This window comes from Impatiens glandulifera, chromosome 3 (assembly GCF_907164915.1).
Source record: "Impatiens glandulifera chromosome 3, dImpGla2.1, whole genome shotgun sequence".
Taxonomy (NCBI): domain Eukaryota; kingdom Viridiplantae; phylum Streptophyta; class Magnoliopsida; order Ericales; family Balsaminaceae; genus Impatiens; species Impatiens glandulifera.
In genome coordinates this window covers 43,013,087-43,085,175 of record NC_061864.1, presented here as the reverse complement: position 1 = coordinate 43,085,175, position 72,089 = coordinate 43,013,087, and the positions used below count along the sequence as shown (strand labels likewise).

Here is a 72,089-nt window from a genome sequence, read left to right as displayed (position 1 = left end):
TATTTAAAGAATTGTAACAACAATAATTTAAATGCGCGTACATGTTGTAGATGATGACTAGGGAGGAAAAGACCCAAAGATATCAGTATTCAAAGGTATTAAAGTTTAAACATAAATCACAAACAAGCCTTTATCAAAATATTTTTGTACAAATATCCCAAAACATATTTTGAAATCATTTCCAATTTTTTTGGAATTTTTAGAAAATTATTTGGTGTTACAAAATTACCAAAACAAATTTTAAAATTACCGATGTCCTAGATCCTGGATTCGTTTTATCAGTCGAGGCTAAAAAGCCCTCGGTCTGGTCAAGAACCCCTCGGTCTAGGTTCATTATCCTCGGTCGGGATGCGGAAGTCCCTCGATCGGGGTGCTAAGGCCTCATGGTACTTGGCTAGAATTCTTGGTCGGGTGTTAGAATTCTCAATCATGGATGGAAGTCATTGGTCTTGGGTTCGGGAGTTCTCGGTTGGGTGCGAGACTCATCAATCATAGGTCGACTTCTTGGTTAGATATAAAAATCCTCGGTCGGACCTCTCGGTCGCCTATCGGTCCTGGTCGGACCTGGCAGCCTGTCACGGGTGTAGTCCCAAAAAAATAATTTTAAATAAAACTCAATAAAAACTTGAAAATTCAAGAGTCAATCACAAAGTTCAAGTAGGAATCACTATTTATCCGTGATAAAAGAGTACTAAACTATGTTCGGACCTAATATCTCGTTGTTATGAGAGTACGTAGAAGCCTATCATGGGTGTGGTCCCAATAAAATCATAACTTCTAAATTCAATACTTTGAAACTCAAAAGTACTAAACTACCTTCAGACCTAATCTCTCTTTGTTATGATAGTACGTAGGCAGCATGTCATAAATTTAGTCATAATAAAAATAAAACGTAAAAACTTGGTAAAAATAAAATAAAACAAACAAATTTCATATTCCCCATCATAACAAAATCATGACTCCCCAGCACGAGAGTCCAAACCACACAAATTCAACAATAAAGAATTCAAATTTGGAGTCACGATTTATCCGTGATATAATCTCGGAACTACGTTTTGGCTTAATTTTTATTTTACGAGAATAAATAGGCAACTTATCATGAGCTCGGTCCAAATAAATATAAAAAAACCTATGTTAATACTAGGGGAATTTTTAAAAGATGAGAAAAATCATGACATTCATAATGTCATTGGTCACTCTAGCAGAGACTTAAGAGATCTCCCTAATAAGTCTTGAATCAATGGTCACTCTGGCAGAAACTTAAGACACCACAATTCTCAACAGAACACAAGTCAATAGCAACCTCAGCAGAAACTTGAAGTCACGATCTATCCGTGATATAATCACAAAACTACGTTCAGACCTGATTTCTTCTTTTATGAGAATACGTAGCCATCTTATCACGAACTCGGTCCTAATAAATCTAAAATAATAAAACTCCTATGTTACACTAGGGTATTTTTAAAAGATGAGAAAATAATCACATTAGTAGCCTTAAGTCAATGTCCACTCTAGTAGAAATTTAAGAGATATCCCTAGTAAGCTTAAGTCAATGGTCACTCTAGCAAAAAAATTAAGACATCACAATCCTCAACATAACACAAGTCAATGGCCACCTCAACAAAAACATGGAGTCACGATCTATTTGTGATACAATACAGGAACTACTTTCGAACCTAATTTCTCTTTTTATGAGAATATGTAGGTAGTTTGTCACGAGCCCGATCCTAATAAATCCAAAAATACAAAACCATGATGTCAATACTAGGGAAATTTTTATTAAAATAAAACTAACTAAAAAATTGAAATTCGATTAGAAATCAACGCCCCAACATTAACTCAAGGTTTAAAAAACAATATCATCCCCAACTCAAGTCAAATTACAATCCTAACAAAACATGAATTGGACGAAATGTATCTTCATAGAGTTCAGGACAACGGGAACTTGTGATTATAATCTATCCAAAACAATCATACACATATGTTAATACTAGAAGCATTTTTTAAAATAAATAAGATAGACCTTTGAAACTTTTAGTGCAAAAGCAAAGCGATGAATGATCACTCAAGAAACAAGTAGGGATGCGAGAAAAGACATTTCTCCCCCAACGAGTGTCTCATGGAAATCCGATATAATTGGAAAAATTCGAGTAAGATGTTTCGCAAACAGACATGCCTTAAGCCCAAACATAAGCTTAAACTAAGATGCTTAAGAGGCAGGAGCGCAATTTCGATTTGCTCTTATTATACAATGGAATGTAATAAATAGAGATCTACCACCAGCAGTATTCTCGAGATCGTAAAAGAAAAATGCACAAACTCAAAACCATGTCACTAACGAAGGCGACATCTCGTCTCAAAGAGAGGTCAATTGCAAGAGTCTAAGATATCAAAAGAAAACAAGTTAGGTTGTAGACACTCATTTTTCGCTGCCCAATTTTATAGTCTATACTTTTAATAAATCCGAGCCTATACCAATTTCAAATTCATCCACGGGCTCATTGCACAGATTATTTTTAAAAGAGAAATTATTTTAAAACAATTAAGTTTTCCACCAAACATTGTTTATGGATTTTAATAAGTTAAAATAGTAATTTGTCTAAGTTATAACACTTAGAGATTTTATTATTCTTATAATATTCAATGGTATTTAAGTAATTAATTACCTTGGATATTTAAAAAAAGCCAAAATATAAAATATACATATTAACGTTTTCTTTTATAAAATATTTTTGGAACATTTCGTTAATTATGATTTTTTATTTATTTATTCTTTTTTTTAATTTAATTAGATTATATTAGATTAGTTTTATTTTGCATTAAATAAAATGTTTTGGGGTATAAAACTAAGTCTATTGCTTTTCAATTTAGTATTTTCCTTTTAATAAACGTTTTATTTTAATTTTTAATTATATTCATTCATGTAGAGTATGAATAATTAAAATTATTTATTTCCTTTTATCATTTTTTTTTTGTTTAACACATTTTTTATGTAAAAGGGGAGAAAACGTGTGGCTTCAAGATTTTCAAGAAAGTCCAGGAACTAATCTAAGAAGGTGGTGGAAGGACTAGAAGGTTCCTAATAATTAGTAAGAAATGTGGAATCCTGTGACTTGCTCATTATTTGAATTTTAAAAGTCAAATGGACATGGAATGTGGTGGAATGATCTAGAAGATTCCTAACCATCGGCAAAAATATGGAATCCATGACTTGCTCACCATTGAAATTTCAAATCCAATTTCAAGGGCTAAAAGGTGGTGGAAGGACCTAGAAGGCCCCTCCCCAAACATAAGAAAGAAGTGAAGTCAATCCCATAAGATTTGGTCTTTTTATTAAATAAAAAAATTATTTTGACATAGTCATGAGGAACCTTTCGTCATGACGTTAAGGTGGGATACATGGGGCATTGGGTATTAGGGATTCGCATGATTTTCCTATAAATAGACAACTTGTAGCACCTTAGAGTTGACACAATTTATTTATCTCCAAAGCCCCTAGGCTTCCAAAACCGAAGCTCTCAAGAACAAACATAGGCTGTCCATTTCAAAATCTAAGCAAGAGTACCAACTATTGTGATTGTGTCTCAAGTCCATTGTTTAGAGTTTTTGACCGTTTATTAAGATCAAAAGAGAAGCCTCTGTAAGATCCCTCTTGATCCCTTCTTATTTTAATTTTAATTTGTCTATAATAAGAAAGATTTTTGTATGATTTCAGACCGTCTCTATTTGGTTTTATTTTATGCACCTTTACTTTGTACATAATGTAATATAAATAAATAATAAACAAAAAAATATAAACTAAATGCTAACCAAGGGTCTTTGACCCAAAGAATTTTTAAAAACCAAAAATTGGCTCAAGAATTAGCCATTTGAAAGGCCCCTGGGTCAAGAACATTCAATCTTGATTTGAAGCTAGATCCTCTCGAGCTAAAAGCGTCTAATAAACGATTTGAACGCTTTGGTCAATAAATTCATATGCTCCCCTACTGATGCATATGGATGAGGGAATGCACCAGACTACTCAAAATTCTTCACCTAACCAAGAGAACTTAGCCCTGGGCTCGTTTTCCTTGAAGAAGAATAAGCCTTCTATTGTAGCGGCTCATAGGACCGGAGAAACGAATCCTGCACGCGCATTGAGGAAGCATATGACTAAGAAAAATAGACCCTAGAGCGCGCATGGATGTCATCCGACCGATGAGCCCTTCTACGCGCGGAGATCGACATCTTCTTAACACATTCAATGCTTCTAAATGCTACTACTTACATAGGACGGGGAAAACTAGTCTGGCTCTAGGCTCGGCTAATTTTACTAATGCTTAGGACCAATAAATTATACCCATGGTAATAGTGTTGAACCTTCACTCGATTGATAAATTCATGTTCTCTCCTACTGACGCATATGGCCGAGGGTATGCACCCAACTACTCTAGATTCTTCACCTGTCCAAGATGACTTAGCTCTAGGCTCATTTTCTCAGAAGAACAAGCCTTCAATTTTAGCAGCGCATAGGACCAGAGAAACGAACCCTATAGGTGTGCTATGGAAGCATTCGACCGAGAAAATTAGAACCTAGAGCGCGCGCAGATGCTAGCCGACCAAGGAACCCTTTTGCACGCGGAGATCGACGTCTTCCCAACACATCCAATACTTCTGAATGCTACTACATACATAGGACCGAGAAAACTACCCTGGCTCCAAGATCGGCTAGTTTTCCTGACGCTTATGACCAATAAATTAGACCTAGGGTACTCTATTGAACCTTCACTCGACCGATAAATTCATATACTCCCCTATTGGCGAGGGAATGCACCCGACTACTCCAGATTTTTCCTCTGACCAAGAGGACTTAGCCTTGGTCTTGTTTTCCCGTCACTTCCAACCAATGGAGGGATCGACCCGAGGGCTTCTAATGTAGGTTTATATTTGATCGAGCGATGGAAACCCTATGGGACACTCCTTAGGTTTTTGTTATGTTTTACAATATATATTTAGCCTTGTAATCCTCAGAAAAACCTTTTGTATGGTTTTCGCGGAAAACTCGAGTTTCAAGAATTTCATCCTTAGTTTGTGTATCAAGAATTTTCTTTTTAAAATAAAACATTATTTTAAACGATTTTCGACTGATCCCTGACAGGCATTTTGAAATTAATTAAAAATAATTAATTTAGGGTTCAATTTTAAATAATTTAGAGATTTGCGGTAATCAAATTACAATTTTATTTTTAAAATCCGTTTATTTAAATTAATTAAACGTAATTAATTTAAAAGATTATTTAATTTGAAATAGAGTCGCCAATTAATTTTTTTAAATCAATAAAAAATGACATACGTGTACAAACAAATTTGGCCAAAGTTTATTTTAGTTCATAGTTTGATAATTATACTCGGGAAAGGGCTTTCTCTTTTTATCCTCCATACCCGTTTTAAAAATGGTCTCTACTTATAGATTTGGCTTTTGAAATCAGTTGTATAACGTTTTGTTTTTACCTATTATTCTTCTGGTCCTAAGCATGCATAAGATTTATGCGTGATTTAAAATATTGTAACAAAATATTTAAAAGTTAGTACATGTTGCTAATGACGTTGACTTAGGGAGGAAATACCTGAAGAAGAAAAATCAGTTTTACAAGGCATTAATGTTTAAACATAAATTCCAAAAAGGCCTTTATCAAAATATTTTGTGGAAAACATCCCAAAAATACTTTAATAGTATTTTCCAATTTTTAGAAAATGTTTTAAGGTTCCAAAATTACAAAAATAATTTTTGATTTTTGAAAACGATAACCAAATGGGCCTTAGGATCGGTGTTCTAGGCCTTGGGTTCATTTTGATCGATTGGGATTCGGGACCCTTAGTCAAACTTATCGGTCCAAGCTAAGAAGCCTTAGTTGAGGTGCTAAGGACTCTCGGTTCATAACTGAGATTGTCAGTCAAGGTGTATAAACCACCGGTCTTGGGTTAACCTTGGGCTAAGTTCACCGGTCCTAGGTTTGGGAATTCTTGGTCGGGGTCGAGATTCCTTGGTCCTAAGTTTAACCTCTCGGTCCTAGGTGGAAGTCATCAGTCTTAGGTTCAGAAGTTCTTGGTCCGAGGTCTGATCACTCGGTCGAATGTAAACATCCTCGGTTGGACCTCTTGGTCTTAGGTTAATTTTACCGGTCAGGGACAGAAGATCATCGGTCAGATTTTTGTGCCCTCAGTCAGACCTACCGGTCCTCAAAAACATCAAAATTACAAGTTTTACAATTATGATGGAAGGTTGGATTCTTCCATTCAAGGGGCTAGGTAGCTTCACAAAGCTCCCAAGAATATTTAGAACATTACTCCAATGTATCAATCGACCTGGGTGATTATCAATTAGGTTAAAAAACAATTTGTAGCCAAAAATTGGGTTTTTGATTTTAAGGTTATTTTGAGGTGAATAGAGCTAGCCAATAGCTTCCTTATACCTTATATATTTGATTGGTACCAAAACAAGAACACTAGTTGTTTGTTTGGACCAAATCAAGAAATCAAAATTTTCAATTAATTTGAAAAGATTGATTTTGATCAAACATGATCGGGATGGATCAAACATGATTCAAACAGTTGTCCAACATCATTGTAATCGTGTTGGGAAACTTTATGGGCTGTGATTCATGAGAATTAGCCCAAGAACAGCAAACCCATTTTTTTAAAATTCAAATTTTATTTTTTCTTTTCAAGACTGATTGATCGGTTCTATCTTTCACAGAAATTTCATAAATGATCATAATTTCAATTTTTAATCATCAAATTCTAGAACCAAACAACATACAAGTTTATGAAATTTGAAATATAAAAATTTTAATTTTTAATTGGAAGTCTGAATTAAAGGATGACTGGAATCTTACCAAGGATTGAAGAACACTCCTTAAACCTTACGGATGTTTTGGGGATGCATGGATCCAAGCTTTAGAGCCTTACATGAAATCTTCGGAAAATACGAAGCTTTGAGCTTTAATGGCAGTTTTTTTATTTCTTCTAATTCAGGGCTTGAGATGTTATTATATCTTGCCTTCAGAAATGTTGACGGAGGCTATTTATATCCTTCCTAATTCTATAAAGGCCTCAAGTGGATCGAATCAACCAAAAGTCATTAATGACATTTTGGTTGTTATTGATCTAATTTGCCGAAATAGGGATGAATCATACCTATTAAAGTGGTAGAAATGATCACCGAAGTAGGGTGATCATTTCAGATTTTGAATTAGCCGTAAAGGTGGACTGTGGATAAAGTTCCATCTTTGAAAAATTAAATATAGGACTTCATTTATATCCCTCCGACGATCGCGATGAAGACGAAGGTGGCAGTCAAAACGATGTTGTTTCGTGCGTGTTTAGCGATCACGGGGCATTCCGTCAGCAGTTTGTCAAAACATGGGTGTTCCGTTGCATTATGATGGACGGAGCTAACGTCCGCGTTAGTTGATCCGGTGCGATGCAGGCGCACTTTTCTTCGGCTACAGTGGGTTAGGCGGGCGTGTCTGGAGCGTTGAATGAAAATTCGGCTATAGACATTCCATAAATTTTCGGTTACACACGATTACAAATTTTATTTTTTTATTTATAACCTTAAGGGATTGTTTGAAATTGATTTTTTTTCGCCCTTCTAGTTTTAATTTTGATCTTTTTTAAATATACAAAATACTAAAATAAATATGAAAAATATTTTGTCAATTAGGTTTAAATAAATAAATTTGGCCCATTTTATCCTAAATTATTTATTTAAATCCCTTAAATTTTTCTAAATTTATTTTAAGATAAAATTAGTACACATTTATCCCAAATAATTTTACTTTTTTGTTTTGGCCATTTCTTTAATTAATTAAGCTTCAATTATCACAATAATTAATCTAATTAATTGTTTTTATTATGTTTTGTCCATGAAGTTAATTATTTTGAATTTATTTATTCGAAAATAAATAAAAATAATTATTTTAATTTTATAAATTGGTGTGTAGATTTTTAATGAATACACACATGTAACCAAACGTCGAACTCATTTATCTTGATTTCATTATTTATTTATTTTAATTAGGTGACAATTTTCTAGTCGTGAGGATAATTTAAATTAAAAAAAATAAAGTAGGCCTATGACACATTTCCCATTAAATATCCAAATCTCTTCCTGATTCGATAGAATGGTAAGTCATGGAGTTGTCTAGAAAACCTCATTTTTATAAAACTTTAATTTTTCAATAACCTTCAAATTAATTCCAATCACATATTTTTTTAAATCATCATTTTCAAAATAGAGATCCCTAGAAAAAAAAAATCTAGTTATCGATGACGTTAAGACGATTACAAAAGTCTATTAAGCAAGACTATATTGGTTGAGATGTTAAAAAACAACATTGTTGTTCATTTAGACTCTCGTCTATTTTCCAAGCAAGAAACAAGTATTTGAATCTATTCGATACATCCCGGTCATAAAGAAAACATGCCAAAGAAGAAAAAATACTCACAGAGTTTGAAATTTTGAAATCACCATTTGTTTTTCATTTAGACTCTTGTCTAAATTACTAATAAAAACAAGAATGTATTGATTCTATTAAATATACATTGCGTATATAAAAGATCCCAAGGTCCTTAGAATCTAAAGCACATTAACCTCTAAGTTTGAGAAGTGAGACTAAATATCTTGGTACATGGTTGAAAGATTAAGCACAATCTAAACTTCCAAATCCCTCGAAGAATTCAGAGTGAAATGTCTCGACGAATGACAAGTACCTAAAGCAATGACAGTAATCTCGAAGAATACTAATTGCACACGGTCTCCACGACACATTCTAAGGAAGAAAGAATGAAATTGATTTCTGAAGATGTATCAATGTGACAAAACGTTGGAAACGGGTTTGATTTCTGACTCAAATAAGAATGAAAAACATAATAATGAAATAAAACTTCAATCAAACGCGGTTGGTTTAATTCAAAATTCCTTAAACTTCAGTTGAACGTAATTGGTTTAATTCAAAATTCTTTGTAAAACTTCAATCGAATGTTGTTGGTTTAATTCAAAATTTATTAAACTTCAATCGAACGCGGTTTGTTTATTTCAAAATTCCTTAAATTTCAATCAAACACAATTGGTTTAATTCAAAAGTCTTTGTAAAACATCAATCAAATGTGATTGGTTCAATTCGAATCAAACTTAAACTTCAATCGAATGTGATTGGTTTAATTCAAAATTCTTTGTAAAACTCCATCGAACGATGTTCGTTTAATTCAAATTCCTTAAAATTCAATCGAAAGCGATTGGTTTAATTCAAAATTCTTCGTAAAGCTTCAATCGAACGTGGTTGGTTTAATTCAAATTCATTAAACTTCAATCGAACGTGATTGGTTTAATTCAAAATTCTTTGTAAAACTTCAATCGAACGCGATTGGTTTAATTCAAAATTCCTTAAACTTTAATCGAACGTGATATGTTTAATTCAAACCTCTCTATAAAATTTTAATCGAATGTGATTGGTTTAATTCAAAATATCACCTTGATTTACTGTCGTATGCAATTGGTTTAACTTAAACTCAAAGTTGTTTTTTTACATAATTGCCAAGACAAAGTGAAATCTCAATGATTGGTTTATAGACCAAGTTTAAGGAATGAATAGTCGTCACGCAAGTCTCTCTAAAAGACTCATTAGGTTTGATTTCTTGAAATTCGAAATAAATTATAAAATTGGGAATTCTCAAAATGCAGTGCATATGTTCAAGCTTGGACATGCATTTTTCTAAAACCGAGTGATTTTTACAAATTTTGTCCAAGAGGGGCATTCTATAGACAACTCCCAATTTTTATAATTTATAAACAATTATTTTTGAAATAATTAAATTTTCGAGAATAGTTAATTTCGGATTTTAGTAAGTTAATGTTACATTTTTCTAAGTGAGAGCACTTGAGACTTTTATCATACTTAATATACGTAATGTGTTTATTCATTTAAAATCACCTTAGATAATAAAAAAAAATTGAACGGATATTTCACTTTTATTTTGTTGTTTTGTTTAAATAAGTTTAATTTAATTAATTAAATAAAGTTAGAATGGTAAAGAGTTTTAATTAATTAAATCACCTTAAACATAAGACAAAAACAAAATACAAAAAAAGAGAAAAGAGAAAAAAAAACGTTTTTTCTATATTAACGAAATTTTTTAAAAATTAATTTTGTTAAAATTTTATTGTTTTGTTTAATTAGATTTTCTTTGATTTAATTTTATTAAATTAAATTATAATATTAAAGGGTATAATACTTATTCTTTCTCTTTTATTAAATAATTTGTTTAATTTCTAATTAGAAATTTAGTAAGTTTTCTTGTTTTAGAAAGTTAGTTAACATTTATTTTAAAAAATTAGTTAAATTAGGTAGGAGTTAGTTAGTTATCTTTATTATATTATATTATTTTATTTTGTAGGAAATAAATGGGTAAAACAGAAATGTGAATATCATGGAGCTTCATGAATCAAGATCCATCAAGAACAAGCTAAAGGCTGTGAAGATTCTCTAAGAATGGGCCAAGATCCACAAAGAAGAGCGAAGACCTTAGAAGAAGGTCAAGATCCATCAAGAGGAAGGCCTTAATTTGAAATCATAAAATTTCAAGCACATGTCAAGTTCAAGATCAAGGTCAAATTAATTTCAAATCAAGTCAAGGCATGAACCCAACAAAGAAGGCCCAACTAGAGACCCGACCCATGAACCTCCCAAGATCCAACCATAAGGGAAAGCATGGACCTCTCTAGAGGCTTCTATCCGTGACCCTTGAAGAATAGAAGGGAATAATCCCATTTCGAATTTAAATAAAAAATATTACTTGAGGTGTAAGCTAAATTTTAAGACATGACATTTATCTTCATAAAAAATATGTAAGTTACTTAGCTCCCTCAAGACTAATTAATAGTTGTTAGTCATGGTCTTATGGGCTTTAGGGTTTCCCTAGTTATGCCTATACAAACACTACCTAGGTCATTGTGCCAAACATCCGAAAATCAACAAAACTTCTACACCTAGTCTGCCAAAAATCCAAAATTCACCACCTTGTGCCCTTAGGCTAACCACTTTTGCTAGGTTGTGTCTCAATTTTGCTTAGGAATTTTTGTAGCCTCTCACTTTGATCAAGAAATCAGCCTCAGTTGTATGATCTATTGATCTCCTTTCCATTTTTACTTATTGTTTTGTCTTTGGCTTTCATTTGTACTTATTGTTTTGTCTTTGTCTTTTCAATTCCTTTCATATGTTGGCTTGATTTAATTTCTACCTTGTTTAAATTTAACTCTTTAAACATGCAACATATGTATGAATTATGTAAATTAAATGAACCTAAACAATAAAACAAATAAAAATTACAGAAAATTAAAACAAAAAACAAAAATAAAGTCATGAGTAAAAAAAATGAAAGAATATGTTAAACTAAGGTTTATTTAATGATCTTGGATTAGGCCTTTAGGATTTGTTTTGAACAAAGGAATTATAAAGCTCATTGAGATTAATTAATATAATTTGACCCTTTGAACTTTGAAAAACCTGAGTTTAATGATAATCCAAGGAAGACTTGATCTAAAACTAACAAACAAAGTTAAAAGATAAAAAGGTTTCTGCCTTAATTTGATTTCGATTATTAATTTGTTTGATCATGTGTTTTTATTGTATATTCCTATAGTATTATGTGTTATAAGTAATCTAGTTCAAACAAATCTAACATATAACACAATTGGATTGAGTTAGCTTGAAAATTAGGACAAAGCCTCAAACTGGCTACAAAAACTAAAATTTTCATTTTAATCTTCAATTCTCTTCATTTCGATCCAAATAATGTTCTGATTTTTTATATTACGTTAATACTATGAGTTAATAAAATTTCAGTCCAAAAATATTTGGAAAATGAGCCTTTTAGGACCACCAAAATGTTAGATTTAGGGTTGCAGTCACTCAAAACTAGAGAAACGAAGTTAGGCCTGTTCTTCAACAAGTGGCACTTGTTCTTCAGCCTGACACCTGTAGCGACGCTTGTTCCGCTCCAGCAGCCTGCTTAATGTCCGATCGTGGAATAAAGCCATGTTTATGGCCATGTGTCACGACCCATTGGAATGGGGTGACTATGTCAAGTCCACAAGTTATATTCTCTTGAAAGTTCTAAAATTTTCTAGGTTTGTGTAGCAATTTCCCTTTTGTGTAACTCTCTAGAATTCTCTAGGAATTCCTTGTTCCAAGAAGGTTATGGAACTCTCTAGATTTCTTTAGGAGTTTCTTTTTGAAATTAAGGTCATGAAACTCTCTAGATTTCTCTAGGAGTTCCTTTTTATAAGTAGGGTCATGGAACTCTCTAGAATTCTCTAGGAGTTCCTAAATTATGTATAGATAAAAGAACTCTCTAGAATTCTCTAGAAGTTCTCAAGAGTAGAAGTTAGTAGAATTATCTAGAAGTATCTAGGAATTATTGGGTCTAGGATAGGTAATAGAAGAGTCTAGAAAGTCCTAGGTTGAGGAGGATCTCGAATTATCTCTCCACTTGTATATAAACAAGTCTTGGCCATAAACCAAGAACCATGTACAACACTCAACACTTGTAATACCTCACTCTTGTAAAGAAATAAACAAGATATTCTCAAAGCTTTTTCTCTCTCAAGTATCACATCTTCTTGCATCTTTTAGAAGGCTTACTAGGTAGGATTCTAGCAATCTAGACTAGTGTCGCGTGGAACGAGGAAATATTCGGTGACCGAGTTTCTGCCCATGACAAGTGGTATAAGAGTGAAATTAGTATCTTATTCACGTTTGTATTTCCACATTTGAAAGAAGATTGTGCCAAGAAGAGATTGATTTAGATTCCAAAGTCACAAAGGTTTCGACCGGTGAACAAAAGGACAAGTGGTCAAAGAGGGACAAGTCTGTCAAGAGGAATGTCGGTATGGAAGCGCGGATGACCCAGCTTGAGGAAGGCATGTGCAAACACTAGGAGGCCTCGAAGTGTTTAGCGCGGTGGCCGATAGGGTGACGATGTTGGATGAGGCTGGTGAAAAGTTGGAGAACGAGGTTATGGGGGGCTCTTGCTATTGATAACAACTTCGGATAAACGGATTGATAGAAAACCTGTTAGGGATTAATATCACTTTCTATTCTTTGCAAACTTTCACAAACTCTTGAAACGGTTTCAAGTGTGGAACTGTTTGATTGGGTTTCAAGCTTTGAACTAGTGAATAATGAAAGACAGAAGGTAAAGAACACATCAAGTTGTTTATGGATGTTTATGGATGAACCAGTGAACTCTCCTATATCACCCCTTCTTCCAACAACCAGAAGGATTTCACTAAACTTCTTTGAATCAAATACATATCACTGAATAACTAACACATTGTTCAACTTATAATATGATCAATAATATCTCTCAGCTAAATAGTGTTTGATTCTCTCTTGAACTTGAAAATGATATACAACCAGTAATTGCAAGAGTAGATGAGTAAGAAGAATTCAATTCAATAACTGGTAGACTAAGAGTAAGCAAGAGAGCGAGAGATTCGGCTGTTGTCCTTGAGCATCTATTTATAGTAGAGGGACACCAATGGTCGAATCTTCATTATGGACACGTGGCACGCGCCATAGGATGGTCGCCTAAAGGACAGAGTACAGCAGACTCTGTGCTCATGGAACGTGGTCGTATTGAAAGGTAGTTCGTCGGATATCCTTCTGGAACTGTCCTATACTGAACAAGTAGTGGGAGGAATATTTGCGTATGTGGCGTTCATTCATTGGATGCAAATAGTTGGCGTACTGATCTACATAAGAAAGTGGAGCAGGAGTAGCGTACAACTAGTTGATCGTGGGTAGACATATGCTAACTTCAAACGACTGCTGAAGCAAGGCATTAGACGTGCTCCATTAAACTGTCAAGTCTAAAGGAGTTAGACGCCAACGTCTAACAGCGAGTTCCATTAGATTACCACGTCTAATGGAGTTAGACTGCCACGTATAACTTCGCATCCCATTAGACTATCACGTCTAATGGAGTTAGACTGCAACGTCTAACTTCATATCACTTTAGACTAATCTGAAGGAGTTAGACGTCAACCTCTAACTACGTGTTTGTTAGACTAGCACGTCTAACTACGTGTCTGTTAGACTAGCACGTCTAACTACGTGTCTGTTAGACTGACACGTCTAACTACGTATCTATTAGACTGGAATGTCTAACTACATATCTGTTAGACTAGCACGTCTAACTATGTATCTATTAGACTAGCATGTCTAACTACGTATCTGTTAGACTAACACGTCTAACTACGTATCTATTAGACTACCACATCTAACTATGTATATGTTAGACTACCACGTCTAACTACGTATCTGTTAGACTAGTACGTCTAACTACGTATTTGTTAGACTAGCACATCTAACTATGTATCTGTTAGACTATCACGTCTAACTACGTATCTGTTAGACTAGCACGTCTAACTACGTATCTATTAGACTACCACATCAAACTATGTATCTGTTAGACTACCACGTCTAACTACGTATTTGTTAGACTAGTACGTCTAACTCTGTATTTGTTAGACTGGCACGTCTAACTATATATCTGTTAGACTATCACGTCTAACTACGTATCTATTAGACTAGCACGTCTAACTACGTATCTGTTAGACTTGCACGTCTAACTACGTATCTGTTAGTCTGGCACGTCTAACTATGTATTTGTTAGACTACCACGTCTAACTACGTATATGTTATACTAGCACGTCTAACAACGTATCTGTTAGACTGGCACGTCTAACTACGTATCTGTTAGATTGACACGTCTAACTACGTATCTTTTAGACTGACACATCTAACTACGTATCTGTTAGACTGGTACACTGGTACGTCTAACTACGTAACATGTCTAATTAGCCTACTTAGATCACGTTTAAGTTAGCCAGATCTGATGCACCTGCATAGAAGCAATTAGACGACTTAGCTTCGTTCATATCTAAACATCATCAAAACTCAATTGATTAATATTTAGCATTTTTCTTTTAATTAACTCTTTGCTTATTTTTCCAAACAATTTCTTCTAAGTTAGTTAACTCTTAATTTTTCCCGACAGGATTATTAACAAATCGAATTGAAGCATTCGAGAGGAAGTGCTGGGATCGGTTCAAGGGGTGGTTAATGATATGCTCGAGACAATACGAGGAGAAGTCCATGCAAGGATCAACGTTCTCCGAAGGGAGATAATGGGGAGGCTTGACGTGATGGAGGGTCGGATTAGGAGGAATGGAGGGAAACTTAGAGGTATGGCACCTCATCAGATGGATGTTATCAAGACAACTCCATTCAAAGGCTCGAGGAGTTCTAGGAAAGTGGAGGACTTCCTTGGGAACATGGAGAGGTACTTTCGGGCATCAAGCATACTTGATGATCGTACGAAGTTGGAAACGACACCTTTCTTTCTACAAGGTATGGAACTAATGTGGTGGAGGAGGTGGGAAGTAGATATTTAACGAGGTACATTGCGAATGAAGACGTGGGAAGACTTCAAGACCGAGTTCAAGCGCCAATTCTTCCCAGAGAATGCCGATTTTGAGGCACGGAAGCAGTTAAGCCAACTTGTACACAATAGGAGCATAAGGAGTATGTGAAGGAGTTCTAGGAGTTGATGATCGAGTTACCCATTCTAACGGAATAGAAGGCCCTGTTCGCGTTTGTGAATGGCCTAAAAACCTGAGCACACCTAGAGTTGCAAAGGGCCAAGGTGAATAATGTCTCTTTGGCAATAGTAGTTATAGAGAGTCTGCTCGAGATCAAGGTTTCTGTGGACAGGCCGAAGCTCATCCGATGTGATGAGGAGAATGGTGGGGGAGACCTCCCACATGACAAGGAGAAAGGTGGGCGAGACCGCCCACCTAGGAAGGGGCATGCACAAAGAAACACTAGGAGGCAAGCCGGCGAAGCGGGTAAGCCAAGAGTGTGTCATATTTGTGGTGCTCATAATCATATAAAGTTTATATGTCTATTAAAGGGTGAAAAGGTAGCAGTGATTAAGGTAACTGAGTCTTCCGAGGAAGAGGAAGGTACTCGAGTGGGATCCCTAAAATTGCTCAATGCTATGAAGACTAGTGTTGTGGAGCCGGTCAAGGGAACAACGAGGGGCTCGATGTTTGTGGAAACTTTAATCAGGGGAAGGAGCATCAAGGCACTAGTGGAGCCGGTCAAGTCCTTTGATATAGCCAAGTTGGTGGTCGAGGAGGCTAAGAAGTGCATGTTAGGATCGAAGACTGGTATGAGATAGTCTCATTTACCTCAGTCCCTATGGAAAACTATGATATAGTGTTAGGACTATAATAGTTTGATCAGGTACATGCATATATAATACCTTGTTCCGATTTATTAATCATCTTGGATCACGGGAAGACTATCGTTATACCAACAAGGAGGGAATCCGAGAGAATGGGCATGTTCTCGGCGATGCGATTCAGGCAAGGTCACAATCGTGGTAAATGGACATTTGCCACTTTTTCTATGGTGGATGGTGGGGATGATTCCAAGGGTAAAGGATAAGTACCCAAGGGAGTCCAACGAGCGTGCGAGAAGGCCTTTGAGAGGATTAAGGCACCAGACAACCATCATCTCCATAAGGTTTGGCCACAAGTTACGTTGGCCAAATTCAGTTTTCCTTCGCTCACGCCAAATCTGTAGAAGAAGATGCAGATCATGCTCGGGCATCTTTGGAGGAAGTCACCAAGAAGATGAAGAAAGGGGAAGATCTGAAGGGGCGTGCAAGAAAAGAAGGGGAACGAGGAAGGGGGAACCTACCCCCGCAACAATTGAAGTCTCTACGGTCTACACTCAATGAGCTTGTGCGCAGATCCGAGGGACCGATCAAAATCAAGGGACATGTGAGAAACATCTCATATCGGTTAGAGTTGACCGATAGAAATCACACCGAGCATCTGTCTAAGTTCGTGCCGAGGACGGCCATGACTTAGGTGGGGGAGAATGTCACGACACATTGGAATGGGGTGACTATGTCAAGCCCACAAGGTACATTCTCTTGAAAGTTCTAGAATTTTGTAGAGTTGTGTAACAATATCCCTTTTGTTGAACTCTCTAGAATTCTCTAGGAGTTCCTTATTCCAAGTAGGTTATGGAACTCTCTAGATTTCTCTAGGAGATTCTTTTTGAAATTAAGGTCATGGAACTCTCTAGATATCTCTAGGAGTTCCTTTTTTGTAAGTAGGGTCATGGAACTCTCTAGAATTCTCTAGGAGTTCCTAAAGCATGTATAGATAGGAGAACTCTCTAGAATTTTCTAGGAGTTCTCAAGAGTAGAAGTTAGTAGAATTCTCTAGAAGTCTCTAAGAATTCTTGGGTCTAGGATATGTAATAGAAGAGTCTAGAAAGTCCTGGGTTGAGGAGGATTTAGAATGATCTCTCTACTTGTAAATAAATAAGTCTTGGTCATAAACCAAGAACCATGTGCAACAATCAACACTTGTAATACCTAACTCTTATAAAGAAATATACAAGATATTCTCCAAGCTCTTTCTCTCTCAAGTATCCCATCTTCTTGCATCTTTTAGAATGCTGACTAGCTAGGATTGTGGCACTCTAGACTAGTGCCGCGCGGAACGAGGAAATATTCGGTGACCGAGTTTCTATCCGTGACACATGGCTACCTTAACCGACGCTTACGAACGCAGAAGGGAAACCTGGCGGCGACGACGATTGTTGCTGGACTACGCTTCCTTCCACGATCAGTTTTTTGTGTTTTAATTTCGTTCTTTTATTTCTTTGGATTTTTGTTTGGTTTTTATTGTTTATAAGTTTATGATTTGTTTTATCCTAGATTAGAAACATAAAATCAAACACAATTAAAACTAAACTAACATCAAAACACAAAGATTAAAATCAAAACTTAAACATATTTTTTTCTAAAATATAATTTTTACAAACTTCATAAACAAAATCTTAAAAATTAAAAATATAATTCTCAAAATTATAAAATTTCACACAATTATTCAATTCAATAAATCCTAAAATCAAATAGACCTGAGCTAACTTAATATTGATTAATAATGTGCTTAGTCGTTTTTTTTAATTAAGGAGAACTAATATAACACATCCACAGCCATGAATCCAATAATGTGCTTAGTCATGATCCTTTAGGAAAACATCACTTTTGAATTTACTTTCTATGTTTTTAGGATTCATTTAATTTTTGTTTTTCAATTTTTTTTATTTCATGCATCATCCTTAGCTTAAGAATAAATGATAAAATGGAATAATTTAAAATGTAAGTGTAAGTACTTTAAAAATGATCAAAAATAATTAGTAGAGACTTTTGGTACGTTGTGGGACATAGTTTGTTTAAAAACACTTTCTCACACGTAACCAATCGCTAAACTCACTATGAATCTTTAAATGTGGCATGCATACGCCTAATTTATTTTCCTAATTTTAAAACAATTAAGTGGCGTCAATCTAGTCGTGAGGTTAATTAAAATCGAAATAATTAAAGAAATCCATGATGACTTCCCATTAAATATATTAATCTCATCCAAATTTTATGGAATGGTAAGTTGGAGTCGTCTATAAAGCCTCATCTTATACTTTATATTTTTATCACCCTTAAAAATAATTTTACTAACATTGTTTTACATAAATTGCAAAGAGCGTACAAATCAAAACAAACTTCCGTCGCGACGTAAATATCGCACACAACATTCACTCATGATATAGACCATGGAATCAAAGTGATGCCAAGGAAATTGAAATGGATAAGGTGATCGTCCTCTAGAGGATGCGTATGTGCCATCTCAAAGAACCTCTTTTCCATCTAACGAGCAGAAGAGGATTAATAATTGGTACAAGGAGGAAGAAAGCTCAACTTATCCATCATCCACTTATATAGGATTAGGGGATCCCATCCTAGACATATGCAAATGACAATGATAAATCTCATTGATCCCAATCATGGTCTCAACGAGGATTAAACTATAGAGATTCAACCGCATTTACTCTAAATTTATATCAACCTCGAAAATATAGGACGAGGGTCGATGAAGCATGGTTGGGAAAAATAGTAAGTGTGCTAAAAGGACAAACATGGTCGTACATCGTACGAGCATCTTGTCATGGTCGGCATAGAAGTGTCCATCATGCTTTTGCCACAAGTGTATGTTAATTCCCCGTTCCTAACCAACGTGATCATCATGACCAAAGTGGATGCGCATATCGCTTCCTCCATAGGGGAGAGAAATAATGTCTCAAGAATGAAACATAATTATAGCCCTAAATTACTCTACAATGTGAGTTATGTGACGGCGGCCAATGACTATTGTGCTCCATCTTCGTTGCATATGGATCATCAAGTGTGTGTCAATCTCTATATGTGTGATGGATAATATATCATTAAGTTTGTAGTTCTCGTAAGATATATGGTCTTCTAAGTAGTGATTGGCCTAGGTAGAAAGTAGAGCATAACTAAGGAGAGTCGTGTCCTACATTAAACAAAAGATTTAATTACCTTTTAACACAACTTTTTTAACAAATTCATATTTGTATTTATCAGATTCCACTTCGGTCTATCAATGTATGCATGTATATGAAATCACATAATTGGCTTGCAATAGGTATTGTTGCAATGATGTAGATAGGGTGAGAAACCTTAGGCAACATCGCTCTTATCATCAGACGTATTGAGTAAGTGTTGATACGCCTTGAACATTTAGAATATAAATGTGTATGTGACGTCACACAACACATAGTACATGATCTTTAAAAGCAAGAGACGATGAACCTCATTTTGTTGTATCACATGCAAAAAAGCAAGCAAATGTGAACATAGAGTTCACATTGTCGTTTTGGGTTGTGTACCCTCTCAATTTAATTCCATTTATGTGAGTATAAGAACTTCATTTCTCTTTAATTTTGGTCAACCTCTAGTTTCGAGCTAAGTATTTATAGTAGTCCTTAGAAGAGTCATTAGTTTTCTATACGCGCTTAAAGCGATTCATCGGCTAAATGTGTTAGTTCTTCAATGTTTTTCATGGGCACGACCTACCTCTAAATATTTTGATTTTAGAGTCGCTACCTTAGTTTATTTCTTAAAGAAACTATGAAATAAAGTCAAAGTCTCCGTGTTAAAGGGTTCGATGCTTGGTTACGTGTGGGAAAGGGTATCGGTGTTATTTCCCACATGGCAATCCTATACGGGCAGTCTTTACTTCAAAATAGTTTGTTATTAAAACGTGATGAATATTTACATTTTTTGTTTGGAATTTGTGGTGTATGTCAAGGGATTATGCTTATTCCATTCTTAGACAAGATTGAAAAGTAAAAGTCATAGACAATTCTAATAGAATTAGAGTGTACAAACACGACCTTAAAATTAAAGTTTACTGAAATATTAGGCGAGTTGATCTAGTGGGTTGGTCCTCAGATGGGTAAGAGGAAGTCTAGTGATCAAATCATGACCTCAACATACTTATTCCTTATTATTATTTTTTTACCTTTAATGGCATAAGTGTAAATAAAAGGGATTTAAGTCCAAGATTGTTTTGACCAATTCCACCTAGACTCTACATGGTCAATAGATTATCCATGTCGACATGCAACTAAACTACATTTATCGTTTAGTGAATAACTTCGGTTCACATTTATTTTTCGATGATCGACATTTTCTTTCTCCTTGATCTGTTTGAACTCCCTTTCACTCAAACTAAGTTAGATATCGATTGTTTCTTTCCCAACAACACTTCATGTAGATCAATTCATCAGTTTCATAAGCAGATGACACCAATTGGAATTGAATCAAACTCCCATGAAATTCTTGACAATATGAGGTGGACAATACTTGTTCTAAATATTGATTCGTTCGATCCACACATGAGAAGGCCATTCTTTGATCATGACATGTCATACGCAAGCTTGGGACCTCGCCTCAAGACTTACGTCGTGAATCATCGTCACAAAGCTTCAGTCTTTAGACACGACGATTAATTTCAACGAAGTTCGAATTGAACTTAAGATGTTCTTTTGTTGGCTTTGACTATTGGATCTTTCTAAGAACAACTATGAAGATATGAAACTTTGGAAAATAGATATTTGTTAAAGAGGAAAAAGTCTTGAGAATATTAAGTGTTCTGTATTAACCTTTACAAACAAATATTATAAAGGAATAATTAGCATAGAAACCCTAAATTACATATACATATAGGCCCAAGCCCGTTAATAATTAAATAAACCCTAATTGTATAAAAGACAATAAAGGTCTACAACTTTCAATTTTCTGACAATCAATGCTTAAACTCACAATCTCCCACATAAGCTTGATTTGGTTCGAGATTCTTCACGACGAGCAGCTCTCGCATCTCTACAAATTTGACTATTGCTAGTTCTTTAGTGAGAATGTCTACACGCTGCTCTCTAGTGCCTACAAACTCTACAACGATTTGTCGATTCTCGACGCATTCACGGATGAAGTGGAACCGAGTGTCGATGTGTTTTCTACGTCCATGAAACATCAGGTTCTTCATTAATACTATTGAGAACTTGTTGTCAACATATAGGGTTACCGGCCTTGGCTTGCATCCGAGCACCTTGCTTAACAAGTTTCTCAGCAAAATTCCTTGGCACGACACTGTAGTAGCTGGCATAAACTCTGACTCACATGAAGATAAAGAAACAGTTTGCTGCTTCTGAGATTGCCAGGTGATCAGATTCTCGTTCAGATAAAACACCATCCCTCTAGTACTTTTTATGTCATCTTTGTCACTAGCTAGGTCATTGTCAGTAAAACTAACAAGTTCTTCAACTTCTCGTCCTCTTCTTAACTGAATCCCATAACTCGTCGTTCCCTTCACGTAACGAAGAATGTGTTTTACTGTCTGTTGGTGTAGAGTGTTAGGCTTCTCCATGTATCGACTCATTATGCCAACTACATAAGAGATATCGGGTTGAATGTGCGTCAAGTACTTGAGAAACCCGATGATACGCCTATACTCCTTCGGATCCACAAAGCTTCCTTCCACATCCTTTCAGAGCAGCAACTTTGCTTCCATAGGATACTTGCTCAAGTTATAATCCTCCATTGCAAACTATTTCAACACCTTCTTCGCATAAGCTTCCTACTTCACCTCGATGTTATCTTTCTTCTGGTCCACCATGATACCAAGATAGTACGAGAGTAGCCCGAGATCACTCATCTCGAACTCCTTCATCATCTGTTTTTTGAACTCCTCGACACCCTTGATGTTTGATCCTGTCACAATCAAGTCGTCGACGTATACACCAACAATGAGTACTTCTTCTCCATGGTTTCTCATGTACACAGCCTTCTCTTGAGAACACTTCACGAAACTAAGACTCATCATTCTCTTGTTGACACGCCCTTGGTACTTGACGTAGTCCGTAGAGAGTCTTGTATAACTTGTACACCTTATGCTATTTATTCTTGATGATGAAGCCTTCAGGTTGAGCGACATAGACTTCTTCTTCGATGTGACCATTGAAAACTGATGATTTGACATTCAAGTGGTGAATTTCTCATCCATGGCGAGCTACGATGGCAAAAATTAGCCTAACTATGTCAAGTTTCGCCATCGGTGCAAATGTTTCTTCAAAGTCAACGCCTTGCTTCTGCACATAGCCTTTTGCTACCAATCTCGCTTTGTACTTGAGGATGTTGTCTTCGTTGTCTCTTTTCAACTTCCAAACCCACTTTAACCTAATGGTCTTATGACCGGGTGGTAAGTCGGTGATCTCCCATGTCTTGTTCTTCCATATAGACTCGAGCTCTTTGTCCATGGCCTCATTTCACGACTCTTCAACTACTGTCTCATGATATGTTGTTGGCTCGTCGGTGGTGAGAAACAACAATTCATCAAGATCAATCTCAACTAGTGGTGCCTCCGCTTAGACATCCCGTAGGATTACGAACTCCACGGAATTTTGTACTAGCTTGTTGTTGTTTTTGCAACACTCTCACTTCTTCTCCTCCTCGAATACGGCATCTCTGCTCACATGGATTTTCCCTTAATCTGGATTAGGATACTTGTGTGCCTTGTTTCCGTCTTCGAACTTCACATTTTCGGTAATTTTCTCATCGAGCTCATTGAGCTTTTCTTGATGACCCGTCATATGGTTGCTTTCTCCATTGTCAAGGTACCACACATTGGTGTGATTACACACATCGCCACTTGCGAGGAGTTTCTCAATGACTCTCTCTTCATTGAACAACACCACATCTGGTTCCTCCTTGAACGGTTCTTGCATGAACTCTTCAAGGTTTGTCTTCTCGTCTCCCTTAGTAAACATTAATATTGGTTCCTCGTCATAGAAGCTAGTGAGGTTTGCATCATCGTCTTCGGGTAAAGCATTCGTCACTACCTTAGCAATAATTAATGGTGGCTCCTCCTCATAGAAACTAGTGAGGTTTTCCTCATCGTCAGAATTTTTTTAGGGCACTTAGATGCGTAGTGCCCGTTCTTTTGACAAGCGTAACACTTCACAGTGCTCTTGTCTTTGTGGGGCTTGGTGTCTTCTTATCGAGGTAAACTTTCTGCACGACCTCTCCCTTTACCTTCCCCTTTGCCACGACCTTAGTTATCTCCACCGTTGTCTCTACGACTTGACGATCTAGAAGAAAAATGGGTTTCTCCATTTTTCTTCATTCGTGACATCCATTCATCATGCGTGAGCAATAGGTGCTCCTCCTCTTGGTCTTCATAGCCGCGAAGTTTCTCCTCGTGGACTTTGTGACGACCGACAATCTCCTCGACGGTCATATTCTTAAGGTCACCAAATTTCCCGATCGTTGTAACGATCTGCATGTATGTTTGTGGTAAGGCTCTAAGGAACTTTTTGACGACGAAGATCTCCTCCACCTTCTCTCCCAACGAGCGAATACCAGTCACGATGGATGTCAATTTCATAGCGAAATCATCTACCGATTCATCATTCTTCATGCGAATCGCCTCGAATTGTGTCTTCAAGGTTTTCACTTTTGCCTCCTTGACTCTCTCCACTCTAACATGCATTGTCTTTAGTGTCTTTCACGCTAGCTTGGCGGAATCCTTCTCAGCCACCATGAGAAGGACGTCCTCAGGGAGTGCTTGATAGATGACGGTGAGAGCCATCCTATCCATCTGTTCGTCGACATAGTAGTTACTCTTCGTGAGTAATGGATAGGAGAGAATCATGTTCCCTTCTCTTCCAATCTTAATTGTCGCCGCATCTCTAGTTGATCTTGTCGACGCCATGTTCTTCAATCTAGATTTGATACCAAATGTTGGATTTGACTATTGGATCTTTCTAAAAACAGCTGTGAAGATATTTGCTAAAGAGGAAAAAGTCTTGAGAATCTTAAGTGTTCTTTATTAACCTTTACAAACAACTATTATAAATGAGTAATTAGCCTAGAAACCCTAAATTACTTATACACACAGGCCCAAGCCCATTAATAATTAAATAAACTCTAATTGTATAAAAGACAATAAATGCCTACAACTTTCAATTTTCTGACAATCAATGCTTAAACTCACATCTTTGATGTTAGGTTTAAACTTCATTCTAGTATATGTTAGTTATATTTAGGCTTAAGCTAGTTGTGGTGGTTGAAGCTCTAGAACAACTCCGGTGAGTTTCACAAACTTTCAACCGAGAGATAGGATGAGTATTAGGTGCAATCGAAACTCGAATTCTAACTTAAACTAGTAGTTAGGGTTAACCAAACATCACACAAGAAATTAACACTAATATTACACAGAATCATCGATTGAATTATGAAAATAAACATCTTATACTAAAGAAACTACTTTGAATTAGTAAATGGAATTGCAAGAGGTTAGAGGCCTCACAAGTCTCTTGGAATACCTAAGTAGGTTGTACAAGAATACTTTAGGCAAGCACGACACTTGTAGAAGCTTTAGCTAACTAAGGGAGCTCTAACGAAGTGGTTTTCCCGCGATCGGACTATAATGTCTAGAGTGGTTATCATTCTTCTTCTCTTTTTTCCTTCGCAGTTATAGACAGCTACGGATTAGTTAGGGCATTTGGAATTGAAATTTCCAATTTATATTATGTTATGAGGGTTAATTTGGTATTTTACCAAACATTGGGCCTCGTGGTTATTTGACGAATTGAGCTGCAATAGTGGGTCATTTGTGATATTCTTGGGCTTTCTAGAAATCCAAGACTAAGACCTACAAGTTTGGTTTTAACTTCACTATCAAATAAGCAATCATTATGAAGATTTTCAAGTGCCTTTGGTCTTCTTTAGCTCGGTTGATTAGACAACTAATTTGCTCGAGCTCTCCCTATCGTCTCAAGTCGAGTCATGGTCTAAGCTTGGAACCGTTGGAAATGTGCACTCGAGGGCTACAATTTCAGTAGCAAATTTGTCAACTAAGATGGACCACAAGTCCCTCAATCTTCAAAAGAAGGGAGTGACCCATTTCTGTGGTTGTTGAGAATGAAGACCAAAGAACATGTTCTTGATGTTCTTAACCTCAATCATTTTCTAGTTGAAGATCATTGAGCATCCAACAAAAACACGGATAAGACCAGATCGGGAAGACAACTAACGTGGCTCCGCATGATTAACTTGACTGAGCTAGGCAAGTTCACTTTGGGTTGACCCAGCTTGAATCGCTTGGGTTGACACACTATTGGGCCTATCGGATGCCACTCGTCTATCTGACGCTTGTGGTCTCCTTTGCGAAATTGTCCACTATGCATAGTCATGTACGATAGAGCTTCAGCGGTCCTTTGGGAAAATATTTTTTATTTATTCTTCCGGACATTTTCTTGAAAAATGTAAAAATCCAATTTTAGCCTCAACTTGCTCCTCACATTCACATTATCAACTATATTTATAAATATATTTGTATTTTTGACATTTTTACAAAATATTTACGTTTTAATCAACTTCAAAATGGGATAGAGAGGGCCCTTTTCCAAAGTATTTATTTATTTTAGAACTTCTAATATAATAATCAAGTATAATCATCATACTAGACTAGGCTTATTTGATAAAATATTCAAGTATGAAAATTGAGTGTCTACAAATAAACTTATTGAGATTTCATGAATAAGTCACAAATTCATCCCCTCTTCTAGCCTAGCAACAACAAAATGTGGATATCCCCAGCCTCCCTGAGGTCTTGAGTTCAAGTCCGTCAGGTACCAAGTTTTGTGCCTAGTTAAATGGTTAAGTGTGTTTGCAGGCTATGTGCTTAATCCGCGGGGATTAGTCACATTCTATAGGAGAAACGAAACCCATCGTTCTAAAAAAATGTCACAAATTCAAAAATCTCTACCTTTACAAATTTCACAACCCTTTGAAGATTCACAAGTCATACCCGACAATCTCCACCTTGACAAATATCAACCATCAAAAATAAAGTAGATTCAACACTTCAATCTTCACATTAGTGTATATCGTTGCATCAAAAAACATTATGAGCCACTCATCAATCATAACATTTGCTCGAGCCATTCAAGAGATAAGTCACCATACTTTTACTTCCGCTCAAAAGTCTTATAAAGATAAAATCATAAAATTTATAAGACCAATAGGAATTGGGCAACCACGCAATGAGAGACATTTAACAAATATTATCAATCTTTGTTCATACTTTTGACATATATGGAAACTAGAATTAAAAATATTTTATTATGTTAAAATTATGTTTACCCTTATTCCCACAAATTAAGTGTCTTATTCTTCAAGTCCAACGATTGACTGAAACCAAAAAATCAATGAGACCCAATATGAACTTTTATCTTCTATTTCATCATAATAAGACACCGAAAAAAACCGAGGAGACCCAAGATGAATTTTCATCGTCTACTTCCTAACAAGAAAAATGAGGCACCTCTCGACATCTCTTTACTTAATCTTAAGATCTAGCAAACAATTTCCACCCACATTATTTGATCCTCGCACACTCAACCACCTTGAATCTCATACTTCTATTTCATCAATCAACTTGCAATCTACTAGTTTGTTTGTTGTTTGACCAAAATAACTAGCTTTCATGGATTTCTTTTCAAGACTCGCTAACAATTGGCTTCATCGTGTTTTAAATGATCACCCACAATTTCTTTAAAAGAGGTTGCAAATGTCCTTCACCTCTAAATTGACCGAACCTCTCATCTAGCCCATATTTCATGACTATAAATCTTTTCAAGGTTACATTCATCTACTCACATGAGATGACAATTCAATGATCTCATTCTCATTTGAATAATCAAGTCTCCATCTAACCCCTTTTTCATAACTTGAAATCTCACTCAAGGTCTCCTTCCTCTCCTCACATGAGATGACAAAGGATCTTTTCATTTAAACTATGATGAACAATACATAGAAAATTAAGTTAGAACAATAGAAGTAATAAAATAATCACATTTGAATTTAACGAGTCTCTCATTTAGCCCCTCTTTCATGATAAGGAAATCTCACTCAAGGTTTATTTATCTCCCCATATGAGATGACAATGTAATGATTTCTTCTTGGTTTGTTTGAGAGTTGTTCCCAAGATATCTCCAGATACTATTATAAGTGTCTCTCATTAGTCTTTATGTTCTTAGTCTTTCAGCCATATTATGTGTTAATGGCAATGTGTCAATCCTTTCTCACCCGCAAACCCAATACAATCTTGTAATTTGGCCCAAAGAATTGCCTTATCTTATTAGTATGTCGACAATATTGTCATTAGTAGATACCTTTATTGATCACAAATTTCTATATTCAACAATGTTCCTTAATAAGTGTAAGTCTTATCATCTCACCATCGTCTTTATCTTGATTAATTCTTGCAATATGTTTCATCAATAACCTTTTTTTAAAGAAAATATCTTCAATCTCATTATATTCGAGAGTTTCTCCAAGTCAAAGCCCTCAACATATTAAAATGTTTTCTACTTTTTACTATCTCCTATAGTGTGTCAACAAGAGCCTCTAATAATGTCACTCATGTATGCTAAAACAACAACCAGTTGTAAAAATCCTTCAACTAATTTTCTCCAAGCATATAGATGTACCATTTATTCTACACATTTTTTAACCAAATCCTGCACATAAAGAATCTAATCAATAAAGTATATGATTAGTGCACTCTAAACTCATACCTTAAAAATTATTATTTTTGGCAGAACCCTTGAGAAATAAACACCCACTTGAATACTTTGTACTTGCATTATGCTAGAGACTAGGCTTGTAAGCGGTTTGGTTCGGTCAATTTAAAGACTAAAATGCACAACCAAACCGTTGGCATCGGTTTATCTAAATCACAAATTGTCGATTTTAGTTTATTAATCGGTTCGGTTTGACACTTTGTTCGGTCGATTTATTCGGTTTTGTCAACTTTAAAAATTTACTACTAAAAGAAGTATGCACAACCAAACCGTTGGCATCGGTTTATCTAAATCACAAATTGTCGATTTTAGTTTATTAATCGGTTCGGTTTGACACTCTGTTCGGTCGATTTATTCGGTTTTGTCAACTTTAAAAAGAAAAAAAAAACATGAAAGGGGCACTCATATGTGATCATTGTATCCCTAAGATTGAATATTAGTTTCAAATTCATATTAATCAGGATTTCAATATGTTAGAGTAAATTAGTTAATTAACTTAGGATAATTAGTCATCGATTATAAAACTACCAGATTTTCAATATTTATTTTAAATAATCAAAAAGGGAGAAGTTGTTAGAATATAATTTATGAAAAGTTTTTAATAATGAATGGATAAAACTAAGTTCAATTATATATACAAGTTAAATTATATATATATAACTGTTAAGTCATATCAAATATATTAATTGTTTTAAAGATAATAACAAGGTGTTGAAGTACAGTGGTAAATACTCTCGCTTGTCACATGGGTGACCAAGGTTCGAATCTCACCCAGCTGCAAATAATAATTTGAGTTTTATTATTTCAGAGAAGCTGCGCATCTGTTTGAGAAAATACCAAAATTTCCACGTAGGCAAGTCGATTTTGCAAGGGCGTGTCCCGTATTATGTGCGTCTGGTAGTTTGCAAGGACGTAGCCGGTCGGTTATTTGGAGTCCGGAATTTAATGAAATGGAACCTGTAGTATCTTAAATCGGCATTTAATATGTACCATTGTACAGACAGGATCAAAGAATATCTTCTCCATTGTACCATTCTGAAACCAAGCAAATTAAAAGAGGATCGGTGTCCTTAGAAGCAAATATGACTGTTGTTGTGCTTTGAATATATAAGAATACAAAAGAAAGAATAGAAGCAGACTTGATGATTTGGGCTCTCTAACTAATTAATCTCTCTACAAATAATATATATTCAAGCATTTTCCTTAGTATTTTTTGTGTGAGAGACAGTTCATACAAAGCATTGTATTAATTCTTATATTTGTGTGATTGTTTGTAAGTTGAATAGATAGTATCTATTCAACAAGTGTTGTGTACTAGGAGTTCGGAAACAGATAGTGCTTAAGTCCTGGTTGTCCGACTAGGTTTGTGTAAGCGTTGTATTCAAACCAAAATCTTCTAGTGAATATTCTTCCCAAGATTGAGAAGAATATCCTTCTCGAGGTCGAGAAGAAGGGGTGGCGTAGGAGAGTTTACTCCGAACATCCATAAAATGTTTTGTGTATTGTGTGTAGTTCTTCCATTTTCACTTTCTTGTTGCTTCAAATTGAAACAAATAGTTACACACTTGAACTCGGTTCAAGAGTTTGTGACGGTTTGTGTAGAGTAGAAACGAGATAATCAACCTCTAGTAGGGTTATTTTCAACCGACATGTGTGTAAGCGTTCACCTTTGTGAGACCCTAATCTCCTTTGGAGTCTGGTATTTAATGAAATGGAACCGGTAGTATCTTAAATCGGCATTTAATTAAGTAGAACCGGTAGTATCTTAAATGATCTAGTATTAAATGAGATCGAGAAGACTCCAAATTGAGACAGGACTAGAGAAGACTGTCACATACGTTCCTAATACAACAGGGTCCATTAAATGAATTTTGGCTTACTCTCATCCAAGTACAGACAGGATCAAAGAATATCTTCTCCATTGTACCATTTTGAAGCCAAGCAAATTAAAAGAGGACCAGTGTCCGTTGAAGCAAATATGACTGTTATTATGCTTTGAATATATAAGAATATAAAAGGAAGAACAGAAGCAGACTTGATGATTTGGGCTCTCTGGCTAATTAATCTCTCTACAAATAATATATATTCAAGCATTTGCCTTAGTAATTTTTCTGTGGGAGATAGTTCATACAAAGCATTGTATTAATTCTTATATTTGTGTGATTGTTTGTAAGTTGAATAGATAGTATCTATTCAATAAGTGTTGTGTATTAAGAGTTCGGAAACAGATAATGCTTAAGTCCTAGTTGTCCGACTGGGTTTTTGTAAGCGTTGTAATCAAACCAAAATCTTCTAGTGAATATTCTTCCCAAAGTTGAGAAGAATATCCTTCTCGAGGTTGAGAAGAAAAGGTGACGTAGGAGAGTTTACTCTAAACATCCATAAAATCCTTTGTGTCTTGTGTTTAGTTCTTCCATTTTCACTTTCTTGTTGTTTCAAATTGAAACAAATAGTTACACACTAATAGAGTTTGTGACGGTTTGCATAGAGTAGAAACGAGATAATTAACCTCTAATAGGGTTATAATCAATCGGCGTAAGTGTAAGCGTTCACCTTTGTGAGACCCTAATCTCCTTTGGCGATCCTGATCCTAACACAATCTATATATATATAATGATGCTTAATTTTGAAAGTGTTTAGATTGCTAGGTCGAGAGTTGTGGTTAATTTGGATATATATGTGAGAGTAAATGGATACTTGGGTCGGATTTTGGGTTGACCCTCCAATAAACTTAAAATGGTTAAAAGAAAATTTTAAAATGCTATAAGTATGTTTCGAACTCGCAACCTAACAAAACAAGTATAACTATTTAACCAACTAGGCTAATAACACTTTATATTTTTAATTGAACACCAAATTTGATGAACGCAGGACGTTGTAACAATATATTTTTATCCGTGTGCATCGCACGGGGATCTTCCTAGTTTGTATAATAATGTTAAATCAAAAAGTCAAATACTTTGAAATTTAACACTTCATCTATTTGAATAGCTTTGTGAATTTGGAATAGTTTTTACAATTTCTACTTTAGCAAACAAGCAAAGTGGCAAGTCCAAATATCTATATTCCAATCATAATCATAAGTGTCTTCAACATTGAAAAACCGATATCTATCTATCAATTTTATAGTAGTAACTACAGCATTGAAAAACAGTTCACCCAAATTGTTTAAGACATATAACCACCAACCCATATCATAAAATAAATTTACAATAAAATGAATTAATAGTGAACTAAGATAAATTTCATCAAAGGCTCACAAACAACTTAATCTCCTTCAAAGTATATGAAAAATGGAATCAAATACGTCCTTAACCTCTTTGCTGAAATTTGAAATCAATACCTTAAAGTCATTTAGTAAAAACAAACAGGAATTAAAAATATGTATTAACTATTGCTATTTTTTATATAAAGTTTATTCTCATTAATTGAAACTAGCATTTTGTCACGGGCTCGGTCTTTCCATCAAGGATTCGTGCGACACTAGTTACGATCTTCGCAAGAACGAGTAATAACTAGTCAGTGTTACTCGAAATAACAATCGATACTTAATAGAACTGACACAAGAATTCTAGAGAGATAGAGTAAACTTGTACAAATAATAATATTATATCTTAAATACTTGGTGATCTTTACGAACTACAAGTATTTATATGCCCCTTGAGTAAACTACAAGTAAAACAATATGACAAGTAAAGCATTAAATGTAATAGGTTGAGTGTGGGAATGTGCTGAGTGTGACAGTGGTAATGTCTTGTTTGGAAGCGCACAGTGATAATTTACACGGATAAGAATATATATAAAATATTATTTATCTATAAATATTTTAGATAAAATTAATATTATTCAAATCTAATTAAATTAAAATTGATTTTAGTTTGTAAAAATTAAGTTTAATCTAAATAATATTAACATATATTTTATCCCATCGGTACTCACTTAACCCTTCAATTGGCCCTCATCTTGTGACTCACATTTTTTCATATTTCTTTTTTATCCCCTCGGCAAACCACGTACCAATCTTAGTCGACAACAATTGATGGCATACCTCTTATCTCTCATCGAACTCAACCACTAACCCCCAGTTGACCATCATTTTATGACTCACGCTTTTTCATATGTCTCTTTATCCTCTTTGCAAACCATCCACTGACTCTATTCTTGTGACTCACACTTTTTCATATGCCTTTTTATCCCACGACAAACCACTCACCAATCTTAGTCAAATTCTCTTTTACTCTCACTTCAAAAAATCAACAACCAATCTCAATTGTTCACACCTCTTACCCATCGTCAAAACCCAACCATTAACCCCCAACTGACCCTCATCTCTTAACTCACACTTTTTCATGTCTCTTTATCCCCTCATATGCCTCTTTATCCCATCGACAAACCACCCACATACGATAATCTTGTGACTCACACTTTTTTTTCATATGTCTCATTATTCCTCGATAAACCACTCACCAATCTTAGTCGACCTCTCTTTTACTCTCACTTCAACAAATCAACAACCAATCCCAATTGATCACAGACCTCTTATCCAACGTCAAAGCAACCACTAACCCCTAATTAAATATCATCTTGTGACTCACACTTTTTCAAATATCCCTTTATTCACTCGGCCGACAAACCACCCACCACCTTACCTCCATCTTGTGAACTCACACATTCAAATGTTTGCCAAACTAACCACTAATTCTGACCTCACACTCGACAAATCACTCATCACCGACCTCCATCTCATGACCTCACACTTTCAAATATTTGCCAAACTAACCACTAATTTCATCCTCACACTTCCAGATGTCTTGTATCATTTGCTTAAAAGTTATGTCGCCATATATTATAGTCAAGAATGCATTATTGAAAATATAAATTTGCATGTTTTGGGATTTGAATCATAGTCTTAAGTATGAAATGTGAACACTTTATCCGCTAGACTTTTTGAGATTGTTGAAATAATTTTATTATTTGTGTATGTATATATATTTTGTATTTAATATTTATTAAAAATTAGTTAATTTATATATTAACCAAAAAAAATATTTATATATATATATATATATGATAAGAGACAAAATATATGATATAAGATAAAATGTATTTATATAAAATTAATGATAAAAAATAGTATTAATATATATTCAAGAAAAAAAATTAATTAAGAAAAAGAGAGAGTAGAAGAGAGAAATATATATATATATATGGTAAGGATAAAACAAATTTAATTAAGAAATAGAGAGTATAGAGATTAAATTTTAAACATCATTTTATATATATTTATATATATTGAGAGAGAAATTGTAAGAAACATTATATATATATATATATAAAAAGAATCACATATGGAATATTAGTTTGCAAATAATACATAATAACATCTAAAAAAATCAAAACAACTAAATAGATTCTAGAAGTTAAATAGTATGACGAATATAAAAAGATTAAAATTTCAATGTAAAAGATCCAATAAACTTAAAATTTTTTTGAAAGTGCCTCTATACGAACTTATAAACACTCATATTTTACCCCCAATTTATAATTTTAAAATAATATCGAGTCAACAAAATAATTTTCTAAAATTTCTATACGTAGTAGATTAAAATAAATATTGGTTAGGAAACCGCGTCGTATATATCGGATTCCAAAATAATTAAATTTTGAACTATTTTAAATAATTATGAAAAGATATAAATAAACTAGATAAGAAAATATTTATAATACTTATTTTATTTTTTTACACGCTTGAAAAAAAGAAATTAGTTGATCGGAAAGTCGTCGACAGCCTCCGTGCATTGTCGTGGACGGTGGTCGACAACTTGGAAACAACTAGCCTTCGTCGACAATAGTGAAGCACTCGACTAACTCGACAGCCACTATCGATAGTAGGGAAGCACCCGACACAACCCGGTAGCCACTATCGTTAGTAGGGAAGCACCCGACCAACCTTGTAGAAAACTGAGTCCGTTAGGTGAGAAAATCTGCTATACTTGGAGTAAACCCAACATATGCTCAGTCTAGGTTCGACCCTAGAAAAAAAATAAGATTAATAATATAATACTATTAAATATTAAAAAATGGGGGTCCTATGCAACTGTATAGGTTGCCTTACCCTAGGACCGGCCCTAGCTTGGTCAAAACATGGACGGGTTAACATACCCCAAGTTGTTGGTCAACAAACACTCATTCCCTAATCGTCCGTTCATGATCAGCTCCTTGCTCCATCGTGTGATAACGGCCCAAACATCCCCAACGGTCATCGCTTGGGTTCTTCATTTGCACGACCACGTCAACAATAACCGAAAAGATTCCTTTTGGAAAAAAAAAATCAACTTCTCAACGAAGGGATCATTTAGCATGTTCTTGGTACAAAAATAACCACAAAGACAAGAGAAATCGTTTGGCAATAACCTAATATCATGTCATTCGACATAGAAGGCCAATTTTGTCCTTAATAGTTTTCACCAGAAAGGGAAAAACCAAAATTGAGCTTGGGACGTGAGATTTAAATACTCAGATTATGTCCATTAACTAAAGAGAGTTAGAGAGAAGAATGAGAGAAATAGAAAGTGAGAAGAATCCGCCATAGTTTGACGATTGAAGCTTTTGATATTTTTTGAAATTTTGAAAGGGAGGTCTAGTCTTGATTCCAGTCCATCGAAAAGTTGCTAAAAGATTTCTAGAGATTTTTTATACCGACTAGAAGCTCCCATTCCCTTTCTAATCGAAGATATCAACAAAAGTCAGTTTCACACATTTAAGTTTTTTTTGGAATTAAAAAATGTGGTCATAAGAGGTTAAAAACATAGCCCGCAAACACATTTAACTATTTAACTAGGCGCAGAACTTAACACCTGACAGGCTCGAACACATGACCTCTCAAGAAGGCTGGGATATCCACATATTGTTGCCGCTTAGTATTCTATTTGTTGATTGGTTGATTGGTAAATGTTCCTGATATGAACTATAAACTTTTTACCAAATCAGATTCCTTTCATTCGTTGTAAATAAAAAAAGGCTAAAATTCGATTTTAAATTTTAAAAAAATTGGATCATTTCTCTTGATTTCTTACTCAAGAATGATGACCCAAAAATCATGTGAACGTGTTTTAAAATATGTTAGGAATGATTGTGAACTGATTAATTTTTCAAAAAATGTGTAGTAATAAGTTTTTCAATGTAACTAGTTATTGGCTAGCTTAGATTGGTTTTTGTTAGTTGTAGAAAGTTCCTATAAGTGCTAAGAATGATTTGGCAAGAAGCAAAATCGATTTTAGTTCGATTTCCACGATTCACATTTTTTGGAAAATAATTCATTATTTTGGTGAGGCTCCGACCATACCTTACACGATGAATGACAGTTTTCACTTAGTCTAGGGACGCTCAACATGCTATGAAGAAGAATTTTAGTTATTTAAATGGAGCTAAAACTAGCTAGAAAAAAAAGGAAAGAAAAATATCTGTTTTTTTTCAGATCCAGCTAAAGGAATAATATAACATTTGTTCTTAGTTAGACGTATCTAGACTCACATCCGCTCACCTGCACATATGCCTACATCTGAGCATGTGTAGTGACATGTCCAAACCTGCTTACTAGGTGCCCTACTCCATCACACATTCTCATAAATCCATAATGATCAGTAAGAAAGAAGAGCAACTCGAACAAAATAAGTAAGAAAGTAGAGAAACTCGAACAAAATAAGTAAGAAAATAGAGCAACTCGAACAAAATAATCATGCGGTATTAAAAGAATCTCTACCAACTATTTTGAGTGACAATGATATTTGTCTTACTAGTGTATTTGTAAGCAATGCCAAAAATATTTTGTCAAGTGATAAATGACTATCTATATATAGGATATAAATAATAAGAAATTCGTAAAATTAAAGTAGTAATAATGTAAAAGGACTTCTAAATAAAAAATCAATTTTAATAATTTTTTTGTTAAACAAAAGAGAAACAATTACAAATGTAACAACTTAATCTCTTTTTTTTGGCTAAGAATGGAATGTACACAGAATCGAGAAAGCATCACCAAGATAATTAGTGGGTATTACCAGCCGATGACCCACAAAAGCTGAGAGTATTATTTTGATTATAAAAATCGGAAATGAAAATTCAAATCCAACTAAATAAAATTTCAGACTAAATAAAATACAACATAAAAATGAGATACCTTTGATGTTAAAAAAGTCATAGGGATGGTGAATCTCTTGTTAAATTAGTGGTTAACTATCATGACTTAAAAATCTTCTTTTGCTTCATTCTATATATATTCTTTCATTTTTATTTTAATATAACACAAGTCCCAAATTAAAATAGGTAAACATAATCAATATCATCTTCTTCATTTTAGTATCATTGTCGACTCAACGACTTTTTGTAACTAACTAGCGCCCATCAATGTCTTCTTTACCGAGAAGAACAAATATGCGTCATCTTCTTCTCAAGGCATCGCCATCTAGAATTGAGAAAAGTTTTAACGATTATTTTTATTTTCTTAGCAACTAAAATTTTAAAATCATATATTCACAACTACTAATTATTTCATAGTCAACGCCGTTTATTCAAACAACCATCAATTTTTAACAAAAATACATATCTGCAACAACTTCTTCAATGATGATTAAGATCGTCGACATATCTTTCACAAATAGTTTATGTTAAAGTATTCACAAATCATTTGAGAAAAAAAAATCACACACACAAAATATAACACTAATCTAAAAACAATACAGATGTTAGAGATAAAAAATAATGATAATGAACAAAGGTATAACAAGATTTAACCAACAAATGTCTACATTCACAGTGAGTTGTACTTAAAATTTCAACTATTCCTAGGCTCATAAAAGAGATAAAAACCCATTAAATATAAACTATAATAATTAAAGTTTGTATTTTATTTTTATAAAGAATTAATTCTCATTAAATTAAATTAAATAAGAAGTTACATATAAAATATTCATTTGCAAATAATAAAAAATAACATCTAAAAAATCAAATAAACTAAATAAAGTTGTAGATGTTAAATAATACAAATATATAAAGATTAAAATTCTAATAAAAATATCAACCAATCATACAATTTTTTAAGATAATTTGGAAACGAACTCATTTGCATTTAATAACAATGAGTGATGAAGGAGAGTAATTCAAACAAAACAATTAAACAATGTTAGAAAAATCTCTACTTAAAATTTTAAGCAGAAGTGAAATTGAGTTTTACTCTAGGGTTGATAAATAACGACATAAAAAGTTCTGTCAAATGATAATTTACCATCAACAGATATTGTTAAAATAATGAGAAACACAAATAAGTTATTAGAAGATACATATCTAGAGCATCTAGATAAAATACAAATTCCAAGAACTCTAAATCCGACAACATCATCTCCTTTGTTGCAAAGAATAAGACAAACACAAATTCAAGAAATGACCACCAGTACGATTGGAGGGTATAAATAACAGACGACTCACCAAAAATTGAGAGTATTATTATTTGAATTACAAAAATCCGATACGATAAATTTGATCCGACTAAATTGAATGACACATAATTAAAACATAATACAATTCGAATCTGAGCGATGAAAAACGAAACAATACATTCTCTAATCCTAAAAAAGCCAATCGAGAGACGACCATGAACAAAATAATATTTCAACTAGTCTTGATTTTTTTTTTTAAAAAGAAAACATATATATATTTCAATTGTTTGTCATTTAACTCATATTTTTCTATTCTTTCAAGATTTAGCAAAATCAAATAAAATTATATTTATATTCTAAAAACATAATAGGGAGTGAAAAAGATTTATCATTTTTCATACATTCCTTTTTATAAAAAAGAAAGGCTTCCTTGTTTTAACATCTTACTCCTCCACTCAACCCTTCTTAGGGCTTCCTTGTTTTCGTGCCCAGAACTGCAACAACGTTTGATCTCTTGTCTGAAATTCTGAGTCATCCAATTCGCATTTCTACGGTTTACTTCTGATATTCTTTTGTAGGTAGCTTACACTGAATATATATATATATGGATGGAAACTATGACCACCAACCCCTGCCTCCTGGAGTTCAGCCTTACCCGAATCAACCGCAGCCTGTTCAAGGCTATTGGAGACCACAACAACCTTCCCACATGCCTATGAACCACTTGTTTCCTCTTCCGCCTCCCCATATGCTACCTACTCCTCCCACTGAAGGCTTTTATCCAAATGTTCGACCTTTGGCTCAATTTGATAATCATCAACCCACCACCCACATACCGTATGGTAACTCAAATGGAAGTCAAAATGTCATTCAACATAATTTTCCCATGTCTCAGCCCTTAAATGTGAGTCCCCATCCTGCCGCTTTGCAACCTGATGGTAAACAACATGATTGTGGGTCTAACGATGACGAGCAACTAAAAGTGAACTCTGGGGTTTCTTCAGATCATGGGAGCAAATCTTGGGAATCTTGTGGTATTGAAACAGCTGCCCAAGATGCTGTGTTGCGTGAACAAGTATCTTGTTATAACTTTTGATTATGCATATTGTTTTTTTTTATCCTTTCTGTGATTGATGTAATTACTGTAACTTGGAATGCATCTTTCAGGAAATTGTCACCCAGAAGGTTATACAAACTCAGAGGTTTGTTTTCCTTGTTTAACACTAGATTTATATCCTCTTACTTGTATTAGCAGGAATTAATGTTTAAGCTACACTAAATGACAACAGACTAGCAAGAGATGCAAGTGGACCTCCTGGTGATAGCAAAGATATGTTTTCACGTCTTGACCCAAATGCTTTGAAGGTATTGTCTTGTCTATTGTTTGATGTGAATTCAGATATGCCCCCAATTTGAAACCGCTTATTGTTTATGTTTATGTTTTTGTATCCGGATCCAGTCCAGAAAAATCCAATCATTTTTTTAATCTATCTCTCACTAAGTTTAGTTCCTGAATGTTTCTGTATCTGTTTTCAAATGGTGCCTTATACACTGCATATATTATGTTCATGTTTATATTTTGATTCACCATCCCTCCTTCATCATTTTATTTTTTAAATATGAACAGGAACATCTCTTGAAAATGACATCGGATCATCGTGCAGAGATGACATCTAAACATAACAAATCTTCTACAATTGATGAAGGTGATCTGTCTTGTTTAATTTTGTGTTCTGCCTTATCTTTTAACAGACAAGCTGTTGTTACAAGAGAGAAATCAACTGAAAATGCTCTAGTCCTATAAACAGTTGACCTAAGTGGGACGCAACGAGTAAAACAGACTTAATGATCCAATTACTGGAAGCATTTGGTGAAAGGTTTGCTATATCAACAAGAGTAGTGATGTGCGATTAAGGTTTTCTCCCCAGAAAAAAAGGGTGATTAAGTTGAGTTGAATTCCCAATTCAATAACAACAATTGGGTTTTAACTAATATTTAAATGTAAAGGATAGTTATTTGTTTAATAGTTATTTATAAGTTTATCATATAATTTTCTAAAAAAAAGTTAAACATATAATTATCCTATTAATAAATGTCCCATAATCTAGGAAAGGGTATTGATCCTAGAATAATTGTGTATTTAAAGGGCATGACCCATGAATACAGTTTAACACACAATTAAACAGTCTCTAATTTCCCACAAGTTGCACTACTAAATAAGACATCCAATTGCCTGCCGCACTTACTTTAATCGATTGATAGATATGGAAACTAGTATGTGAGGCAACAATGCTTGATTCAACTAGACACACAAAACACATACAATTTATATAGTAAGGATAGTGTTCATTTCGAATCCTGTACTTGCATCAAAGGCTCTTTTTGCTTTCTCAACACGTGTCAGGCCTGTTTTTCTTCATATACTCTGTAAACGGCTCAAATTACTTACCTCCGCCAGTTATTGGTTAACTCTGTTAAAATTTTAAATTATCTTTACATCATTTATGCTACTCTATAAACTCAATCATTGGCTAAAATATTTATTTTCTTTCTAAATATCAAGACACTAATGCAGTTAACAAAGAATGACAAAGGTAAGTAATTTCAGACTTTTTTATAAGATGAGGAAGCAAAACTGGCTTGTCCTAAGTTTAGGAAATAAAAAGAGCTTTTGATACAAACCCAGCAAACAAAATAAGCTCCTTTCCCTATATTTTAAATTAAATCATCTGGGCTGTAGTATATGTAAAAGCATGTGTGACTTCCAACACCTGTTTGCTCATAAAAGAAAACATTCATTGATGAGTTCCACTAATCCTTGGTTCACATTTTATTTTCCATTACAAAAATTTCACCAGTGTTTTGCTTGATGGATTTTTGGTTTCGGTTCCTATCAGGTAATTTTGACTTCGGAAATGGATATGGTGTACCTGGTGGAGGAGCTTATTATAATGCTGCAAGACCTCTGTCTGTTGGACAAGGTATGGCAATGAACCTATTGGAATATTTATAAGTTTGTTCTGTAGTCTTTGCTAGTTGTCACCATGACTAATGGATGGTCTTGCTACTTTAGTTTTTTAATGCTTATTATCTTCGAGGGTTTGCTTAATATTGCTTCTCCCATTGAAAAAATTATTTTGTTTGGTTTCAAACATTATGTAACACATAATTCTTGTCATATTATATAATACACTAACAAAAATTTCATCTCCACCCATAAAGAAAGAGGCAAATGAGCCACAGAGACAACATAGCTAGAGTTAAGTAACTGTACACTAGGAAAGTTAGACATGTTATTTGAAACATAACAGTTGACAAAGAGATGATGAACCCTTAAGATCAAGAGAAAAACCTTGATGCAGAAGAGGAGGATAAAACAGTAGATAAAGCTATTGCTACTATCAAAGTCGAAGTTATATTATGTTATGTTACAACACCAAACCAATCATAAAAATCACTAACTGGAGTCTGATGGTGAGTGTAAATATTAGATATGATATATTCTTAGATTTTATTTAGATTAATATCGTATAATATAACATGATTATGATATGATTGGAGATAATCATATTATAATCGATAGAGATACTGTTACATTTGTTTGGTTTCAGTGTAGATGCTGGTTACGAGTAGAACACTGTATAAATAGGAAGATCCCTAGTGTATATGATGCATCGTTTTGGTAAAAGAGGTATATTTTATGTTGAGTTATGTTACAAGTAACTTTATAAGGAGCATGAGAGTGTTAGATGCATTGAAAAAAATGCTGTTATGAGTAATCTTTATAAGGATCTTTTATTTTTCTTGCTTATTTCTTATCCTCAAGTCAACCTTATTTTACCATTCCCCCTACCTTGCCCACACCCAAAAACAATTAGTTGCGCAGCTAAAAAATGGATAAGATTACTTGCATTTTCATATGCCATGAAGAATAGCTAGGTTGTGGAACATATTGGACTGGTTTGGTACATTTTATTTTTCATGTGGATCATAATCCAGAAAAGTTTACATTTATTATGTTTTCCAAATATCATAATAATCTGAATAATGATCCATAAAGAAAGATGTATGCCAAATGAAGCCAAAAATCACACTATAATGTGGATCATGATATAAAAAAATTTCTTTATACCAAATGGAGTAAAATATTACACTATAATTTGAATTATGATAAAAAAATCTTATACCAACGAAAAAAATCACTCTCAATTTTAGCTTTGGCAATTTTCAATGTGGTCATGATTGTAATGCAAATTGTGACTAACAATTCTTGGATGTAAAAATAAGTTACATCCATAGAAGTTTTAACTTTGTGTGAATGTGTAATTTTGACATAGACGACATTCTTATGGATATATGTAGGTAAGTCTGAAACTGATGGTGAGAAAAATAACCATAGAGTTTCTATAGTTAATGGAGAATCAGATATGAAAGGTGTATCAGGAGATTTGCCTGATTACCTGAAACAAAAGTTGAAAGCACGTGGAATACTAAAAGAAGGGCCTGCCAAAGAGGATTCCGCTTCTAACGATTATGTAAGTCAATGGATTTTGTGCAGTTTCTTGTCTATTTATCCTTATGTTTCTTCTCCTTGATATTCATGGCACACTAAAAAGACTTTCCAACTAGGTTTACACTTTTACGAATAAAGCCCAAAGAGTACCATTTCGTTATTTGTTTGTTTCATCTCTCTCTTATTACTCGTATTTGTTAAAAATTCAACTTTATTTTTTTCCCTAGAAGTTGGAGAGCTCATCAATCCAGTCACCAGTGAAGTTGCTTCATGGATGGGTGCGTATAAGAATTTATGTCATTTCTTGCTCACCATGTTTTGTTTTGAAACCAATTTGTTTATGCATTTGGTGCTGTAATTTGGTTTATCTTTTTCAGTATTTTATTTTTGCAGTTATTATGTTCTCTTCTTCCTTGGCTTGTTACTTAAAAGACCACAAACTTAAAACATGTCTTCCATCTCATTTTGTTTGATTCTTATCTGTGGCACTACGTTTTTTTTAATGTGAATGGAAGATTTGTATGACCAAACTCTCCCTTTTAAGTAAATAGTAATATGAATATAGGACAAATGGTTGTTTTAATTGGAAACAGTATTTAAGTGATTGACACGTTTGAGACGATTCTCATATTTATGTGACAAGAAAGAACAAAAGTATCAAATAAAATGAAGTGAGTGAGGTATGACTTATGGTTGATATGTCTTCATGGTTTGAGTTTGAACAGGTAACAGTTCAACACTTGTTGATCAGTTGAATCAACTAGAAAGTGACGAGAGATTAGAGAAAAATGATGAGACCTTAGATTGAAAGAGAAGAGATATAAAAGTAGTTTCCAACTGTTAATTACCTTCTCTCTACCTTTTATACTCATCTCAAGTAATTTCTACTAACAGACTACTCATTTAATAACACTGCTATCCACTACCTGCTAGACCTACTACTAATGGTATATTGCTTTATCCTACCTGTCACAATGCCATCTCCTCAAGTTCTCTCGTCTCTCTGAGAGAATGTGGATCCAAGGGCAACTTCTTCCTCCTAGACTATCAAAATCGTTGGTCGGAGCCTCGTTCTGAGCCATTCCTGGACGAAAGAAAACCTGGCCAATAAACTGGAAGTCTCCTCCCGTGTTGCATGCTCATCTGATCAAGAACTCCAAATTCCCTTCTATCACATGTTCTGCTAAAATAGCCGTGGGCTTCAACCCCTCATTTGCCCACACCGTGTGGCATGCCACAACTAGAATGTGAACCACTTTCTTCTTTAGCTGAGAAATGTAAAATACATTGTGAATTCTAGCCGTACTAGGAAGCTGTACTTTATAAGCCAATGGCATCACCTTCTAGATGACTTCAAAAGAACCCAAGTATTTAGGTTACATCTTAGAATATTTCTTCACCACCATTATATATTGTTTGAATGGTTTCATTTCCACAAAAAATCCAGTCACCAAGGTCATAAACGACCTGACAAGTAACAACAAATTGCTTCCGAGAGACTCAACATCCTCGACATTTGGAGTCCTCTGCCAAATAGGGAGTGTATTGGAGAAGCATAACCGTAAACTGCTTTGAAGGGTGTATCTGAATGTCAGTGTGAAAATTTGTATTGCACTACCATTCAACAGAAGTATTTTCTCTCCTTCTTCTTTCCACTAAGACACTTTGGGTTCACTCTCTCAGTCTACCCATTTGACTGTGGGTGATATACCATAGAAAAATATTGTTCAATCTTTCTGTCATTTGAACAACCCTTTCCAAAAAATGCAAAGATTGCTAATAATTGGTATTGGGAACTTAGCCTTGACAGTGGCTGTGCACAACTTCTTATAGTCCACACAAAGTTGTCCTGTAAAGTCTTTTTATTCACTAACACTACTCGAGCACAATAAGGACTGGAACTATTTCGAAACACTCCCGAACTCAACATCTTACCCATCTTTTCTATTTCTGTTTTCTGCTCGAAGATTTAGAGAAAACCCATAAATAAGCCTTAAACTATTGCTTTTGTTATTCACCCAATAACTTTATTTATTTTTTATTTAGATCTCTTAAATTTTGATATATATACATTTCTGAAATACCCTCATTATATTTTTATGATGCGGATGTCACGTGTCAAAAATGAAATTCCATCCATAAAGTACAGTAAAGAGGGTTTAGTTAGAAACTTTTAGAAACTCAAATGGACTAAATAAATAAAAGGTTTGGGACGGAAGTAACAAATTAGTAATAGTTAAGGGTTTATTTATGTGTTTTCTCTTAGACTTGTGTTAAAAGTGGATTTTTAATTTTGATGTGCATCGGTGGGTATTATTTTATATCTTATTTCATTAAAAGTTCCTGTTATTCATATTAAGAAATGGATTTGGTATGGATGGCAATGTTCTTGGAAAATATTTTTCCTTCCATTTCTTCCATCCATATTCTTTTAGAGTTGAGATATTGTGGGTCAATGCTTGAAGCGTGATTTCTGTATAGCAATACCACTTTTAACTCCTTGGTTGGCGGGAAATATTTCTTGTTGTATGCTTAATGTCTCAAAATCCTCGCACTTTTGCTTTTCACTTTCTTATGGATTTAGTATCTGTTTTTCCTTTTAGTGAAAAACTTTACATGCGAATTTTCCTCATTGCATTCAAATAGCTCACAGTTATGATAACAATCTTCCTTTCTGATTACAATGTAGGTTGAGACTTTTGACCCTGCTACTGGTGCTCCATATTACTATCATGAAAGCACAGGGAAGAGTCAGTGGGAAAGACCTTCTGAGACTGCAAAAATCACAGTTGCTCCATCTTCATCTTTTCCTCAAGAATGGCAAGAGGCTTTGGATGAAACAACAGGTCCTCCTTTCCCACCTTTCTTAGTCTCTCTATCTCTCTGTGCATATTCCTGAATAATCTGCAAATAATATTTTGTTTTTAGGATTTGTAAAATGGAACATAAGTTAGAAAAAATAGATCAGACTGAATAATCTGCAACTAATATTTTGTTTTTAGAATTTGTAAGATGGAAGAAAAATAGATCAGACGACTGTGAGAGATAAACAACTTATCATGTTTTCTCTTTCTTTGGGCGTTTGGGGTAAGTTTGTCAATTCCTAGAAATGACACTCCTTTGAATTTATAATTTGTACCTTTGCAAATCTGTTAGTAAGAGTGACCATAGGGTTTGGATAACTTGGATCGTTCAACTATTATGTTTCTAGAACAAGCAATTCGTATTAGAGATAAAATCAATGAGCATATAATATGGTTTATCTAACCAAGAATTGTTATTGATAAATATTGTTATTAGTTAATTATTATGCATGAACACCTTCTTATATTTTTGTTTGATTAGACTAACGAGAATATACACAATTTTTTCTCCTCCAATGACTATTCCACCATTGGAGGAGGCAGCGGAAAATTGTGAACAAATTTCTTGAAGATGGAAAAACCTGCACTGATATCATGTAGAAATATTGAGAGAGTGAATAATACTCAGATGTTGAGTTGTGTTTACATTATAGATGTGTGATATATAAAGAACATTAAGTGTAATAAAAAAAAGACTAACAACAAGCAAAATGTTGAGTGTAAACAAAGCAACATGTTGAGTGCAAGTAATAGCATAATTCTACATGTTGCAATATATGGTCTAAAGCAAAGAGCATGGCTTGAGACTTTCCATTAGATAGTTCTTAATATGGGGTTTCCTTGAACTAGCAACAAGGCAGTACATTACCCTTCCTCAATGATTTGACAATCTAAGATTATATCTTCCCTCTTCACGCTCTAGGCTCGCCTCTCTCTTCCTCCTCACCATCATCGGTCCTTTCAGAGTTATCAAAATGGGCCGTGTTCAAACCAAGACACTGAAGAAGTCTTCAAGGCATATAATTGAGAGATTATTCTAAGATGACAATGGATTTCCATGTCAACAAGAAGGTCTTGGAGGAGGCTGCTTTAATACACTAAAAACATTTGAGGAGCAAGATTGCGTGGTTTTCAACCCACACAATGAAGCAGATCCAGAGAGGTCCAGTTAAGGGCATGCCACTAATGCTGCAAGAAGAGGATAGTTTGGGGAACATCACTATCTTCCTTGGGAATCTGCCATCAAGAATGACGTTTTTGAACTTGACTAGGATAGGAGACTCCAGACATACTTTCTGCTCTTCGCATGAGCAATCTTTGTGGGGTTATCATGTCTGAGGTTAAATAGTAGACATTGCCAACTATTTTTGAAACAGGGTGGTGGCGCCTTTTAGAAAGTAGATTTGATATATATTGGGATAAACTATTACTATGGAGGGCTAATTTATAGGCCTAAGATAAAGTAAATAAATGATAGAACAACTTCTTAGTTATACATGAATGGACATTTGTTATGAAAACACAAAATTCCCAGCAATGGTGTGCTTTTGAAATAAGCCTAGTTTGTAATTTCCACCTTCCCCTCAATCTAGCGAAAACTTCAGCCTAAGTGAGGAGGCCCAGAAGATCTAGATTCAACAAAAAATTGCATTGGAGACATGCGTTGAATAGTGGGTGGTGTCAAACATTCACATTGAACAGTGGGTTGATGTCAAAAGTGTCGAAGTTGCAGAAATTCCAATAGAGGACTTGACACTGAATATATGCGGAGTAAACTGCCAAACTTTCGGTGGGTTAATATTTCGGCTACAAATGACATAATTTCTTCTTCCGGAGGAGAGAGAGACTTTCTAAGCCAAATGTGTTTGGAGTTGTTTAGTTTAAGTAGGGGTAGAAATAAAAAACAGTAGAAAAGATCAAGTATAGACGAAATTGATGTGATGATACAATATTATTATAACCCTACGCTAACCGTTGGTGGAGGTAGCGAAAGACTATCAGAAAGTTGGAAAGAGACCTGGAGTGTGATATCACCAAAAAGTACCGAAGAGATAGTAGATTTGATATGTTTTGGGATAATTAAAATATTACAATGGGAGGTCCATTTTTAGGCAATACAAGAAGAAAGTAAAGAATTTCTTCTTTCTAGCCTAGCGGCAACAAGAGCCGAATATTACCAGCCTCCCTGAGGTCTTGGATTCAAGCCCGTCAGATGGCAAGTTCCGCTCGCCTGACTAATTTGTTAAGTGTGTTTGCGTGGATAAAGAAGCTATATAATGATTTGTGTTCTTGTCATTGAACCTATATTATGTGTTGCGACACAATATCTTATTCGCGCTCGTACTCGAGGATGTAATAGTTTCTCTAGGAGGGCTAAAGATAATTCCGTTGTCGTCCTAGTGATATGTGGGACAAACATTGTTATTAGTTGTCCAAGTTGCCTAGAAAGAGTTCCTTTGCACGAGTAAAAAGTTGATGTATTTTCACATATCGCCCTTGTTCTGTATACGAGTTCTTTCGAGAAGGTTCCATCGGAACAATTCTTTATTTGAAGACTTTGAACTCTCCCTTACTTTTGGGCACAGGGACGCAAGAACCAATCCTAGTAATCCCCTACATAAATCTTTTTCTTTTTGAGGTCCGGAGATTCTTCATAACCGCAAAAGTTAAGACATGGGCATAACTAGATGCTCGCTCAAGTACCTGAACCAGTGGTGACATCGGCAAGGAGAGGGCTGCAACTATCCATTTTGAAAATGATTATCATGTTATTCGTGATGCCATTGATTAGAAGGTTTTAGTGATTCCATAATCCATATACTATTTTTTTTTTGTGAACAATGGACTGATCTCTTTACCAAAACCTGTCTTATACAAATTTTGTTTTTCATCTTTGTTTAATAAGCTAGGCTTGATAGATTTTATATAGCTGAAAGGCTAGTGTTCATGATAAATATTATTATTTGTAGTATTGATAAATATATTTTAATTAGATTAGTGAGAAAATGCTCATGTACTCTAAATCAACAAGAACCAATGAAGCCTTATACGTTAATTTTCTTCCTGAGTATAGACTTGATATTTTCTTTGGTGCTCTACTAACTGCTAAAGTATTAGGAAAGTCTTATGTTTTTGTCTTGATTCTCTAATAGTTTAGTTCGATAAAGAAGTAAATTGACATACCTTGTAGACAACTTTTCTTTCTGTGCAAGATTTGATTCTTCCTGCTGGTTTATCCAAAATTTCCAGCTATTAAAAATGTTGAGTAGCAACTTCAGCTTTGATTAATGTCCAAGTAAATTCAGTTTTTGAACTATTGTTTTATAACTAATGTTCATAGACTTTAGGTTCTATAGTTCATTCATACCGTTTTTTACCGTTTTTTATTCTGTTAATTCTATAACATTAAGATTGGATACTCTTTCAGTGTTTTGTTTTGTCCTATTAAGTTCCATATGTTAAATAACATTAGTGGCGCAATTAAGGGAATTTGACACATTTTAGTGAACCCCTAAGAGGTGAATGTTTGAAATTTTAGAGGTTGGAATCGAAAGTTTGCCATTGTCTTGCCAATGTGTTGTGGTTATACTAAGTTGGGGTTTAATTTATCAAATTTAGGACTCTGATATAATTTATTTATTTCAATTCTGTCGAGACGGGCCATACTCTCAACGTTCAACGCAGATTGTGTTTGCTTGTGGCTGCAGATTTTGTCTTGAATTCCTTCCTGAGTTTGTCGTTGACTACGAATTTTGTCGTTTTGAGTGAGAATTTCATTACGCATCTCGTTCACCTAGTTATTGATAAGCTATGAATTAGGATTCAGTAATGTTTAGATCTAGTTGGAAACCCTAAATCCTAAACCCTAAACCCTAAACCCATTCTCAGATTGCTGCCTTCTTAATCATTCAATTGCTCTAACTTCTATTCCCTCCAAGTTTTCCCGCCAAAACCAATTACAGCTGTCCAACCCAACTTCTTTTCCCTCTAAAACCAATTACAGCTGTCCAACCCAACTTCTTTTCCCACATTTTATTTAACTACTAAAATATAAAAGACTTGCTGTTAAAACAACTTATTTGTAAAATAACTGCCGACGATTATACCCGCTAGCTTATTCTAGGGCTTACAGCCCTAATTCTCAATTCCTTTCGTAACAGTTTTCTCTTCGAGTTTCCACCATTTTGCCTAAAGCAATGTCAACAGAACCTGATTCAAGGTCACAGACAGAGCCGCGATGACAAGTTTGCGGACAAAGTCACAACGAACAAATGCAAGGATTTGTGAATCTGGTTCAAATCGAAAATCAAATATCCGACCAGATTGAATGGCCGAGGATTATGGCTCTCATACCAGTGATATAGATTTGGGTTAACCCTAGCTTGAGAGTTAGAACAATATCTTGATCTCATTGAGTAAAGCGAAATATGAGATGAGGAAAAGCAGAATATGAGATAAAGAAGAAGCAGTAGATTATGATCTACATTTGAGAAGGAGACAAGGTAACGGGAGTAGTAAGATTTGAGGAAAGGGAAGAGAGAAGTAATCTTGACAATTATCTTTTTTCTGTACCCCATTCCTTTTATGTCTCTTTCTCTCTCCATGTAATTAAAAGCTAATTACTTATATATAGTTTGCGGAAATTAATCTAGGTTATTCATTTGTCAAATCTGTATAAAGGCTGTCAGCTTATTCTAAGGTTAGATAATCTAACCTTAGTTATTCCTCATATCAGACTCCACATGCTTGAATTGATTTCTGAAACTGCGCATATATTTTATTATAGAAGTTATTTGACTAAGTGTGAACGATCATATATTTTGTTGATTGTCACATAAACCAGGGGAGGTTAAACTAGGTTAGTGAATTAGGCATAATTATAAATCATGATGTAAAATTATTGTTTCTTACTTTCAACAATTATGTGTCATGAAAGTGTCACAATTTTTTGCAAATACACTTTTCATTATCCACTGTCGAAACAAAGGTCGCACAACTTTGGGGAAAACAAATTATGAAATGAGTGCCATCAATTAATCAGAAAGAAAAATGACAATAGAAAGCATGAAAAGCAGCCTCAAAACTCCAAGTCAATGTTCTCAAGAGAACTTAGAGATCAACCTGAAGCTTCAAATCGCGTTCGTCGGACTTAGCTCCTTTCAATTTGCCACCCTCATAGTTCACATCACTATGGATTCTCCAAATCTCTTTGTTGAGCTTTGAAAGAATTTGTTCAATTCTTTTGACAGCTGCTTCATTATCATGGAAGTGTCACAGTTCTATTCACTTTATTAGTTTTTGTGGTTCCTTGCATGTTCTGCAGAGCAATAGCTATCTCTGTAAAGATGGTCGCTATCTAAAATATATTGAGTTATTAATATGCAACAATACCACTTTTCTTGTTTGCTTCAGCCACTGAGTTAGGTATCTCAAATGCAGGTCAAAAGTATTACTATAATACTAGGACCCAGTTGTCACAATGGGAGCATCCTAATTCTAAACAGCAGTCTTATACGCAGCATACCGAAACAGTGAATTTGAGGCATGCAGCTGATAACCGCTACTTGAGTTTTGATCACAAATGCTTAGGATGTGGTGGTTGGGGAGTTGGCCTAGTACAGTTATGGGGTTACTGCAATCATTGTACGAGGTATGCTAATCCTATTTGTTTTCCACAGTTCAATGAGATCATGATGCATATGTTAAGGCTTTTGTTTCTGTTCAGTAGTTTGTTGAGTTTGCATCATTGACATGTTCTATTAATTGGAATGGGAGATTTCCTTGCTTTTGGACCCTTTTATTTATATTATCATCATGTTGAGTTCATTCAATTGCTAGAGACAGAACACAAATACGTTGTTTTGTTGGACAAACAAGAAATCTTGATCAACTACTTCATTATAATTTTTAGTTATTTTTTATCTGACCACCAATCACACCATTTCATAGTTATTGGAAATTAACCTTGTTGCTCATTTATTTTCTTTTCAAATTTTAGAGTTCTCAATCTTCCGCAAAACAAGGACGTATCAGTTGGAGAAGCTCCTGAGAAAAGGCTTCCCAAGCAGAGGTATCAGAAGTTCTGTTGTTGCTTATACTTTCTTATGACTTGTTACCTCAGATGGGATTACTGCTTTGTTCTTGGACATCTTGAAGAAAAGGTTTAGAATTTGAAGTTTTTCTTAAGAGTAGGGAATGGAAGGGTGAGATCTTACTTAGATCTTCACTAATAGTTCTTGAAGAAGAAATGATGCCTAATAAAGTTAATGAAACCATTAAAAACTAAGGTGACTGACTGATGAATATAATTATTAGTTACAAAATAACAGATTGGTAACATTATAGCAGATCGGGTCATTTGGACATGGGTGAAAGGTTTGACCCCGAAATACTGACACCAGACTTTATGGAAGAAAGATTTGACATCATGAAATGTTAACTTAAAAGTGAGAAGATATCCATAAACTCTAAAAGCTGAAAGCAGAAAAAGATGGGCATCAATTTCTTGTATACTAAGTTATGGTAGTCTTCCTAGCTGAAAGAAATTGCTTCTGGGTTGTATTCATATTTGTAGTAAGCTGAACTGCCTAGGCATAACGTTAATTTTATGGTCATTACGAGCCTATTTGGAAACTTATATTTTGTATTCTGCCGTAATTTATCACAATCACGATTCCATTGGAAAATCACCAAAAGTCGAATTGAAAGTGATTTTTTATTTATATTTTCATTTGGTACAATATTATTTTATTTTATTTTCGTTTCATTTAGTATACAAATTATGTTTTCGATAATGATTCAAATTATTGATTTTTTGTCACATTTAGTAATGATCATGATGCTAGATCATTGTATTTCTTGCAAACATAACATGTTATGTAGATTTTTTGGGATCACAATTAACATTAAAAAGTGAATCAAAACAGCGCTTTTTGTTTCCTTGGAATTTGGTTAGAAACAAAATTATTTAACATAGATTGATTGTTCCTGGATCAACGTTGACATGTTTGTGGTAGATCAACTAATAAATATCTGATGGTCACTTGTCAGGTCGAACATGAAACCTCCAGTTGGGAAAGGCAACAAAAAGGATCCCAAAAGACGTACCTATGATGACGATGAGGATTTGGATCCAATGGATCCTAGTGCTTACTCGGATGCTCCACGGGGTGGATGGTATACTTTGTACATTCTTTTTAAAGCCTATAATTTATGTTTTCAAAAACAGTTTCTTCTCAAATCTATGCATTGTTTACATAGAAATGTTACGGAATATTACAATGATTTCTCCCCAAATTCTCAGGGTTGTTGGGTTGAAAGGAGTACAGCCACGCGCAGCAGATACAACTGCCACGGTATTGTTTTTTTTTTATTCTTCGTTTTGGTAGAAGAAAGTGTGGTCGGATGGGATCATAGTTTATTTGGAAAATAAAATTGCAGCTGAATTATGATCCAAATTTTTCATAACAAAAGATAAATTCTGGTTTGGTTAAAAAGTTGAGAGTTCGATTTTAAGCTGGATCAGGTGTGATTTAAAACTATTTGACTTCTTTGTTAGTGATTTTAAGCTGGTTCAGGTGTGATTTAAAACTATTTGACTTCTTTGTTAGTGACTTGCCATGAATATTTGTTTCGTATCTGGATTTCAGGGTCCTCTATTCCAACAACGCCCCTATCCATCGCCTGGTGCTGTCTTAAGGAAAAATGCAGAAATTGCCTCACAAAACAAGAAACCTAAACTTCACATGTCAGCCATTTCCAAGAGAGGTGATGGAAGCGATGGACTTGGGGATGCTGACTGAAACGGTTCTTCAGTTCGGTTCTGTTTTGACAGATTCTCAGTGAAGAATAGACCACTTGTTGTATGAAACAAAAATTTGGTTACATGGTAGATATATGAGTGTGGCTTATGAAACCATTGGAAACAAATTAAAGAAGCAAATGTTAATTGATAGTCATTTTGCTCTATATTAAGGTTTTTTTTTATATGGGTTCCCTTTCATTTGTTTATGGATTGCACCATGTAAAGCTAGTTATCACATTCTTGAATGAAAAAATAGTCATTTATTGAATACAGCAAAACATTTTCCTTTCTTTCTTTTTTTTTTTCAAACAGAATCACATGAATAGGTTTTTGGATTTTTGTTTGTTTGTATATTTTAGTGTTGGAGCACTGATCAAATCAGAAAAATTTGGCTCTAGTTCTTTCATTTTGACATCTTGCTAAAAATCTTTTTCTGCATATTTTTGCACGTTAATTGTTAACTAAAGAATATATGAATAACTTTTACACATGCCACATGCTCTTTCTGGTATAAAACAGCAACATCACTTTCATGCATGTCTACATGATAATCATCATTCTTCTTCTTCTTCTTGTTCATGTATGTATGTTGTGAGGAGCTGGAGAAGGCCATGTGTTAAACTTTGAGAAATTGATGACAAGTCCAGAAGAGGTGAAATGGACTTAAAAACCTTCCTTAAATGATCCAACCACCAGATCGACCCATCCTTTTCTGTTTATCCATATTTCATATTGCATTAATTTGTTCTTCTTTATGTTTTGCTTAGTACTTCTCCACAATTGGTAGCTAGGTTTAACATGTCAAATCTCATAATGATGAATCCTTCTTGATAGTCATATATATCCATGTTAGTTTTATGAAATCTACTATGCTTGAGTTTCATATATAATATGATAACTTTGATCTGAGACATTAGTTGGGCTTTACTTATTGTATAATCAATCCTCTAGTTTCTTTTTTTTTTCTTTTCTTTGAAAGAATGATACTTATTTGGTTTGTTTTCATCACATTCATTGCAAGATACTTTATGTTGGCACAACATCTTTTGTTACAAGTTGTTACCAACTTCTTCTGAACATTAAGGTAGACTCATATCCTTGGGACTGGAGGAACAACATCATCTAAATGATTCAAATGTGCCAAGACTAAATTGATGAGCAAATGAGTCGTCTTGACCAGCATATGATTTTTTATGAAAAAAAAGAAGAGCAAAATTCGATCCGCCTATTGCTCAGTTGTGAAGCGACAAGTAATGTAATGAGTACATTTTTCTTCTCTTATGGAATGAGATTCTTTGAAGGCTTGACCGAACAAAGAAAGTTGCACACGCCTTTCGCTTTGACTCAAATAAACAAGTATGATTTATGGAGGTGCAACAAGTGCTAGAATTATTTTTGCTAAATCAAAAGGTGCATGGTGAATGGTGATCACCAGAAACTTAAGTCCTTAATTAACATTCTATTGATATTTAGCTTATAATTTTCAATGTATTTTTTTGTCACACAATTTGTCCAGAGTTAGACTTCATCATCTCTTGTATTCTTGGAGGTTTTATTCCAAATTTCCTTTCACAAAGCTGTGATATTTGTCATTGTATGATCAATTGAATTATTCTATCTTTAAAGAAAAAAAAATGTCATTCCCTTCCTCTTTCTCTATTAGTGAACCATCTCTGAATTATTTTCTATTAGCTATTTGATTCCATTATTGTATCACGAAATTCGACTTTTGTGACTTAAATTCCACATTAAATAAAAAGAAAATGATTTTTTAGTTAACAAACTGCAAAACGCAAATATTAAACAATAAAAAAAGTTTTAGTAATCTAATCATTTTATTTTAATTTCCAACTCCATGATAAACGCTAAAATTGCATATATATACCTTAAAAGAAATCAAACCATTATAAAAATAAGTCATAATATTATTTCATAATTGAATAAAATATATAGAAAAATCAAACATAAAAAAATATAGAAACTCCAAATTTAAAAATACTCAATGCTCTACACCAAATATGGAGTCAACTTGTAACTCATCTCTCTTTTGTGCTTGTTTTTTTTTATAAGTAAGATGGGACTTCATTTTCAATTAGGGTTGTCTTCTCCCGAAAGAGCATGTGGCATGTGTAAAAGTTATTCATATTCATATATGTATTTCATTTCTTGTTATAAAGTTCAAATAAGTTTATTTTTAGATCCACTAACTTTGGATCTTCTTCACTCAATTTTTGATATACTTACAAATTGTATTTATTTATCTCTCTTTATTTGGAATGAATGAGAATATGATTTTTTACCCAAACAAAAAAAAGTTGTATATAGATTATAGAAAAAGAGAAATGAGATAAAAGGTAGATGAATTTTATAACCCTTTTGCTTGTACTATTGAATATGAATAATACAAAAACTATATATGTATATTCAATGGGGGACCATTCACCAAAAGGAATGCATGTTACTACTGCCTTTCTCCATTTCTCTGGTTCATGCATGGAACTAAATATAGCCTCTGGAAAAGGCAGAATGTACCGCTGACTAAATTGCATAAGGAAAGAACAAAAGGCAAGCATAGAAATTTAAAAGCATTTCCATTTAAGCACAAAAACTCATTTACTGTTTTGAGAGAAACTAATTACAAGACAGACTATCAATTCAGTATTTAGAATGTTTCACACATGATAGTGATGTTTACAATAAATTCAAATAAATTTTAATTATAATATATAGCTAGGAGCCTAGTAACATTTATTATAGCTAATTAATCATCACTATTTTCTAGAAAAGAAATGATTTTTGGTTGGTGTGTTTTTGTTGTGATTGAGTGAAATCAAAGAATTTTATGGTGTCTCATCAATGACATGATCTGAATGTATTAGCTTTTATAGGATTCATATTTGCCCTGTTGCAATCATTTCTGTTAGTTTTTTTTTTTTTGTATGGATTGTGAAAAACTAATGTTACAACCTATTGATAAAGATGACTAATACTAATGCCTTAAAAAGCCTTGTTGAGTTAAATGGAGCTTTTTAATAAAAGAGTAATGCAGCATATATATGACTCTTTTCTCCTTCATAGATCAAGTGATTTCAAGTGTGAAGCTCATTTCGCTACGGTCCAAATGTGTCTCGTCACTCGTGGTCTGTCCGTAGATATAATCTCAATGTCATTACCTTCTTCTTGCTGATCAAGACTTATCCATTGAGTATCTTAATTTGGTAATCCATGGTTTAGCAAGATAGGTTTAGTGAGATTGACTATTGGTCATTATTTCTTGTGCGAGGTTGCTCACGAGGCAGAGGAGCATTGTCGCGAATGTATTCTTGATAGCCTGTGGATTTCTTTGTCTTTGCATGTGTTTGGCGATCATTTTGTTGGTTTCATCATCTTATTTTCGGTGACTAAAATTTTCTAATAAATAAGAAGTTTGATTAAAAGATAATTGAATCATTTCTAACTTGTCATTACCCATGTTGAATTACTAATATCATTATTACTTCTGCTAATTTTTGCTTAAAATTTTATAGTCTAGCTTTGACCATTACATGCTTGCTTGTTATACACTACAAAGAGCCTTTTTCCTTAACTAAAATAACACACAAAGTTAAGAAGCTTCATTTTTTTTTTTAAATCATTAAACTCCACAAAGAAATTACAAGATCACAATATAAGTTAAGCACATCATGAAGTAAATTAAGTAATGACCAATAAAATACAAAAGTTCCGAAATTTGTTGCTTGGGTTCATCAGCATTACCGGTTCGCCATTAATCGAACATGTAAGACGATAACATCCTGCTAATGAAGTGGCCACTTTTGAGTTATCAACAAAAATTCTTCCCAAGCTTAATATTCAAGGTTGTTAATTTCTTCGCCTTTCTTTAAAGAACCTTCTTGACTGGAATTGGGTTCCTTCAAAGAATTTGATTAACATGTGTGGCCTTGATCACTAAAATGATTGGGTAAAATAGATCATAAAGAATACATATATATATATAGACAATACAAATATACACATACAAATACTTTAACATAATGATACAAAATGGACAAAACAAGCATCAACATAATAATTTTTATTTATTTATTTATCATAATACAACAATAAAGAGAAAGTCTTAATAAGTTGTAATCAATTTAATTAGTTTCCACACATAAAACTCCAAATAACTTGTACGGTAACTTTAACTTCTCATGCCCTCTTTTGTAGGGTCCCATTTGAGCTGGTGCACTTATAAGGTTGTTTTTTTTATATGTGTAAGTCTTTTGCAGTTACCAATTTTGGAATGGACTAAAATTAATGGTTACTGACAAAGGTATCCTTAATTAGAAAGAGTTCAGGAATGTGGCATGCATGGCAAGCAGGTTATCAACTGCTGCCTGTAAGTATAATATTGTGGTTAAACGTCAACACCAGAGGACTTCAAATTTATGCAATGTTTTTATCTGTATTAAATATGAATTGTGGTGAAAATGACTTCAAATAATTAACACATATGAATTGTGGTGAAAATGACTTCAAAGAAAACAATTTAAACATTCAACAAGAAGATTTAAGCATTGTTAAATATATAAGAATTTGAAAAGTTAATATGCTATATTCTCATTTTTTTTTTCAAAATGTATCCATTAGCTTATAAAATATCATATTAAATATAGTCACTAAATTTAAAATTTGATTAATGTTAAAAACACTCTTATTTTAGTGTCTTTCACAACTTAAGATAGTATTGAACTTTTTTCCTAATCATAATAACAAAAGTCAAAAAGTGAATATATATTGAATATTATTATTCATGATTTATGTTGTTAATTTAATTAGAAAGTCACAAGAGTTCGTTACAAATATAATAAAATCATCGAGTGTGACAATAACTACTATAGTGTGTGACTTTGAAGCGTACATCGTTCATGGAATAAGTTGTGTATCAGGTTTGGCTAGGGTGTGATTTATGGAGAAATTATTACTAATGACATGGTAACGTAGAACAAGTGTCATATAGGTTGTAAAAAAAGGATCGGCCATGGGATAAGACAACCTATGCAGTTGTATAAAACCTCATCTTTGTAAGGTCCTATTTTTTAATATTTAATAGTATTATATTATTAATGTTATTTTTTCTTTTTTCTCCTTTAATATTAATTTTTATCTCTTTTTTAATCTCTTATTTTCGTATTATAATATATTAACCATTTATATCTTATTTTATATTATTAAAATTAATTCTTTTATTTTATTATTTTAGGGGTCAAAAATTTAAATTTGTATTAGACCTCAAATTCTGATAAGTATCATAGAAAGTCAAAGGAGTTCGTTACAAATATAATAAAATCATCGAGTTTGACAATAACTACTATAGTGTGCGTCTTTGAAGCGTACATCGTTCATGGAATAAGTTGTGTATCAGGTTTGACTAAGGTGTGATTTATGGAGAAATTATAACTAATGACATGGTAACATAGAACAAGTGTCATATATGTTTTAAAAGAAGGATCGGCCCTAAGATAAATCAACATATATGGATTGCCAAAGATATTGTAATACTTATTAATAAACTAATTGAAAAAAAACTTAAATATATAATGTAAAGTTATTGTAAATAATATTATAAATGAAATGGCTAAAGTTAGTGTTAAAATGAAAAATATAAATTATATATATATTACAATATATAGCAGTAAATGAATTTAATAAAATATTAAAAATTAAATATTAATTACAAAATGATATTACAAGTAAAGTTTGAAAATTAGTTGCTATATTAAAAATATATAATTGCTTGAATGGTAAAATAAGTTACATTTAAAATTATTATATTTATAAGATAAATAAAATGATTGCAAACATAGTTATAGAATATTTGACTAATTATATTTTAAGAAATATTTTTACCAACTTAAATGTTAATATATATTTTTGTTGAAAAATATAAATAAGTTATTAATAAATAAGTCATTAATAAACAAGTCATTAATAAATAGTATTATAATAATTATTTCAAAATAAGTTGTAAAATACAAAATAACATTAATAAAATCTATCATGTAAATAATGTTTTGAATACTAGTTTGAATAATATATATTGAAATAAAAATGACTAAAGTCTAGTTACAAGTATAATTGTAAAAAGAGTGACAACATAGGTTACAAAATCTGAAACTTCATAACCGCATCTGATTTATTAACATTGCTGATTATATTAGAATTGTTCTCAAAGTTACTAAATTAGTTGATAAATACTTATTTTAATGCTATTTCAGTCGAAAAGAAAACTATTGCAAAATATCAAAATTTTTGTAGTGATATACAGTTGTATAAGACCCCATCCTATTTGTAGGGGCCTATTTTTTAATATTTAATAATATTATATTATTTATCTTATTTTTTCTTTTTTTTTCTTCTTTAATATTCATTTTTATCTTTTTTTTAATCTCTTATTTTCGTATTATAATATATTAACCATTTATATCTTATTTTATATTATTAATTGTCTTTTCTTTAGACGATAAAAATATTTCACACTCTCAAGCAACAGTCTTATCATTCCCATGGTATTTTATGAATCATTTGGCTTGAATAGAATAACAACAATGATAGTCCAAGTAAGCATTCATTTAGTGTCTTATTATTATTATTATTATTATTATGGCTAGTTGAAATATATTCTAGAAATCTAAGTGACATAGTGAGAAACTTAATTGTGGTAGATGATATTTTAATATCTTTATTTGGTCACACTTCCTTAAATTTTCTTTCTCCATTTTATCTTTCTAGGGGCAAACTTGTTATGCAAATATTTTTTGTTTTTGTTTTTGTCATGTTATTATAGTTATGAATCTTTCATCATAAAAAAACATTGCATTTTAAATTTTCTCAATATTATTTCTCACATAAATATAACATTCAAGCTTTACAGAAACATTTCAGATATATTTGATTCATTGTATTCATTAATTTTTTAATTTTGTGCAATTATTTTTTAAAATTTATATAATTAAATTACCAAATAATTAAATAATTAAAATTTCATTAAAACCATTTATCAAAATACATATGGCATATATTAAAATCATAATTTTTTTTAACGTTTTGATAACTTTGATAACCATTATAACATTTAGACAATAATATTGAAAAAAAAGTTCACCAAATTAATTTATAGGATAATTGATATTTTTTCAGTTTTGATTTCAGTTATCAAAATTCTTTAAAGTATATTTAAGCATATATTGTTTAATTTTTTCCATTTTATTCTGAATATATTTATGAATAAACTTTAAAAATTAATATGTTAATTAAATATATTTTTAATTAATATATATATTTTAATGTTTGTTTTTCATTTTTAAAATTTTAAGTATATTTTTAGTGAAATTTTTTATTTCAATATTTAATTTAATAATATTTAAAGAAAAAAATAAACATTTTTTTGTTAAACAATAATATTAAAATTATAATAATAAATATTTATAAGCTATTTAAAATATATCAAAATATAATGAATTATTTTTATTATTTTATATTATACTATTTATTATAAATCATAATTTAAATATTATTTTTATTTAACCATTCTTAATTAATTTTTGACATATAATAAGATAATTTATGATAAAATTCATATGTACATTCATATTTTAAGCTAATTTATATATATAATGATGTTTAATTTTCAAAGTGTCTGGATTACCGGGTCGATAGCTGTGATTAATTTGAATATATATATGTGAGAGTAAATGGATACTTGGGTCGGATTATAGGTTGACCCACCCATAAATATCAAACGATTAAAAATAAAATTAAAAATGCTATATGTATGTTTTGAACTTGCAACATAACAAAACAAATACGACCCTTTAACCAACTAGGTTAATAAGACTTTTTATTTTAAATTTAACACCAAATTTGATAAACGTGAGATATTTTAACAATATAGTTCAACTTTTTAATTAACTATTATATATATATATATAATTATGTTTAATTTTCAAAGTGTTTAAAATGCCGGGTCGAGAGCTATGATTAATTTGAATATATATGTGAGAGTAAACAAATACTTGAGTCGGATTGTGGGTTGACCTACCAATAAATTTTAAACGGTTAAAAATAAAATTAAAAATGCTATATGTATGTTTCGATTTGCAACATAACAAAACAAGTACAATCCTTTAGTCAAGTGTGATTGAAATGTGATTTGCCGATGAATAATAAGCCGGTATCAATTGAAAGTGGTTAAAAAATATGAATCAAATATTTAATCGACCAAAGTGTGAGATCACAATGCTAAATGTTAAAAAAAATATAAATCAAATATTTGATTGACCAAAGTGAAAATGTAAGGTCACTAGATGAGAGATTTATTCGGAAAAAATATGTGAGAAGATAAATTGTTTTACCAAAATGAATATATCGTGGAATGAAAGTGTTATATTTTTTTATTTTAATATATTATTCGTGATTTTTTTAAAAATTTTAAACATTAAATACATATTATTATTTTTATTAAATTTATTTTTTTATATTTTTATCTGTGTGATCTCACAGGAATCTTTTAGTTATTTATAATGACATAATACTTTTTTATACATTTTATTATGGTTTGTATGTGAATATATTTTTTAGTAATATTTTAAAATTATTAACTATTCATATAAATACATATATAAATAATTTTATAAAATATAATAAATACATATAATATAATATAATATAATATAATATATATATTCAAACATGAAAATCAAATAAGTTATTTATTTTAATATGTTTAAATAGTTTAGGTGGAGATGATGTCTCACTTGTTTTTGTATTATTAAAAAGTAGTTGCAATTTGAACTATACTTTGAAATATAATTGATATTGAATTAGTGAAGGATGCTTAATTTAATCCTAGGTTATTAGAAAGTTTGGATAGAAACCGTGAACTCGGTTGTATTAAATTTATGGATCTATATTTCAGTTTTTTTAGTGAATTATTTGACTTAAAAGGATCTTAAGACATTTAATGATCACAATTGATCAATTCGTTACTCTACAACGCTATTATTATAATGTTAGAGGAGGTCTCTTTGAAAAAACTAACGGAGACGATCGATGAACTTGTTAATTTTCTTAAGAATCTCTAAACTCATTAACACTAGATTTATGTTTTGTTCTTTTGAGAATTATTGAATTATGTACCCTACCAGAATGACCCAATAGAAATAGTCAACCTAGGAGATCAAAAGTTATAAATTCTGATTCCACTATGAGCACTTTAAATGAAAGCGAAGGATCGTTACTGTGAAGTGTCATGTTAGCTCTTCATAAATAAAAAAGAAACAAATAATTATTGACTTATATTTTCATTGTTTTTCCTGTAGATAATTAATTTCATTTTGCTTCGGTGTTTATAACCCTTCAAACAGTTGTATAATTGTATTACTATTTTGTTTTTATGATTATATTATATGATATGATATTTTTCAAAAACAAAATGGTTTATAATATTTATTATCTTAATTCATAATATTTTAGTATAACAATTTTTTTTTATATTAGGTAAAATATCATAATTCAACGGAAATTTTATTTCATTCGGAGAATCGGGGTATGCTGAGTTCCTTGAACTTCCATTAGAAGGGTCACACATTTGATATAATGCTTCTAGAAGAAACCATCTCATAAATGCAGATCGTTCTCTCAAACGATGGCAGTTCAATTAGACTAAACGGGAAGAAGAAGGCTCTGAAGCCGCATTTCATTCTTTTAAACGATATTGTGGCGATGGCTCTTCAAGGCAGGGCAGGTTCGTTCGATCTCTAAGGCCAAGACCGTTTCGATTATATGACGGTTATTTATAAAGGTATGCAAATCAACTGGGCATCTACGTTATTTTCTAATCACTACCAGTTGGTTTACTAAAGAAACAAGCAAAGTGAGGGCTTCTCAGTCGAACTTGGGTGGTTTATGGAGCATCTGGGTTTTCCTATGGGCGAGCTGAGTCTATTAACCCTAGTCGTATATTCACTAAGTTCTCCATGAAGAGCACCCTTGCGAGATTGAAGCTCTCGAAGGATATGGTTTCTGGCTCATCTAGCCAATAGACGGGTGGCCAGTCGCTTACTCGGTCTAAACGCTAGGATACTTCTATTCATTCTACGGGGGCAAAAAGAACCAAATCAGTCATGGAATCTACGGCTAGCACGAATAGACAAAAGAGTGCATTGAAGAAGGATGATAGGATCGACATAATCGATAGAGAAGGGGGTCTGACTATTGACGACGACTTCAGAAAAACGATTTGATAGAAATCCTATTAGGATTTAAATCACTTTCTATTCTGCACAATCTCTTGCAAACTCTTGAAAGATTCAAGTGCAGAAATGTTTGCTTGAGTTTGAAGCTAAAAACCAAGAATGAAAAGATGACATAAAGAAACAACACAACAATTTGTTTATGGATGTTCAGAGTTAACTCTCCTACGTCACCTCTTCTTCCAACCACCAGAAGGATTCACTAACTTTCAACGAATCAAATACAGTCGCACTACTAGCTCACTGTTGAACTGAACAAGCTCTGTTCAAATTACAATATGAAGAATATCACTCAGCTAATACAATGCTTTGATTCTAACTCTCTCTTGATTAACACACACTAAAAGGAAGAAAGCAGCTGACAATTTAAGATAGAATAATCTAAGTATCGATAGATTGATGATTCTTTCGTTGTCCTTGATGATCTTTAAATAAGAACAGGTACCAACGGTCGAATCTTCATAATGACACGTGGCGAGCTTCCATTGGAACGCCTCCATAGTACGCAGCAGATTCTGAGCACTGGGATCGTGGCCGTACCAATCTAGTAATGCGCCAAATATTCTTCAAGGATATTCCTGCAAAAATAAGTAGTGGGAAGAATATTTGCTTACGTGGCATTAATCAATTGGTTGCAACTGGCTGTCGTACTGATCTTCACAGGAAAGTGGAGCAGGAATAGAGTACAATTAGTTGATCGTGGGTAGACGGGTGCTAGCTTCAAGCAACTGCTTAAGCATAATATTAGACGTATTTCACTTGGACGACTTCGTCTAATGAAATTAGACGCCCCCGTCTAATAGCATCATCCATTAGACTACCTGGTCTAATGGGATTAGACTTCACATCTAACTACAATTCACTTCAGACTAATCTGAAGGAGTTAGACTGCACGTCTAACTTTCACTAGTTAGACTGCACGTCTAACTCATATATCCCTTCAGACTAATCTGAAGGAGTTAGACTACACGTCTAACTCTCACTATTTAGATTACACGTCTAATTCCGTTAGTTAGACTGCACGTCTAACTCCGCTTAGTTTGACTGCACGTCTAATTCCGCTAGTTAGACCGCACGTCTAACTCCTCTAGTTAGACCGCACGTCTAACTCCTCTAGTTAGACCGCACGTCTAACTCCTCTAGTTAGACCGCACGTCTAACTCCTCTAGTTAGACCGCACGTCTAACTCCTCTAGTTAGACCGCACATCTAACTCCGCTAGTTAGACCGACGTCTAACTCCGCTAGTTAGACCGCACGTCTAACTCCGCTAGTTAGACCGCACGTCAAACTCCGCTAGTTAGACCGCACGTCTAACTCCGCTAGTTAGACCGCACGTCTAACTCCGCTAGTTAGACTGCGCGTCTAACACCGCTAGTTAGACTGTACGTCGTGCATTTAAGGCCAAGTCGGTCTAATAAATCTCATTAAGACCAAGTCTAATTTAACCTATTTTTGATACACCTGCACCAAAAAAAACAATGAGACGCATAGATTGAGTTTTAACTATACATTCATCATCAAAATTCCGATAGTCAAACTACTTTGACACTTAGTCAAAATAATTTGACCCAACAATTTCCCCATTTTTGATGATGATGTTAAAACCTTTATATAGATAACAAATTAAACATTCATCATATAAATAAGAAGTAAAGCTTGTTCATCCATCTTACATAAAAACTTGTCAGAACCACCAATATTTAAAAACCATGTTTAGGAAGCCAAAATCATAAACTAACATACAAATAGTTTAAGGAGGAGAGATTATTGGCCTTCCCTTTTTACTCGAGATTCAATTGGATAAGAGAATCCTTCACCGCTCATCCCTTCACCAGTCAGCAGGTTCTGGAACGGAGGAAGACCGCGTCCACCACGACTACTTCCACCAGTTCGCCCACCACGATTGATGTCAGTACTTCGGCCTCCGCGATCACCACCGCTGCGACCTCCGCGATCACCACCGCTTCGGCCTCCGCCTCTTTTAGTTGGCCTTGGATTTTCATCATTTATTGGCATGCGCTTATATCTGGTGCCGGTTGTTATACTGTCACCTCTTCTGTCTCTTACAGCCTCGCCCTGTGATAGTATTCTACTCTTTCTCAGTATCAGCTTTCGCATTCTCTTTAGCTTGAAATTTCCTTGCGATGGAGTTAGCATACTCTAGTCTTTCAGCATCTGTTCTTCTCATACTACCTTGAATTTCAACCAGCTGATTTTGAATCAATCCTATTGCTTCCATAACCTCTATTTGATTATCAAGATTGATCTGTCTTTCAAGGCTCATCATTTCAGATTATCGACTGAAGAGTTTCTTTTCAAACCTTCCAAAATTCGTATTGGAGAGTTCGACCTCGTACATGTTTTTCTTCAATGTTAGCTCCAGCTATTTATGAATTTTAACAAGATCAGCAAAGTTCTTCTTGTCTTCCTTCTAGCCTTCATAATTTTCGACATGTTAGATTGCATAACTGCCACATTCTTCTGGAGCGTTGTCAACAAGGTTGACATCGACTTCATGAGCTTTGTTCCGTGAGCTGAAGAGCCAAAGGTTTTCTCCATGCAAGGCATAGTCGATCCCTTGTTGTGATAATGATGCATTCATCTTCATCCTTCATTGTCAAACTCATTAATGTCATGGTCATCGACATTGTCTTTGCAATTCAAAAATAGGATACCTAACAAAATCAATTTTTAAGAACTAGATGAACAATAAATTAAAAAACCTCCAAGAATGGTGTAATTCAATTAAGAAAACCTTGATACTAGTTATTATTCCAATTGAGTATAGTCTTAAGCCCAAAATCATATTGTAAATCAAGACTGAATAAAAACACCAAAATAGTTTTATTTTTGTACCACAAAACTAGAAAACTCAATTGAATTGTAACGATCTGCCTTTAGTATAGGAATTAATATCACATTTAATTCTACAGTTATGCAAAATTAAGTTAGTATTTACGTTTCTTGTTTTCAGCATTTTTATAGGCGTAGTTTATTTCTTTTGCTGTAATCTGTTTTATCTTTATCTTTTGACAATCAGAAATCTCTCTTCATCTGTTTATTTCTACACTTCATTGTTCATCATTTTCTTGCATTCCGCACAACAATTGGTATCAGAGCGGGTTAGATCCGATCAGATTATCACTTTTGTTTTCTGGCGAGAGAATGTCTTCAATGAATCTGAAAATCAAAAAATTCACAGGGCGAAACAGTTTTGGTCTATGGAAGATCAAAATGCGAGCCTTGCTTAAACAACAAGGCGTCTGGGCACCATTGTCGAAGGAAAAGGCGAAGATAGTTGCAAGTCCTGCAAAGGAGTCTTCCTCTGGTAAAATCACTGCTAAGCTTGAGGTCTTGGAAGAGAAGGCGCACTCAACAATTTTACTCTGTCTGGCTGATGAAGTGATTACTGAGGTATCAGATGAAGATACCGCAATCGGTCTGTGGTCGAAGTTAGAGGCTTTGTACATGACAAAGTCACTGACTAACAAGTTGTTATTGAAGCAACGTCTGTTCAGTCTTCGTATGCTTGAAGGTAAGTCTCTTCGTGAACATCTTGATAAGTTAAACACTATATTACTTGAATTGAGAAATATAGATGTTAAGATCGAAGATGAAGATGCTGCATTTATTCTGTTGGTATCTGTTACGATCCTCGAATAAGAAAGCACACCCTCCTCGGTCCTATGGAACAATTGGGCCAGATCTATGTTCCGTTTATTAATTCATCTTTTATCTTCTCTTTTATTTCTTTAAAACCGAATTCTGTTATTTTGTAAGTTGTTATAACAAATTTGTAACCGACTCTTGGGTACTTCAGCCTCTATAAATGGTGATGCCCACCCCACTTTTTGGGGCTATGAATTGAATATTTTGGAACATGGTGTTTAAGTTATCTCTCGGCCCTCCTCCCCCTTCTTGGACCGCTAGGTGTGATCTAGTGGTATTTCTCCCCTCCCCCTCGGCTCTTCTCTCCCTAACCTCGAATTCACCTCTAATTCTATGTCCGCTGCGCTAGAGTGTTGAATTCCATCATCAAGAACCCGTTTCTTGAATTAAAGAACTTGAAAGGCTCGGCCATAATTAAAAATCCTAACATCTTGGTATCAGAGCTGGCCGATTCTCAACATGGTAGAAACTCGCCAGCAATCGGAAATGGAAGCGCTCAAGGCCCTGATTGAAAACTTGTCCCAGCAAACAGCAGCAATGCAAGCTGCCATAGACCGTAGATTTATGTTGCTGAAGAAAGAATGGCGGCCCTTGAAAGCGGGGCATCTGGAAACGTGCAAGAACCCCGCTACAGACCCTATGATGATAATTCTTGCCACGGTCCTTCACCATTTAGGCCCCCGCACCCTGGCCAGAACCGCGATCAACACTATGCTCCTCCTACTCGGCTAACCAAGGTCGATTTTCCTCGGTTTGATGGGTCGGATGTCGAGGGCTGACTAATATCTGCCGAGCAATTTTTCAAGGTGGACAAAACTAAGGATGCCACTAAATTAGAAATTGCCCCCATTCATTTTTCTGGCGAAGCAAGAATGTGGTACGGGTCATATCTTCAAAACCGAAATCATATGGAGGCCCTATCTTAGGCCGTGTTCAAGAGAGACCTTATGACTCAATTCGGGCCATCTATACATGATACACCAATGAGACAGCTAATGAATTTAAAACAGGTTGGGTCGGTTCAAGAATATAACCTCCGGTACATGTCGATCTCTCAAAAGTTATTACATATGCCAAGGGACTACGTCATTGATTGTTATTTGTCCGGTCTAAGGGAAGAGATTGCGAACTGCATTAGGTTGCGATTTCCAGATTCTTTAAACGAAGCAATGGCCATGGCTAAAGTCCAAGAAGCAACATATCGGTCCTTAATGAGCAGTGGTAACTTGTACAGCGCTGAAGCATCATTGCTGCCCACGCCATCCAATATCAACTCAGCCGGGCCGAGCACCAATACTGACTTCAAGAATTCATCATATGGGTCCTCTTCAAATGCAAACCAGGGCCTTGTTAAGCAATTAGACTCAGCCTCAATGGATGAAAAGCGAAAGAAGGGTCTATGCTATTCTTGCAATGAAAAATGGCAACCAAACCATAGGTGTAAATCCAAGTTATTCATGGTTTCGGCCAATCAAGAAGATCAAGAACCTGACCAAGAACCTGTTTTGGATGATTTTCCTTCATTGCTCGGCTCAAGGGATGAACCAGCCATATCCTTACATGCCCTGACCGGGTCTAAAGCCTTCCAAACGCTCCAGATTCTTGGCAAAATTGGGAACCTGCCGGTGGTAATCTTGATCGATACAGGCAGCACCCATAATTTTATCAATAGCAGGATTTTGGAGAAAATAGACCACAAAAGCATAGCAACCCAGGTACAATCGGTTAGAGTGGTTGATGGATCTAATGTTTTATGTTCTAGTGTTTGCAAGGACTTGAAGTGGTCGATGGAAGGCAATGAATACCAAACAGAAATGAAGGTAATTTCCATGGACGGTTATGATATTGTGTTGGGAATTGAATGGCTGATTACTCTAGGCCCGTCTTCTTGGGACTTTGAAAAGCTGACCCTATCCTATGATAAGCAAGACAGTACCACGGTCCTTAAAGGGATTCCTCGGTCGCAGGCCAGTTTGATGCATGGAAACCAGCTGGAAAGGACCCTAGATAAATATATTGTTGCTGCCAAAACGCAAGTAAAGAGTAAGCCCGAAGGCCAAACTGTTTCACTAGCTGCAATGACCTTGGAAGATATTCCTAACGATCTAATTAGAAACTATGGCTCATTCGATGCTGCTGTTATGCTGGTTCGGGAGAAAGACTTGGCCTGGATTTTTGAGCTAAGTAGGGAGTTTAATCGAAGTTGGAAGAAATTATTTTTGCACCAGGCGCTGGGGACATTGCAGCAACCAAGGCCAACTTTAAACACTGAAAAACTCGACCTTGGGTGCACAGAAATTCCAGAAAGAGGCGGAGTGGCAAGCGACCCGGCAGCGCAAAGGACCGCAAGGACCCGGCCAGTTCCACTACTGAAGCGATTCTGCCGAAAGTTTTTTGTGAAAATACGGTCTTATGCTGCGACCTTTGCTGAATGTGCCGAAGCCCGACCGAAGCAATAGTTTTGAAGTTGAAGATGCATATTAGAGGCTGACCAGTCCATGTTCTTTTCGTCGAGGGCGACGAATCTCGAAGGGGGGGATTATGTTACGTGCGGCTCATTTAAAACCTCGGCCCTAAAATATTTTATTCATCCGTCTCTCGGCCCAAGTGTCTATACGGGCCCGTTTATGTTTTTTATGGAATAATTCTGTTTTGTTTACTTTCTCTTTTATCTTTCTTTGAAACTGAATTCTGTTATTTTGAAAGTTTGTTGTAACCGAATACTCTTGGGCAAACCAACCTCTTTAAATGGTGATGCCCACCCCACTTATTGTGGCTATGAATTGATATTTTGGAACTTGGTGTTTAAGTTATCTCTCGGCACTCCTCCCCTTCTTGGACCGCTAGGTGTAAACTAGTGGTATTTCTCCCCTCCCCCTCGGCTCTTCTCTCCCTAACCTCGAATTCACCTCTAATTCTATGTCCGCTGCGCTAGAGTGTTGAATTCCATCATCGGTCCCGAACATCAAGAACCCGTTCCTTGAATTAAAGAACTTGAAAGGCTCGGCCATAATTAAAGAACTTAAAGTTGTTATTGAAGCAACGTCTGTTCAGTCTTCGTATGCTTGAAGGTAAGTCTCTTCGTGAACATCTTGATAAGTTAAACACTATATTACTTGAATTGAGAAATATAGATGTTAAGATCGAAGATGAAGATGCTGCATTAATTCTGTTGGTATCTTTACCCAACTCGTTTGAAAATTTTGTTCAATCGTTCGTTGTGGGTAAAGACTCTGTAACTCTAGAGGAAGTTCGGTCAGCACTTCATACTAGAGAATTGCGTCATAAGGCGAGCGGTGAAATTGTAGACAATCAAGCATCTGGGTTGATTGCCAACACAGTCAACTACAAAGGGTCTGGAAAGAAGAAGGATTAGAAATACAAAGCTAAGGGCCCTAATGCTAAAGACATCTGCAATTATTATAAAGAACCTGGTCACTGGAAGAATAATTGTCCTAAGAAAAGGGGCAAATATTCTACGGCTGCGATAACATATAAAGACAGAGACACCGACTCGGAGGAGGACATTGCCCTTGTAGCTAACGCTTCTCTACACCCTATTGATATGTGGGTGTTGGATTCAGGGTGTACATATCATATGAGTCCGCACAAAGAATGGTTCGATACCTATGAAGATTATGATGGTGGAAACGTGGTCATGGGAAATGATGCCATATGTAAAACGGTGGGTATTGGGACTATCAAAATTCTGACTGATGATGGTAAAATACGGACCCTAACTGGCGTTCGGCGTGTTCCTCAACTGAAGAAGAACTTAATATCTTTAGGCATTTTAGATGCTAAAGGTTTCAAGTTTAGCGGTGAAGAAGGAACATTGTGCATCAGTAAAGGTTCAAAAATAATACTTAAAGGTATTAAACAGAATACCTTGTATATACTACAAGGTAAGACGCTGTCAGGTTTCGCTGCGGTCGCATCCAAATCTGTGAATCGACACCCTGATGTAACCAAGTTGTGGCATATGCGACTTGGACATATGGGGGAGAGGGGGATGCAAATTCTGTCCAAACGAGATCTTCTATCTGGCCACAAGGTTACCAACCTTGAGTTGTGTGAACACTGCATTTTCGGGAAAAAGCATCGCCGTAAGTTCAGTAAGGGAGTTCACAAAACTAAGGGCACACTAGATTATATCCACTCTGATTGCTGGGGTCCTGCTCAAGTTGAAGGTATAGGAGGTTATAGCTATTTTGTAACATTCATAGATGATTACTCAAGGATGACCTGGTTGTATCTTCTAAGACATAAGAGCGAGGTATTTAAGACCTTCAAACATTGGAAGGCATTGGTGGAGAATCAAACTGGAAAGAAGGTTAAGAGGCTGCGAACAAATAATGGACTTGAATTCTGTTCATCTGAGTTTAATGAGTTCTGCAGGGATATGGGGATTACAAGACATCACACTGTCCGAGGTACACCACAGCAGATTGGTGTAGCAGAAAGGGTGAATCAAACATTGTTAGAGAGAGTTAGAAGCATGCTCTCTAATGCGGGATTGACTAGAAAGTATTGGAGCGAGGCTGTCTTAACAACTTGCTATCTGATAAATCGTGCACCACACACTGGGATTGATTGCAGAATCCCTTACGAGGTATGGTCTGGTAATGTCGTTGATTATTCTCATTTGAAAGTCTTTAGGTGCACATCTTACTATCATGTTAATGAAGGAAAGTTGGAACCAAGGCAAAACAGGGTATTTTCATGGGCTATGGAAATGGAGTCAAGGGATATAGAATCTGGTCATCTTCTGAAGGTAGAGTAATCCTCAGCAGGCACTGGTAAAAAAATGGTCAAAACCGAGAGTTAAAACTCTCGGTTTTGAGCCCATAACTTTCGGTATAGACTAAAATCTGAGAGTTAAGGTAACTGTCGCCATCCCTCGGTATTGACTCCGTCGTTAAAAATAATTGTGTATTTACCGCCATTTCGGCCCTGTCCGTTTTAATTTCACTAAGCAAACGACCTCTTTCCGCATCCCTATCGGATTTGTTCCATTTCCAGCGTCATTTGTCTTACCTCTTCCTCACGTGCCGCAATTTCTGATTGTGCTATCAGATTCTGGTAAAACGGATGCAGTTTCTCCGGTGTACGTCGAAGTCTCTTCCATGTCGAATCACCCATATCCTAAATGCATTTTCAGATATATGTATATATATATTAATAAAAAAAATAGCGTAAACTAGCATAAATCTAGATCTATAATATATATATATAAACTTAAGAAATCTAAATCTTATAATAAAAAAAACAAAAAAAACCAAATGAAACAAATTACCTGAACGAGAGAGGAGAAGAAGAGGAGAAGAACCGCTTGGAGGAGGCAGACGGCGACGGCGCGGAAGAGAGAGAAAG

At 34.2% G+C, this 72,089-nt stretch overlaps 1 protein-coding gene across 3 annotated transcripts; it reads left to right on the top strand.

Annotated features, from left to right (window-relative positions):
- Window positions 1–38,032: 38,032 nt before the first annotated feature.
- LOC124931293 lies at window positions 38,033–52,899 on the top strand. Of its 3 annotated transcripts, none has more exons than XM_047471726.1 (13): window positions 38,033–38,645; window positions 38,738–38,772; window positions 38,860–38,935; window positions 39,198–39,276; window positions 40,468–40,551; window positions 41,933–42,105; window positions 42,314–42,361; window positions 44,773–44,929; window positions 50,387–50,597; window positions 50,946–51,017; window positions 51,998–52,123; window positions 52,251–52,302; window positions 52,597–52,899. In XM_047471726.1, exons 1-13 carry the CDS (start codon window positions 38,175–38,177, stop codon window positions 52,747–52,749), a joined length of 1,737 nt encoding a protein of 578 aa, XP_047327682.1. In that variant the 5' UTR covers window positions 38,033–38,174; the 3' UTR covers window positions 52,750–52,899. The 3 variants fall into 3 exon arrangements, with proteins under 3 accessions (XP_047327682.1, XP_047327683.1, XP_047327681.1); XM_047471725.1 differs by having other exon boundaries at window positions 38,034–38,645; window positions 42,311–42,361; XM_047471727.1 differs by lacking the exon at window positions 50,946–51,017 and having other exon boundaries at window positions 42,311–42,361.
- The last annotated feature ends 19,190 nt before the right edge of the window (window positions 52,900–72,089 follow it).

Excerpts from the sequence above, each read along its gene's own strand:
- LOC124931293 (XM_047471725.1), top strand. The coding sequence starts at position 38,175 with ATGGATGGAAACTATGACCACCAACCCCTGCCTCCTGGAGTTCAGCCT. Across the intron at positions 50,598-50,945 it reads TACTGCAATCATTGTACGAG|AGTTCTCAATCTTCCGCAAA; the intron begins GTATGCTAATCC and ends TTCAAATTTTAG. Across the intron at positions 52,124-52,250 it reads GATGCTCCACGGGGTGGATG|GGTTGTTGGGTTGAAAGGAG; the intron begins GTATACTTTGTA and ends CCAAATTCTCAG.